The following is a 72,089-nucleotide window of genomic DNA, read 5'->3' on the forward strand; positions in this document are numbered from 1 at the left end:
CGGGGAAGTTTAGAAATTTTGCACATCAAGCATGCAATTTAAATTTCAAAAAACTGTTTGTTGTACCTTCAGTTTTCCATAACTTAAGTAACTGCGATAGCTATTTCATCATTTCGGAATTAAGTAAAAGAGGAAACATCAGTTTACTCCCCATAAATAAAGAAAAATACATTTCATTTACACTTAACGATTCAGATACAAATATAAAATTTCGATTCATAGATTCACTGAGGTTTTTGGGTGCTTCCTTGGAAGAATTGGCTGCTACATTGAATGATAATGATTTAAAAATTTCCAAAAGAGAATTTAGTAATTTAAGTGTCGAACAATTTAAATTAATAGCCAAAAAAGGGTTACGATTTTATAGATAGTTGGGAAAAATTAAATACTTGTGAACTACCACCAATAGAGGCATTTTATAATAAATTGGAGGATAAAAACATCAGTATTGAGAAGTATTCTCATGCTCATGCAGTGTGGAAATCATTTGATATTGAAAATTTGGGTCAGTATTCTGATCTGTACTTAAAGACCGATGTTTTACTTTTATCAGATGTTTTCGAACAATTTCGAAGAAAATTACTTATGGTTTAGACCCTGCATGGTACTATACAATGCCTGGATATACTTGGGACTGTATGTTGAAATATGTAGGATGTAAATTAGAGTTATTGCATGACGTAGACATGATCATGTTTATCGAGAAAGCAATTCGAGGAGGAATTTCGGTTTGTAGCAGTAGATTATCGAATGCTAACAATAAGTACATGCCTGAATATGATTCTACAAAACCCTCAAAGTACTTACTCTACCTGGACGTCAATAATTTATACGGGTGGGCTATGTGTGAACCATTACCATACGGAGGATTTGAATGGTTAGATAATGAAAATTTTGATGTTATGTCTGTGGCAGATAATTCTTCCGTAGGATATATGTATATTACAAGTAGACTTGGAGTATCCACATGAATTACATGATCTTCACAGAGATTTTCCATTTGCTCTCGAACACTGCAAGCCTGTAGGCTCAAATTATTCCAAATTAATGACAACGCTTTATTGTAAAAAAGAATACACAGTTCACTATCGTAATTTAAAACAAATGTTAGCCAACGGTTTGAAAATTAAAAAGATACATAAAATTCTGAAATTCAATCAATCTGCATGGCTGCGGCCCTATATCGAACTAAATACTCGTTTGAGGGCTGCAGCTACCAATTACTTTGAGAAAAATTTATATAAATTGGCAAATAATGCTGTGTTTGGAAAGACGATGGAAAATATACGGAAGCACCGAATTGTAAAACTTCTTAAAACCTGGAATGGTCGATACGGCGCCAAAAATTTGATATCTAGTGTTAGGTTTCATAGTCGAATAGTTTTTAATGAAAACCTAATTGCAGTAGAACTCACTAAATCAGAATTGGTTTTCAATAAGCCTCTTTATGTTGGTATGACAGTTTTGGATTTGTCGAAGCTGTGTATGTATCAATTCCATTATGATTACATGATTCCGAAATTGGGTATTGATAGATGTAAATTAATGTATATGGACACAGACAGTTTTGTGTATGAGCTTATCCGTGATGATGCATATGAGGAGGTGCTAAAAGCTGATTTAACAAAATTCGATACTTCAGATTACCCCATCAATAATAACTATAATATTCCACAGTTAAATAAAAAAGTTCTGGGAGTTATGAAAGATGAAAACAAAGGCCAAATTATGACTCATTTTGCAGGCTTGAGGTCTAAAATGTATTCTATTAAAGTTCAATCAAGTGCAATAGTAAAGAAGGCAAAAGGAGTTCGATATAATGTAGTAAAAAACAAAATAAATTTTGAAGATTATGTAAACTGTTCAAATGATTTCAAAGAAAAAAATATTACTCAACGCTGTATTAGGTCATATGCTCATAACATATATAGCATAGAACATAGAACAAAAATTGCGCTAAGTCCTCATGACGATAAAAGATATTTGATTACCAATAGTTATGATACGCTGCCGTGGGGTCATTATAGTATTCCAAACTTACTCTCTTGTAGATAATGAACTCCTCAACATTAATGGAATTATGCATCATAAAAATTTGTGAAACGATAAAGTCAGCAGCCGATTTCGCAGAGCAATCCCCTCTTCCTCGGAAATTGACCGAAAAAATTGTGAAAAAATTTCCTGTTTACAAATGGAATGCGATGATAAAAGAGGCTGAGAGTAATCCAAATTCTTCATCCATTGGAATAGAATATATTGACTATAATAAAGAAATACCGTTATATTTAAGAAACACTATATTAAGTAAAACAAATTGGGGAGATATGTTTGAAGAATCTACTTACTTCGTATGGTCTAGTGGATATTCGCTTCCACAATATCGTATAAATGTTTGTAAATCATGTTATTTTGTATTTAGAACGGTCCATAAATATTTAAAAAAGAACATTTTTGTTAATTATGATCACTGTCATGAAGTATTTGATGGTGACGAAATTGTTGAATGTGTATATCAAGAAATGTCCTATTGGTGTCAGAGTTGATTTAACAAAGTCTTATTCATGATAAAATCACATGAGTCCTGTATTAATAATTTACATGAGATGCCTAGAAATAATCGTTTTGATGATTCTGATATAGACAGTGACATTGATACTTTTGAGGCCGCTATGCAGTAAAAACAATATTCATGGAATGTATCTCTCTCTCTCTCTCTCTCTCTCTCTCTCATAAATGTAGAATATTGTCGTTTTCTTATTATAAAATTATTCCTGTGTTTTTGCGGTATTATGAACGGTGGCGGTTCATAATGCCACATCAAAATATCTGTTTTATCATAGTTTTTTAGTATGCGTTTTAGGTGATTTATATGAGCGTTGTTAGTGTTAGACATAAGTCTGTGCCCAACAGGGCTTTATTAGAAATGTATTTTTATTTTTTTTTTCTTTCCACTGGTCATTGTGATGTCATCCTTCATGTATAAGTGTTATACTATGACAGTCACGAGAGTAATAAAGAGTGAGCTTTTATTTAAGAAAAAGCAGTAAAAACAATATTCATGGAATGTATCTCTCTCATAAATGTAGAATATTGTCGTTTTCTTATAATTAAATTATTTTTAAAATTCTTGTGTTTTTGTTAGTTTCCAATATATCTTTATGTAATAGCAGTAAAAACAATATTCATGAAATGTATCTCTCTTGTCGTTACGTCAAACGTCACATCGTTACGTCAAAAGTCACGTCGTTATATCAAACGTCACGTCGTTACGTCAAACGTCACGTCGTTAAGTCAAACGTCAAGTGCTGCGTCAAACGATCATCAAACGTGTCTACGTATGAGAATGTTCTCTTTCGTAATATGTCTTCAGAAGAGTACAGACGTCAAATTGAAGAGTTTATTAATAGCATTGGTGAATTAAAGAAAGATATTGCTTTCTATGGAGATAAAAGTGAGGTTATGAAACAAATGCAGAATCTTAGTTTATTTGATAAGAAAGTGACGTGGAGCAGTCTTCACTGGGTGCCTGAAGAGGTCCATCAGTTGGCCCGTAGACTGTCGCAAACTACTTATCCGTTAAGACGTATTCAACCTACACCATGTTCAACAGAACAGAAGGGGATATAAAAAATGAAATTAATTCTGTTTTTGCTATGTCATGTGTAATATTAGTGGCTGTATTTGTTTTAATTTTAAAAATTATTTTGAAAATTGTAAAACGAAAATTCCAATCTTCATGTAATATAAAAGTTGATGAATATACAGTGTTTCAATAAAACCCATATTTAAAAAAAAAACTTTATTTATAATGGTAATACAGTATTTAAAAACCAGTGACGGAGACGTTGTACATTTCTTTCAGTACATGAAAATAGTCCAGATGCGTGACAGGGGTTTGGATCTTGAGCAAAGTTTCCAGTTTCACAGGGTGTACCATCAAATTTGCAAACGTCAATAATATGTGGAAAAATACCGAAAATGTGACATTTCTTTTGCAGAAACTCGACTTTTTGTTGTCCTCCTGCGACATACAATAACTTGCTTTCTAATATTTCATTTACTTTAGAATATTCTACATCTCCTGAAGAGTATCGAATGCCGTGCACATTTCTTTCCAAGTATGATGTGGTCTTTTTGTCCTCGTTACTTAATATAGAAAACGGTTGCGGTGGTAAAATATGTAATGTGAACTTTTGAAGCCAATTTCTATGGTGAGCTCGAGGCAACGAAAAGACCGTCTACGACAAAACCTTGAATGTCTACAAAAGCTACTCTCATGTTGACGTCTGATCGAACACTAACTCACAACATCTAGTTCAAGCTTTTAACAATTTCGGTGAGGGGGAAGTATTCCATTACACAATCGTGAATTATGATGCAATATACTTTGGTATTTTCGGGAAAACCTATGTTTGCTTCAATGTCAAGTTTCACATCGACTGTGGATGCCTTCATGCTTTCCTCCTGTTTTGAACAATCGATAACAAACAATGCTCGTTTCTTGAAAGAAGAATAATCCAGCAGGGGGCGCTTCTGTGTGGAGTTTGCGTAGTTGGGATAGAATTCAGTATAGTTAAAATAGGCTTCATTGTAATCAGTTTTAGCGAAATCCAATTGCATTCTTTCATTGGGCCAATAATCACCATTAAGTGACAGTCTTATACTTTGTACGTCGGTATTGTCAAATAAAGTCGGGTCAGCTGTACTCAAGTTACGTTTGTCGGTTTGAAAGAAAACAATAACAAAACGAGGTCTTTCAACTGAAGTGGATGTCTTGACAGCCCAAACTTCATGTCTTGCTCCTTTAGTAATTGAGGGTAATTCGTGTAACTCCCACTTCCTAAATGGAATAACTATAGGTTGATATTTTTGAATGGATTTCATGAGATTTAATTTTATGTCGTCATTAGGAAAGATATGTTTAACTTTTAGCTCAACGCTTGTAATGTTTAATTTAGCTGTTGTAGTGGAGAGCGTTCCAGAGACATTCTTTTCAGTAATATATAAGCAATCATTATCATTTCGTGCCCGAACTAGTCGTATTATTTGACGCCCACATGTAATCATTGAATAATCGTTGAAAATGCTGAAAATATGTTTGAGAGGTATTTGAAGGTTGAAGGACTTGTCGCTAACATTCAGAATAGGATCTTTTGGGCAATTCCAGCCGGCTATAGCCATATGATTGGAATCTTCTTGGTTATAACAAGTCATAGCACGTACGGCACTCACTATTCCAGGATCCCGAACTGTTTCCATTTCCCTGGCACTTTCACTGTACGTACATGAATCGAATAGAAAGGCTCCAACATTATTTGCTAATTTTACGTCACCAGCTCCGTGTATTTCAAGCGAACCTTTAATGCACAACAAAGGTTCGCTCATTGCAAAGAACGAATCAACCTGATTAATGCTAAACTCCACAATGTCACTGCAATTGAATGACTTTATAAATGGAGCATAGGTTCTGTATTCAGCCTTTCGAATTGAATCGTCAAACATCGGCTTACGGTAGATATCAAACATTGGAGGCATGTTGTCGTTTTGGCGTTGACGTTTTCCATACATTGTTGTCATTTTTCAATTTAAAACCCAACGATTGCAGAACCAATTTGTTTGCGAACGTGAGTTGCTTTAGCTTTGATGGTAGCTTATCTAATGAAGTTGAATGCTCTGTAGACTGTCTTTTATGATTTATTATTAGTCCCATTTGCTTCGCGCTCTAAGCTCCAACACCAACGTACTTAGTTCTCCACGAAAGTTTACAGGCTGACCGTTTTGGTCTAAAGCGATGACGGTGATATTGGTTATTTCACGTTGTGGTATAACAGGTAAATAGAGCAAATTATGAGGAATTTCGTCTATGGAATATCCTGGATCCACTTTTATGACGAATTCGTATATAGTATGAGCAGGTCTGTTTGCATCGAAGGCTCCAGTGGTAATGTTACAATCGAAGCGAATACTAGATACTTTAATGATTTTGACGGGGAGATCTGACGAGTGTATTTTGTTTGCGTGGAGTATTTTCGGTGAAAAACCCAAAATTCTCCCAATACTATTATCTTCTTTGAATGAAATTTTGTATTTACTGGAAATTTCACATTTCAACGTATTGTGATTGGGTTTTAGTAAAAATATACCCTCTGGTCTAGTTGAATTGTCCACACCCAATTTATCTCGTATAAACGCTTCAAGATCGGCAATTTCGTAACATCCTGTGGGAAAATCAAAACTTTGAAGCTTGCCCTTGGTATCGTAGTAGTAAAACTTACAATTTTCAATGTTTAGTATACTGTGATAAGAATGAAAAGATCGCAAAGCTATTTAGTAATCATTATTCGGATCGAGCACAATAGGCGTAGTAGGTTGAGAGGTAAATTCATGATTGATGCTGTTTACTCTCAGCAACTGTGACATGGTGACTAATGGAATTCGGGTGATGTTTGAATTTAAATAATACTACTTGTTTATACTATTTATTGTTACAAAGAAAACAAGTGGCTTGAGAACTCGGAGGACCATCACAATGTGTTGTCCAATCAGGTCGGTTGTAATGGATGAAACAAGGTAGTCGTATTTGTAGTTCAAAATTTCCTCGATATTCATTGGGAAGTTTATGCCACATATCCAACAATTCCCAAGGTCTTACACACTCTATTAGATGTTCAATGGGAGTGTGCTTTAGTTCTTCGGCAGTAAAACTATTCAATGTTTTTCCATGGTAGATATGTTGTAGTAATAGTTCTACGCTCGTCATTGTTGCTGTAGAAATTTCAAACACAAATGTCCGCAATTTATTTGATTGTAGTTTTGATATTGGGTATTGTTGTAGAAAATTCTCGCACTCTTTCCCAGATATTCAACAACTTCTTTCGGCGGCTTCAAATTACCAAATGAATCAAAATACTCTACATCGTTGTTTATCTTTCTGTAAGCCACCCAATGACTCCCTATTCTTAGAGACATCTAAATTAACCACTGCGCATTCTTGTCTTCGAGGACCGTCTTTGGAGAGGGTGTCTCGCATGAAAACTCCTCGAAAATGTGATATTTTAAGTAATTTTGCATAATGCGCAATGTCAAAGTCAGATAGTGCGTGATTGGGTAGCTTTATTAGTTTTTTTTGTTTTTTTTTTTAAATACAATCCAAATCCACCTTTTGAATACTTTTTCAAGTATAGGCCAGATCCTACACGTTCCTTATTATGACGTACATCTTCCTACAATTTCTTTTGCGCATGCTTAGCATCAATGACGGTTTTTGCAATCCCAGCAGCACCACCTGACAAAGCTCCAAGTGCCGAAAGACTGGCAAACAAAGGAATAAGTGGTAGGAAACCTCCGGATTTCGCTACAGGCATTACTCGAGGAACCTCGACTTCTTTTTTGCCGCCAAATTCTTTAATAAGTGCTTTGGCTGCTCGTAAGGCAAACGTTGCGGTGTCTTTCATAGATGTTCCTCTCTTCAATGACTTTCCCACTTTCAGAATAACATCTCGATGCAAGGAACGACGTTTGCGACGACAACCCATTCCCAGCTTTCTTTTCACCTTCATTCCGCCTGTTACAAGTAATGCAGCAGCTTTCTCTCCCAGTGAAGCGTCTTTTGATTTGACGCGTGCCCAAGCTTTATCTTCAAGTATGATCGGCTTTGTGTCGTTCTTCGAGAGACTTATTCTTCCAGTAAGAAATATCGTGTTGTTTACAAGCAGCGTCCAAGGGGTTGATGCCCGGATCTCCACGATCAAGACGTTTTTCCAATTTTGTACCAGCTAAAAAAAATGTATTTTTCGGAAAAAGGGTGGGGGGGGCGGTGGTTTACTTACGTCCACAGTACTGATAGCTAGGTAAGTGAAGTTCAATAGTTTATTGATGAGAGAATTCAAAATACCATCTCCTTCAAACACCAACATTAAGACTGACACGCTCAATTGGTGACACCTATATTTAAAGAGTAGTACTACGAAAAACGACACACACAATGAAAATAATTCAACAAGAGCAGACTATACCCATTGAAAATCTGGATTTCACCTCAACACCAACTGTTGGCAAACATGGTAAATTGTTGCCAAATTCTTTCCGTGCCATTATATGTGGCCCCAGTGGGTGTGGTAAGACGAACGTCGTGCTGGCGCTCCTATTCAATCCAAATGGCGCGAAATTCAAAAATGTTTATGTCTATTCAAAATCGTTATTTCAACCAAAGTATCAATTGCTACAAGAAGTTATAGCGCAAGTCAAGGGTGTTGGGTATTTCCCATTTAAAGACAATGAGGAAATAATTAGTCCAGAGAAAGCTCGACCAAATTCCATCTTTTTATTCGATGACGTAGCCTGTGACGGTCAGCAGAAAATTCGTGAATACTACTCCATGTGTAGAAAATAGATATTGATGCTGCATATCTTTGTCAAACATACTCAAAAATACCGAAACAGCTTATTCGCGACAATTGTAATGTTATTGTGTTATTCAAGCAGGATGAGGTGAACTTGAAACATATATTCGACGAACACGTATCTCCAGACATAAAGTTTGACACATTCAAAAATGTGTGTTCAAAGTGTTGGTGTGATCGCTATGGTACTTTGGTAATTATGAAGGATTTTACCCTTAATGGTGGTAGGTATCGCAAAGGATTCGATAAATATATAAAATTGTAAGCTGCATCTTCAGTCCATACCAAAATGTCTGACGATAAGGTTGCTAATGCATTGCGCAAGAAAAAAGTGTCCGAACTTGCCAGATCGATTCGCAAAAAATACTTGTCGTTGAAACTAGGTAAATCAGAGCAAGATGAGTCTATTAATAAACTATTCAAACCGATATCTAAACCACTTGAAGAAATTGTGCAATCCTCAAAGACATTACAAAAAACGATTACAAATTTAAATCCAAAAGAGGAAATAAAGAAGGAAGAACCCGATGATGTGTTTACACCTTTTCTCGAAACGGAACCGGTGGCCGAAACCGATGAATTCGGAAATATTACACGTTCTGAATCTCCAGAAGAGATGCGCCCCGAAATTTCCCAGGAAGCTTTCGCAGACTATTTGGACCAATATCCAGCCATCAGTCATCAGTTCATTGAAGATTACTTCCAAAAAGATGATAAAATTGATAAAAATTATGGTCCGATATACAACGATGAAATCGGTTGGTCATTAGGCAAACGTCGAATTGCATTTGATGGAAAAACCGGTAATATAAACATACTACCTGAGAAAAACAAAGGAGGAAGATATGTAATTGGAACACCAGGCTTGTATGAGCTTCTATTTTACCGAGACCCCAGTTACAATGATCAAGATTTACAGAACTATAAAAATCTTTTGACAACAACTGAAGTTCATTTAGACACGTTAGATCGTCTTAAGGGGTCAAGTACTGAAAAATATCACTACATCATAAAACCTTTATTCAAAACAAAATCTCTAACGACGACGAATAGATCGTCTCAGGTATTGACTCGTCTAAAATCGATTCCTTCAGCAAAAGGAAAAGGCATCGATCGTTTAAGATATAATGATAAACCTATGGAGTATATTTATTGGGATGATGCGAATGAATTGGTGGAACGTTTGAAGTTGTTGATTGCTTCAAAAGAGGCAGGTAATACGTCACACGACAACGAAATAGTAGCAATTATCAATGAACTAAAGGAGGCTGATATAATAGAATAATACAAGTTGAAACTTGTTCATTTTAATTATGCCAGTCGATAAATTCGGACATAGACATCAAACGCCCTATGCGCGTTTACTAGTGAAAATTACGTTTCCTCATACACAGGACGGTAATATTGATATTGAAAATTTGTAATGTTAAGGAACCGACAACAAATAGTGATGCTGCAACAAAAAAATATGTTGATGTGCAGTTGAATGACCTACGTGCTATCAACTCGCCATTAATTCAAGCACGTGGTGTGGTGCTGCAGCAACAAGACCGTGATATAAAGGATTTAGCTGTAGGATTGAACGAAATGAGAAATGAGCTTCATAAGACGAAAATCCCCATATTACAGGCGCACATTACTAACTTACAAAATAAAACTAACGAAATTGATACATTTATTTCGCGAAATCCCCCTGTAGCAGCTAGGGATATGGCTACGAAGAAATACGTTGACGATTCAATTGTTGCAGCCAAAATATTTATTCGAAAAGAATTCACTGCTTCTATTAACATGTGTGTTGATAGCATACGTGAGTTACAAAAAGAAATTACAGAAAATATCAGATCCGTCTCTGATATGAAAACTAACGTTTCGGGCATTGTAAACAATATTAAGGTTATGAATACGAATACCGTTAACCGCATTAACAGTCTGGAGCTGAAGCTAGCTGGTAGTACGTCATAATATGTATTCTAAAGAAAAAATTCATCTTGTAAACGAACTCCACAAACCGATACGGAAAAAATTTCCTCGGAGACGCACTATTATTAAGGGTCTTGACGATCTTTGGCAAATGGATCTTGCGGAGATGAGGAATTTTGCATCACAAAATAGGAATCATAAAATGATACTGGTCGTCATTGATTGTTTTTCAAAGTTTGTGTGGACACGCCCACTAAAAACGAAGACCGGAGAGGAGATTACTCGGGCATTCTCGCTCACACTAGACGAACACCAAAAAATCTGCAATCTGATCAGGGAAAGGAGTTTTACAACAGCAAATTTCAAAATTTAATGAGAAAACACAACATAAATCATTATAGCGTATTTAGTACAATGAAAGCCTCTATGGCAGAGCGAGTTATAAGAACGCTAAAATCGAAACTCTACAAGTATTTCAGTTTAAATGGCACCTACAAATGGATTGATATTCTGCCTGAAATAACTCAAAACTATAACAATACAAAACATTCCACATCAAAATATAAACCTTCTCAAGTCAACAAATCCAACGAAAAATCTATTTTGAATAACACCTATAGTCATTTAAAGATAGCCGGTCCACGAAAATTTAAAGTTGGCGACATTGTGCGCATATCCAAGGCAAAGCATGTCTTTGACAAAGGATATACACCCAATTGGACTACAGAACTATTCAAAATCACCAAAGTTAAAATTACCAATCCTGCTACGTATTTACTTGAAGACATGCAAGGTACACCAATCAGCGGCTGCTTCTATCATGAAGAACTACAGAAAACATCGAATCCAGACATTTACTTAGTTGAAAAGGTGCTCAGAAGAAAGGGTAACAAAATGTACGTCAAGTGGCTTGGTTTGGATAGCAAACACAACAGTTGGATAGAAAATATTGATATTGTATAGATTTTTCCCCCCCGGTTCGCCGCGCTAAAAAAACCTTGAAAGAGCTCTCTATAAATTGGAGTGAGCTTTGGATATCAAACTCAATTTTAGCAACATGAGTTCCCCCCAAGATAGTGGTATTGTCGACATCGAATCTGATTCGAGTAACTACAGTTCAGAGTTAGATAGAATATTGGAAAACTATGAGACTGCTGCCAAGTCTGAAAACATTTACCTGCTTTCAACACAGTATCCAATTTCGGGGTATGAAGTAAAATGTGGAATAAGTCCTGCAAGATCATTCACACCTGCTGTTATCTTATCTCAACATCTTAAGTTCAGCAAAATATCTTTCAGTACTTATGAATGGAATACCTTTATCTCAATTATGTCACAACAGATCTTTCTTCATACCGGAGACGAGTTCAAACCTAATTCATTACCATGTGGAGATTACTGTACCATCACCCCATTGAATTACGATGACAGTAAGGTAATTTTAGTCAAGAAACATGGTGTTGAGTATTACATGGATGAAGAAGAAGTATCGCAAATTTTAGAATTAAATAATTTAATTATACAACGTATATCTGTGTTAGAAAATTTGAATTTTTCTGAATATTATTATGTTTTGGATTTCTGTAAAAATACCTTCTCCGAAAGTCCTTTACAAATTTTATACGCATTTTGTTCTATTACACCAAACGATATGTTACACAATGCTCTTAGAGAATTTGTATACTTTTATAAAGTTAAAGTTATCAATGATTTAAATAAATAATTATTATTGTTATTGTTGTTTTTTTTATGTTACTTTTAAGTCACCCGGTATACGTTACTTTTAACTGTATTTCAGTAATAAGACGCTATCAGTTAACCGCAGATTTTTATATTACAAGATTAGCGCTCCCGCTGTTATCATCGCAACGAATATGTCTCGATTACGTGCGTGATACCTTACATTGACAAAAAATCTCTTTTTATTTATACGTTATACTTTTGTTACAAGATTAGCGAATAATAATGGTATATATAATTTTTTAAAACCCAAAGACTTTTAACCGACCTGGTATATCAGCGCTCCCGCTGTTATCATCGCAACGAATATATAACTTTACGCATGCGCAAAAACGAAGTCTCTCTCTCTCTCTCTTATACATTGTCTCGCTGCTCTCTCTCTAACACACGGTTTTCCCTATTTCTGTAGTCAGACATACGTTGCTCATCTACTTAGATTTAATATTTTATATTTTTATTCTAAATATTTTTATAGATACCATCCACCTTCGGCTATCGAGGACCACTGTGCACTTCCAGACCTGGTACCTGGGAACATGGACAGGGAGTGTCGTGGGATCCTTTCAGACGCGCACCAGCCTAATACAGCTGGGGAATACAATGTCTTGGCCTCGCTTTGGAAAGGAGTCCGTCCTGGAAAGTGGCGCGGACTATGAAAACGAAATATTGGCGGGGCAGGTTAATTTCTAAGGCCCCATGTCGTGCTGTTGTGGCCACCGAGACCCACCTTTATTGATTTAAGGGTCCAGGGTGAAATAGGGTGGCACGTAGTCTCCACTGAAGGGACTGGCAAATGGAAGAGGCGGGGTTTGGGACCTTGTATGTGACAGACCACTTTGACTGCATGATGAACTGGCTCTGTCCAGGTCCGTGCGGCTTGCCACGGCGAAAAAACACATTTCTGATAGCCAAATGCCTCGTCATCTAATTAGTGACGCGCATGAATGGATTAACGAGAATCACACTGTCCCTACCCACTAGTTATAACACTAGACATGAGCAATGCGTTCAATACAGCCTGGACACCACAAATAGTAGACTTACTAAGACAAAAAAATATACCACGAAATATCGCTAAACTATGCACCGACTTTCTTAGGCACAGACACATACGAACCGAAAACATAGAGACCAACACACAGAGAGGGTGCCCACAAGGCTCCAGCCTCGGACCAGCTTTATGGAATCTAATTATGGAGGACTGGTTCAGACACCTAGACGAGACAGGAGGACTAGACGTAGAGGACATGATTCAAGCCTTTGCGGACGACCAAATAATCCTAGTGACGGGAACCTCATTAAACGTTTTAGAGCGGAAATGGAATAATATTTGGGCCTCTTGCGCAAAATGGGCTGAAAACCAGAAACTGACCTATAATAAAGACAAAACGGAAACTATGTTCATACCCTACAAAAAAACGAGACAACCGAGACTAAAAATTGACGGACATACAGTACAAATCAAGGACAACATAGAATACTTAGGAGTGACAATTGACACAGGACTACTATTCCTAGATCACATCAAAAAAATTAGGCAAAAAACCTCCGACATAGCGAGCAAACTGATAGCAGTCACGGGAAGAAAATGGGGACGAAAACCAATAATACTTCGGTACATATACGAACATGCAATAAAACCCATGGTACTTTACGCCTCAGAAATATGGGGACATAGATACAAAGACTCCAGAATAATTAAACAATTAAGAGCAACAGAAAGACCTTACATACTAGCTATAACAAAAGCATACAGGACAACACCCACCTCGGCCTTGCATGTGCTTGCGGGGGTAACCCCACTACAGGCGGACGCTGGGGCGAGATGGGAAACATACACAATACGAAAGCCGCTACTAAACACACTGCATACCTACACAATAGACAAACCACACCCGACTAGAAGACCACTACACCTACGTTTAACAGATGAGACACAAGAAGAAAAAACTACACAACTGCACATATACACTGACGCTAGCAAAAATGATGAGAGTTCAACCATAGGAATATACATAAAAAATACTATACAACAACATCATAAAATAAAGATAATCACTACATGCGACATCAACACACTCGAGCTGTACGCAATATACATGGGAACAATAAAACTACTTGAATTAGCGCAAAACACACTGACGACAGAAGTAACAATACATACAGACTCAAAGAACGCATTCTACACACTACAACACATAAACACTAATACAAAAATCACAGCAAAACTGACAAAAAATATACAAGACCTTGAACAAACCGGAAGAAGGATTACGATACAATACACAAACAGACAACTACACGGAATGAAAATAGCAGATAGGTTAGCGAAAGATGCGCACGAACAACCGGAACAGACTACAGAACTTTTCACCAAAAACATGTACAAACAAGAACGACATACCCGTGCAATGAGACATTGGCAACAGCTATGGGACAACGAATCAACAGGACGCAAAACCTACGAATGGATAAAACATACAAAACACGCAGACCTAAACTGGAAAGCAATACAAATACTTACCGGACACGGACATATCCAAACCTATTACGAGCGCTTCAAATTACGGGAAACAGACGGGAACTGCAAACATTGTCAAACGCCGGAGACCATACAACACGTAAGAAATGACTGCACAGAACACAACAGACTGCAAGCCAGAACCCTACTTACAAGAAGACTCAGGACATTTAATATTCAATACCCGCCCACAGACATAGAAATACATAACAAGATGATCGCAGAATGGCTAAATGAATGGGCGCAACAGACCATTTATGACGATGACTAAAAAATGGGCTCTGCAAGTAATATGGCACTGGAAAAAAAAAAGAAAAGAAGGAGAAGGGGGAAAAAAAAGTCTTATTGTATAAGAATAATAATTGTACGCCTTCATTTGAGACAATAAAGAAAAGAAGTTAGGGTCTTCTTCCCCGCTCATTTTTAGGAGTAGAGGAGTTGGGAAGGGTTCTCTTGACAGTGGTTTCGGTCGATTTTGGGCGGAAACTAGCCTTATGCCGCAAGGTAGGTGGGCCGTGACATTGTGCAATATCACCATGGTGATATGCACAGTGACACAAACCTCGATAGCGTGTCCCTACCCACTTAACTTATAAACATTAATATAAATAATACATACAGACTCAAAGAACGCAATGTACACACTACAACACATGAACACTAACACAAAAATCACAACAAAACTGACAAAAAATATACAAGACCTTGAACAAACGGGAAGAAGGATTACGATGCAATACACAAACAGACAACATCACGGAATGCAAATAGCAGATAGCGAAAGATTCGTACGAACAACCGGAACAGACTACTGAACTTTTCACCAAAAACATGTACAAACAAGAACGACATACCCGTGCAATAAGACATTGGCAACGGCTATGGGACAACGAATCAACAGGACGCAAGGTAATTATACACTTTCGCGGTCACCTGGTTTTTTGGCTCTAGAAAATCGAAAAATGGATGGATTTTAATGATCTTGGTTTCAAAATGTACCATTTTACGGCGGATTTATAAAAAAAATACGAAAATTAAAAAAAATAAATATTTTTTTACAGTTTCATGACTTTAAATGCAAAAAAAATGACTTTCTACATATAATCCTTCGTAACTGTTTCTGACGTCGTGGAATCAAGTTCGTATATTTTTTTCGCAATTTACATAAAAAAATGAATATTTTGAAAAAAAAAATTTCAGCCTAAAATGTATTCTATTAAAAAAAAGATTAAAATCACATTTACACAAATGTTCCAATTTATGCATTTTGATAACGATAAATTAGGTTGTGTCGATAATTGTTACACACATTATCGACTGTCAATGTTACGAATATTTTCAATTGTAATTAGAATATTATCGATTTGTATTTGTGTGGCGCTGATACAGAACAATATTGAAAATACATGTGTATTGGTTATCGATCTCTATTGGCGCTATAATCGATTGTCAAATCTATGTACGGAAAAATTTCATCAAATTAGTATCAAATCGACTGTTCTATATGTCGAACTCCGATAATTCGAACACCGATAATTCGAATTCCTCGTTAATTCGAACTTTTGCGTCGGTCCCTTGACATTCCTATACTAACACATGTAAAAAAACCTCGATAATTCGAACTTTTGAAGTTCGAATTATCAAAAAAATTCGTATTTTCTGTGTTAAAATTACCGAAAAATTCGAATTTTTTGGCGTTTAAATAATTGAAAAGTTCGAATTTTTGATGTTCGAATAATTGAAAAATTCGAATTTTTCTTGTATAAATTATGTATGTACATATGTATTAAAAAACTCGCACTGTTAGTGTTGAAAAAAATTGAAAAATTCGAATCTTCAGATTCTAGATAAGACGACGATATTTTGTGTGAAATATGGGTGAACTGCAGACGGCGGCTGGTTTTTCCCAAAAACCGGCGCGACGATTTTATTACTGGTAGAGCTAAGAAAGCATTCCTAAATAGTTTTCTAGTTTGAACTGCAATTAGAGGACGAATGTATGAAACGACTGAAAAGAGAATAAGAGCTGCTGGGTTTTTCCCAAAAACCGGTGCAACGATTATTGATGGTACAGTTTGAAGGTGCAATTAAAAACGACGAGTTCACGGGACGGATTTAATTGCACCTTCAAACTGTAGAGAAAGAGAGAGGGAGCGAATTGGAGAGAGATAAAGTAGAGTAAAGAGCAAACGTGGTGACTGATTTTTTCTGAAAGAAGAGCGCCAGAGTTTTATTGATACCTGACGACTTTTAAGAAGGTGCGTATTTAGATGGTGAGAAGAGATGCTCTCGCGCCGCTGATGGCTACCACCACCCTCTTATAAAGCAAAGTTAAAACTGTCAGAGCCGACATTCTCAATTGGTTTTCCATTGAGTGCGTTTCGGAGCCAGTTTCTAAAAGTTTTGCTTCGTGTTGCCGTTTACGTTTATTTCATGATGTGTGATTCTGCTAAAAGAATGTACAAAACTCTGACTTTAGCAGAAAAAGTTGCTGTCATAAGAGAAGTTGAAAAGGGCGTGAAGAAGAAGTCGAAGATAGCCGAAGAGTTCCAGATTCCTCGCAATACTCTTTCGACTTTTCTGAAGAATAAAGAGAAGATTATCAGTGACTTTTCTCAATCATCTCAAAGTAGAAAGAGGTGCAGAGGACCAGAAAATGAAGGCGTGGAAGGATGTGTCAAGAAATGGTTCAAGCAAGCTCGTGATAAGAAAGTTCCAGTGAGTGGGCCAATTATTCAAGCAAAAGCTCAACAATTTGCTAGCAGTTTGAATTGTCACAACTTCAAAGCTAGCAATGGTTGGCTGCGCAATTTTAAGGATCGCAATGACATCGTGATGAAGGCTGTCTGCGGCGAGAAGGCGAACGTCGATATGTCAAAAGCGGAAGAGTGGATGCAAACGACGCTGCAAGAAAAAATCAAAGAAGTGGGGCCTAGGAACATTTTCAACGTTGACGAGACTGCTCTTTTCTACGAGTGCACGCCAAACAAGACTTTCGCCTTCAAGGGAGAAGATTGCAGCAGTGGGAAGTTGAGTAAACTGCGCGTAACTGTTCTTGTAGGTGCCAACGTGGACGGCAGTGAAAAGCTTCCGCTGCTTGTTATTGGAAAATCTGCTAATCCACGTTGTTTCAAAAACGTCAAAACGAAGCCATGCGAGTATCAAGCTAACAAGAAAGCTTGGGTAACTCAAGATATTTTTGAAAATTGGCTCCTTAAGTTGGACAAGAAATTCTACAGAGAGAAGAGAAAAGTGCTGATGTTCGTGGATAACTGCAGTGCCCACAATTCCATTCCGGATTTAGAAAACATCGAAGTGGTGTTTTTCCCGCCAAACATGACGTCCGTTCTTCAACCGATGGATCAAGGAATCATCAACTCTTTCAAGATTCACTACAGGTCAATTCTAGTGCGCGAGGTGTTGGACGAGCAAGTTACACTCAGCAAAAACCAAGTGAAGGTCAACATTCTGCAAGCCTTGAGGATGTGTGCAGATGCCTGGCGACAAGTAAGCGCAACGACGATCAAAAATGGATTTAGGAAGGCAGGATTCATCCGTGGCGAAGAAATTTCAATGAAGTTCGAGGAAAGCATCCTGGAAGAGGCAAAGCTGGACCAAGATTTCATCAACATCGACCAAAATGTAGCCATTTGCGGCGAACTATCTGATTTTGAAATTTTGAACGAGGTCCAAGGATCTACGGCTGTGGAGTTATCAGACGACGAAGAAGAAAATCAAGAGCAGCTTTCATCCTCAGTAGCTCCAACTCCCAATGAAGCGCTGGAATTTTTAGCAAAATTGAGGGAATTTGCAGAGTCGCGACAAGACGTTGATGAAGATATTTTCGCAGCGATCAGCAAAATCACTCGATTTGCTTCAAAGGAAAAAATCGTCAGCATGAAGCAATCTAGCATAGCTGATTTCTTTACAAAAAAATAAATATATGTATTTTTTTTTATTTTAAGATAAATAATCGGTCCTTTTTAGGACCAAAAATTCTTCAAACGTATACAAATTATTATTTTAAATAAATAAATAAACATGTTATATACCCATAACATATTTATTTATTTATTTATTTATAAAATGGAAAGATGCATCGAAATGCATACATATATATATGCAAATGTGCAAAACTCCGATAATTCGAACTTTTGCTACGGTCCCTTGCAGTTCGAATTATTGGAGTTCGGTTTTTTGTAATAATTGTGTTAAATTATGTGACTTAAATACAAAAACACTATTTTGGCAATGTCGTAAGAAGAAAAAAGTTACTATTAATAAACGAGTTGAAGTACAACAATGCAATTTCCAGCAATCTATTCGTACTGGTTCGTGGTTTAAAGATTCATCATCGAGTTTAGAGAAAAGTTGCTCAATAATTTCTCAATATTTGCTTTTAAACCCTCCTCATGAGCATTTAATGAATGAATTCAAAATATCTCCAACAACTTATTGTAATTGGGCTTCATTTATTCGAGAAGTTTGTGAATTCTGGGTATTTAAAAACTGTTCATCAAAAATTGGTGGTAGGAAAAAAGTTGTCGAAATTGACGAAGCGAAGTTTGGTCGTCGCAAATACAATAAAGGAAGAGTAATCGAAGGAAAATGGATTTTCGGAGGCATTGAGAGAGAAACCAAAACATTCTTTATGGAACCAGTAATGAACAGGACAAAAGAAGTACTATTAGAAGTTATAAAACGAAGAATTAAACCAGGAACCACAATAATATCTGATTGCTGGAAAGCTTATGACTGCTTGAATGATGAAGGTAGTTGTTTATTCTTATTTTCGTATGAAGTTTCAGTAACAAAATTGCTTTACTACCAAGAAAATTTTTTATTTGAATTTCGAAACCAAAAAATATCTCCCTTCATGTATGTTAATTTACTTATTGATATTGCAGGATTTAAACATTTGACGGTAAATCATTCTTTAAATTTCGTGGATCCACATTCTAGCGCTCATACGCAAAACATAGAGAGGACATGGAGAACGGCGAGGGCAAATATATCCAAATATGGCTCGAAAGAAGAGAACATGTTTGGGTATATTGCCGAATTTTTTTTTCGCACATAATATAATAATCATTGTCAAAGACTACATAACTTTTTTATAATTTTACATGGGTTTTTGTGATAATATCAGCAATAACAATAATTAATAGTTTTAGAAGCAGTTTTTGTTTTTTTTGAAGAAATATTTGATGTTTGTTAAGACTACAAAATTTATTAAAGAAAAGTTTTATTTTCATGTTCAGATTAAAATATTTGAAGATTTCACAATGTAAATTTTTTTTTTTCAATTATAATAAAAAATATTTTTTCGTTTGTAAATAAAATGAGTATTGTTTACTGTGTTGTTTTCATTTCATACAAAAGATAAGTTGAAAGAATAGAATTATGTAACACTTGTTAAACAGCATTATTTTGTGCTCTTTTAGCACCCCGCCCCCCCCCGCGACACCCACCCCTCAATAGTTAACTCCCCGAGACAGAATTTAAAATATTTTTTAAAATTCAAAGTCTTTAATTACAACTTTGAAGTTGAAATTCGGATTACAAATATATCATTATACATTATAATCTAAGCCCATTTTTGACTTCAATTTTGTTGTTTCGTCCGCTTTAACAAAGTTGAGGTTAAAAATGGATCTTATAAAATTTATTTTGAACCTCAAAAGTGTATCAATGCCATACAAACAATGTTATAATAATTTATGATGACATTGATGACCAAAATAAGATTTTTAAATCAGTTTAAGACATCAAAATCAAAAATGAGATTGATGATTCCCAAAATGGAATTAAATAATAGGCAATTGGAATATCAAAGGAATTGAAGATTTGAAACTGAACTTGATAACGAGAAAAAATTTTCGTAACAGATTATTTAGAAAAACCCGTTTTTCTACTATTTAAAGTTTAAAACTATTAAAAACCGCAAATTCAGCCACTACCCCCGTGTTTTTCATAAATTCGTCGTAAAATGGAACATTTTAAGACCAAAATTATAAAATTTATCTATTTTTCGATTTTTAATGGTCCAAAAACTATTAACATTGAAGAATATAGTACGAAACTATTCACGAAAATTGATTGTTTTTCATCGATTTCATTTTAAGCTATAAAAACTGAAAAAATAATTCTTTTTGGATTTTTTTTTAAATTGTTTATTAATTTATGTAGAATACAAAAAAAATATAAGAACATTATCTGATAATGAGATAATTTTTTTATAAAGGATTATTTTGCAAAACCGTTTTTTTACGATTTAAAACAGTAAAACTATGAGAAATTTTCATTCCAGCTATTTCTACTAATTTTTTTTTAAATCTGCCGTAAAATGGAACATTTTGAGACCAAGATCATTAATAAAATCCATCCATTTTTCGATTTTCTAGAGTCAAAAAACCAGGTGACCGTGAAAGTGTATAATTACCGGACGCAATGCCTACGAGTGGATAAAACATACGAAACATAAACACGCAGACCTAAACTGGAAAACAATACAAGCACTTACCGGACACGGACATATCCAAACCTATTACGAGCGCTTCAACTTACGGGAAACAGACGGGAACTGCACACATTGTCAAACGCCGGAGACTATACAACATGTAAGAAATGACTGCACAGAACACAACACACTGCAAGCCAGAACCCTACTTATAAGAAGACTCAGGATACTTAATATTCAATACCCGCCCACAGACATAGACATACACAACAAGACGATCGCAGAATGGCTAAACGAATGGGCGCAACAGACCATTTATGACGATGAACCAGACTAAATAAAGGGCTCTGCAAGCAATATGGCACCAAAACAAAGAAGTCTACCCCAAACAACAGCTTGGGAAGAACGAATTGTCGAGTCCTGGAAACAACGAAAACAGACAAAAAGACAGAAATGACTAGACTAACACAAACGATTGTATATAAGTTTTAACAATTATATGTAATGTTTAGATATATGTTATATAAGTTTGAGAATAGAAAAATAATTGTAAGCATTGAATTGAGACAATGAAGAAAAGAAATTGGGGTCTTCTTTCCCGCTCATTTTTAGGAGTAGAGGAGATGGGATGGGTTCTCTTGGCAGTGGTCTCGGTGGATTTTGGGCGGAAACTAGCCTTATGCCGCAAGGTAGGTGGGCCGTGACATTGCGCAGTATCACCATGGTGATATGCACAGTGACACAAACCTCGATAGCGTGTGCCTCCCACTATCTAGCGAAACCACTGCCAAGGGAACGGGCTTGGAAAATTAGCGGGGAAAGAAGACCCTGTTGAGCTTGACTCTAGTCTGGCATTGTAAGGAGACATGATAGGTGTAGCATAAGTGGGAGATGGCAACATCGCCGGTGAAATACCACGACTTTCATCGTTTCTTTACTTACTCGGTAAGGCGAAACGCGTGCGTCGTTCGGTCACGAGGCGGCGACTGTCACAATTCCAGGTAAGTCAAATCATTAAAATAGCTTCTCGGACACTATTATTATTTGAGATCAGATAGATCATTTATCGGCTGATTGTGGATCCTAACCTAGAACCAGATTTTGATGACAGTATTTGAACGGCGGGCGCGTTCAATATTTGGTGGAAATTTCAAATTTAAAACATTTTTTACAAGAACTTTAAATTTTCATTTAGTAGGATCCTATCATATGATTACGACCATATCATGATAGTATTAAACCGAATAGCCCAACTAGCAAGGGCACGTCATAATGACGTCAACATTTGGTGATCACTGGTCGAAAACACTGAGACCACCAAAAATCGACGTGATAATAACGTCAAATAATTGACGTGTATAACACGACATCTTGTCACGTCATAATGACGAAACTATCTAGTGATAACTCATCTGAAAAAATCAGATATATTTCATTTGTTTTATTTTGTAACTAATGTAATTATTTTGTGAGGCTATTTTCGATAATAAACAACCATGACACTGAAAATTCCAGCATTTTTTTATTTATTAAGTCCAAAAAAATTGAGATCTTTTTATATAGTATTTAAACAAAACCTATAATATTCTCTAATATCTATAAATAATTTTTTTAAGAAACTTCCTATAAAAATTTATAATTGGCGGGATCTACTAAGGTATTATAGTTATTTATATTTTTTGATTTGAATATATCTGGTTAAAGGTTATGGCATGTATGGTCGAAAATGATAATTCAATTTCTCAATTCTTAATTTTATTCAGTTATAATTTTCATGTTTCAAGCGAAACATTTATGATTGGGAAATAGCCAATTGGAGGTATTGATTGAATAAATTGCCTCCAAAATTTTAGCGATCAAATAGATGAAGAAACTCAATAAACCATATGTCTTAACTTCATACATTGACTTAAATGGCTATATTTGTAGTGCTATGATTTACCTTGTTTGTCTCAAATAGAAGTAGATTTTATGCATTTTTATTAACTTGGTATTTAGCAGTAGTATGAGTTTTGACCTTTATTTTGTAGTTTTATGGTAACAATGGCATTTGTGGGTATAGAATTTTCCGAAAATGGTTTAATAGGTTTGGTTCATTCTTCCTGGTTCACCCCTTTGAAGCAGAATGTTTTGTGGCCACCATACAGAACGAGTGCTGCTTTCAATAGGGCTCTCACACTATGTGAAGAACCAAATGAACATAATTGGAAGTTGTCTGGAGTAAAAAGAATATTTTTTGAATGTGGTGCGTGATTTAGTTTTGTTTCATTAAGTTTATATTTTCAAAAGAATTTTAAAGAGTTGTGGTGTGGTTCTGGGTATTTGTTATACATATTTGTTTTTTATTTTTCAGATGATCTCAACAAGGCACAAAAAAAACTGAAGAAATGCGAATATAATTCGGACAACCTTACTTCAGATTGTGAGGGAGAGCGAACTAGGAGAAAATTCGTTAGTAGAAGGATTTTGAGTGACAGTGAAAGTGAAGGAGAAACAGTATCAAATCTGATAAGGCCTGCATCTTTTCAAAAATATATTTCTGTGAGTGGCTCTGGTAAGTACACTTTTCTATAAATATGTTTCTATTTAAAATAGCTTTAATCGAAATAATGTGTAACTTATTTTTTTATTTACAAATAATTTTTTAAGAGGATGAAATATTTTTATAGATATTAATAGGTATGAGATCAAACTGGGCTCTACGCAGTTAGCGTAGATACTAAGCGTACAATCCGACACTGAAAATAAATAATAAAAAAATAGAATTCTTCTTTTGTTTTAGGTAAGTCAGCTTCTAGGCCGATTGTGAAACCAAATTCACAAATATCTCCACCAACTTCCACTAGACAAAGTACAGAATTGCTTTCTCAAACACCTGGGGGATCACATTCGCAATCAATTCAAACAACTTCCAATATACAGTCTGAAGAGAATACAGATAGAATTCATCCAAAAAGTAGGTTCTTTTATTTGTTTAATACTGTGAATAATTGTTTTTTTTATACATAATAGATTTAGAGAAATTTTTTCTGGAATTGAAAAAGTTGAGAGAAGAGGTCAAGGAAGTAAAGACTCTTAAAAAACTCTCGAAGTTCAGTAGTTGCTAGTCTACCCAATGACATACCCGTGCAGTTTCCAATAGACGATCAAAGGAGGTTTGAAAATTTGGAACAATATTTGAAATCCGAAGAAAAATTTAATGATTTGGTAAGTACTTTTTACATAGAATTTCATTAAAAGTGAATTAAGAATTAGACATCTCCCATTGATTTAAGTGTAATTGTAATCTAAATATTTATTGTACTTACTCTAAAATAGAATTTTGTGATAGTTTTATTATGGAGGTCTATTATAGTAGTTTTATTTTTTGCTTTAGGCATCCTACCTTTCCTCAATTGGAGGAAATGGCACGACAGCTCATGTTAATAGAATCATGAGACTACTCTTGGCCAACGGTTTGGCCAAATTGTATAATTTTGCTGGACAGAGAAACAATAAAGTGCCATTTTCCAACACTTTAGTGAAATCTGTCATCATTCGTAAGTACTATTCGTTGTTTTTGTGTGGTACTGCCTAAATTCGTCCTTCATAAAGCATAATAGAATAATACTATTTTTTTATTTCTACGACAGGGATAATTCTCATTAAATAACCACTCATTTATTTCGTTACAGGTGCCATACAAATCAAAACTCCCTTGACCTCTCAAGCAGATGTGGAAAATGCTATCAAAATATGGCTAAAACATGCCAAACAACGTGAGCAAAAAAGAAATGCTGGTGCTCTGGTTTGTTTGTATTATCAACTACTTTTTATGAATTATTAGCATATATTTTTATTTTTAAAAATGTCAAAACGTAAGTTGAAAGAATTGGTTGGTTCAAGACAAAAGTGTAGAAGGGCTTTACAAGCGACCAAACAAGAATTTCAATATATGTCAAGAACCTCTGTTAACCCTGGACGGGGTGCAGAAAATGTTGATGAAACAAATGACTGCTTTTTCTTCAATGATACTATTAGCAGCAACACTAGTAGTACTAGTACTAGTACATCATCTGTTAAAGTTAATAAATCAATCAGTTCTGATAACAATGATTCATTATGCACAGAAACTTCTATTGCTAATGATTTGGCTGAATGGGCTCTAAAACATAAAATTTCACTTTCTGCTTTGACACACCTACTTCATTTGCTTCATCCTTACCACCCTGAACTTCCTTTAGACAGTCGTACCTTGTTATCAACCCCAAAATTTACACCAATTGTTGATATAGAATCTGGTCAGTTCTGTTATTTTGGATTGAGGAATGCTCTTTCTAAGCTTATTTCAAATGATACTTGTGTAGACAAAATTCAAATTAGTTTTAATGTTGATGACTTCCACTCTTCAAAAGTTCAAAAATGCAGTTTTGGCCTATTTTGGGATTAATAAAAAATATTTCTGGTAGTAGACCTTTTGCAATTTCCATCTTTTGTGGAAAAAATAAACCACATCCTTTAAATACATTTCTTCATCCATTCATAGTAGAATTGAAAGATTTATTGCAAAATGGTTTTGTTATTTGTAACAAACACTTCACATTAGAGGTACATAGTTTTGTGTGCGATGCACCTGCAAGGGCCTATCTAAAAGGCACTAAATTCCACTCAGGATATTCCTCTTGTGATAGATGCACAATTCACGGAGAATATTATAAACACAAGGTAGTTTTCAATGGTTTAAATGGTCAGAAACGCACGAATGAATCTTTTCGCTTACAATTGGATGATGAGCATCATATCTCGCAGACTAGTTTTCATGAATTACCAATTGATCTAATTAGTAGTTTTCCGATTGACTACATGCACAACATTTGCTTAGGAGTAGTTAGAAAGCTACTGAATACTTGGATTGCAGGATCCTTGAAGGTTAGATTACAACATCAGAGAGTTAAAATGATTTCAGAACGATTGCTCAACCTTAAAAATATGATACCAGTAGAATTCAATCGAAAACCCCGTTCGCTTAATGAACTAAATTATTGGAAAGCTACTGAATATAGAATGTTTTTAGTGTACTTAGGTCCTTTGGTTCTTAAAGATATTGTGGATATAGGAAAACTTTCTTGCTCTTCATTTTTCTGTTTCAATATTGTTATCACAGAGCCATATTGAAAAATTTAAAATCCCTTTTGTGAGAAATATCATAAATGTATTTATCAAACATTCAAAATCTTTGTATGGTTTGGAGTTCATGGTTTATAATGTACACTTAATGTCACATCTTTGTGATGATGTAGATTTATTAGGCAAATTGGACAATTTTTCGACTTTTCCGTTTGAAAATTATTTGGGAGAGATAAAATCATTAATAAAATCTCCAACCAATCCCCTACAACAAGTTCATCGACGACTTGTTGAAAAGGATTTTTTAATTTCACAGCCAGTATCTAATATTACGTATAAATTGGAAAGTAAACATACATTGGGACTACTTATTTTTGACGAAAATTTGAAATGGAATCAACAGTTTCATAAATTGAGATTACCAGGCATAACATTATCAGCATGTAATCATTCTAAGGCGGATATTATGTTTTAATTGGGAATAAAATAGTTGAAATTCATAATATAGTAAAATCTGCTGACAGTCAAATATATCTTATTGGCAAAGAGTTTCTTGGCTATTCAGACTTATATACATATCCATATCCTTCCAGCAATTTAAATATTTTCATAGTTGAAAATCTCACAGATCTCAAAATATGGCCTGTTGGGAAAATAACTGCCAAATGTATTGTTCTTGAATTAAGTGGTTCTCTAATGGCGATGCCTATTATTCATAGCCAATTTTAGGTTCTTTTTTCCAATTTTTCATGCAAATAGAGCAGTCATTTGCTTCAAAGGACGTTTTGACATTTTAAAATATTACTTTCATAATAAATAAACCATATACTATTCAGTATTTCTAATTTGAACAGATATTACAATACATTGTTAATTTGTGTTATGAAAACTGGAATTTTAAGTTTCTTTTGCAGTTATATCATGTTTTTCATGCTATTGATAAATAAATTTTATCAAAATAATATTTTGGTTTATTTTTATAGGTGTGCTCCCTTTCATATGTACATATAAGGTCTTTTTCTTTATTAAAACAAATTGAAGCCTATTAAACATTTTTTAAACTGGGACAAATTGACGTAGTAGTAGACGCCATAATCACGTCATACAACAATTAAAAATCACGTCTTATGTGACGTGTAAATCATGTGATATAAATGACGTCATTGGTCCGAGACATTAGGAGGTCATTTTCACGTTATATTCACGTCATTGAACTGGTCATTACTAGTCATCTCATGACCAGATTCCGACGTCATTTTCACGTGACCTTGCTACCTAGGAGTTTCCAAAAAATCCTAAAGGGATACATCTAACAAATTATGGAATTAGAGTTCGACAGTTTCAAAATAAAAACATTTCGATACTTTTTCTGGCATAGAAAATTATGCTATTACCCAAAAAGAAAAAACCATTTTGTTGAAACCTTCGTTTGAAAGAATAAGATATTCGTTTTCTGGTCAAATATGAGAAAAAGTAAGACCACAGAAATAGATTTATTTCAAAAATTTATAGCATTCGAATATGAAAAAAGTCCTTACGATCCGACACTACGATACTACACTGATTTCTAGGAGCTTGAAATATTAGAAGGATTTATTATAAAAGGTAAGATACTTTAACTACATGTTTTATTGAAGTTAACGGAAAATCATCTATTAATTTTTAAATTTCAAATTAATGCGTAGAGCACGATGATTTTTCCATGGTAGATCATGTTAAAATTGAATCAGAAAAATAGATATTGTTCAGTAGATTGACAGAGAAAATTTTGATTTCCTTCTGACTTTGTTTTGCATTTCGTTACTATTCTAATACAATTTCTCACTGATGATTGTGATACTTGAATTCCGTAGACTCTTTTTCTACTTCTATTTTTTGTGATTTACTGACGAGCTAGAATTGTGAGAAAAATAATAGGTGTAATCAAGTGTGGCGAATCATCTATTAACTTATAAATTTCATGTTAATGCATAGAGCAACGATAATTCTTCTAAAAGGATTACTTTGAAGTGAAACAAATAGTGTAACGTTCTCTCTCCGGGCGCTTTAGTTAGTTCTGCGCATCTTTTGCGTGCATGAAGCATGCGCAGTATAGATAAAGTGTGTCGAACGAGAGAGAAAATGAATATTGTCGGCACCGTAACGTAGGGACGTTTTTTCCCATACCAACGGTCCATACAGGAGTATTACATAATATATAACTGATTCATCAATAACACATTTCAATTGTGGTTAGGTTCAATCGTTTCTCGTCTTTTCAGCTGCTATTTTGTAGTCTATCAACAAAATGGAAGTACTAGATCTATGAGAAAGGCATTATGTAATGTTTACACAATGCTATAATTCAAAATATTTGGTTTTGGCACATTAAGTTACAATTTATCACAAATAAGCTTGCTACTGCTGCTGCCTCTGTTATAGTCTATTATTTATACTTCTGTTCCTTTATGTAGTCTTAACCTTAATAATTGACGAAAGACACGTGAACGATTGGAACAAATAACAAAATCAACAATAGTTTTTCTATATTATGGAAGCTGACAACGTTTAGAAAACAAGAAATTTAGGTCAGCTGATTTTTTATGTGTCGTCCTTCTTGCTCTTTCGATTGGTGTTTGGGCTACCTGGCTGGCGGTAGCGTTTATTAATACTCATCCTACCTGTTTAGATAATAATACTGAATTTTTAAATAATTATTGAACGTGTAATTTTAAATTTTTTGTCTTTAGAAAGGTCTCACAGACACACATTTTTTGGGTCATTAACGTTTCAAAAATTATATTTTTGTCCGCACGTTTTATTATCGAGTATTCCAGTAGATATTAGTAGAACTATTGCGAAAGACGAGACTCAAACAATGAAATCGCATGTAAGGTTGTTTCTTCGGGATTAAATAGTTAAACATCAGGAGATTCTGAACCGAGTATAAATAGTGAAATAATACCAGAACATGTTGCTAAAAATTCAAATAACCAGTGTATGTCAGGACATCCTAATTATTGTTTCAACAGTGCGGTACTTTCAGAAGATGTTGCTCCAAGTTTAGATAGTCGTCAACATTAGATGTTGCTATCAACTCGACTTGTGATTTAAGTATTAACGAAACTAATGTTTTTCATGATATTTCTGACGTAACATTGAAGATATTGAAACAGTTCCACAACTTAATAATGTTTGTTTTTACTGCAATAAAGATCGTAAACAGAATAAAGGTGAACAACAAATTCTTCATTCGTCTAATGATAAAAAACTTTTCCAAAAAATCATTGAGTGAATGGAGAAACTCAATCATGAAGAGTTGTTACAGAAAATTCCTCATTTTGAATCCGCAAATAAAAAAAAATTCATCATTTGTGTGATTTAAATTATTCAAATTAGTATAATAAAATAGTTTCAGACATTCCACATACTTCTTAACAAAAAAATCGTAATATCAATAAAAAAAATTTGAAATAGGAAGTTTTTAAAAAAATTGTGTATTGTCATCTCTATGCGATATATAGAACTATGAGCAGAAACTTCAGCCTCAGACTGAAATTAGTTTAATAACTAATAATTTTCTCGAGAAAAAAATTCAAAAATATTTTAAGAAAATAATTTTAAAGTAATATCCAGGCAAAAGAAAAAAATATTATTGCCGTGTTTTCGTGTTTATCTAGCCTCTTTTTAACTTTTTTTAATTTAAGTTGATTAGTTGAAAACCAAAGAGCAAAGAGTAAAGATTGCGATATTACGAATTAGGGAAAGAGATCAGCGTCTATTTGATTTATTTTTATTCAGTGATTGTGAACGGACTGAACGGTAGGTTTTAATTATTTTATATTAGACAATTTGTCAAATTTTTTTATCATAGTTCAATTATTTAGATGTTTGATGGTCGAAAGAAACTTTCTGGTTCACAATACCAAAAAAGGAAGTTAGAAAAAGAGAAAGGCAAAAAACGATTAGCTGGATCATTAAAAAAATTTTTTGTGTCCAGGAGCAATAAAGACCCACCCACATTTTCAATATTTGATTTTGATATTTAGTGAAGATATTCTTAAGGTAAATAAGAAATTATTAAATGGCCGCGGGTATTAGCAGGTAATATTAAAATGTCAATTTTAGATTTAGGACCAGTACAACTAAAAAATTTTGTATATCTAGTAAATTATTCAAATAGATCTTTTAGCGCCACCTATTTCGAAAAAGAAAAAAAATTAACTTATAATGAAAAAGTTTTTTGTTTTTGTTGAAAATTATTTAAAGTATCAACAACATTTGTCTCGGAATTTAGAAAGGCATGAAACAAGTAAAGGCATTTTGAGAGTGTTAGAAAATGGGTTGGGTTTGATTTGAAAACGATGTAAACTTCTTAAAACTAATTGTTACTATGGATGAGACTTGGGTACATTTCTACGATCCAGAAACAAAGTGTACTGAATCTATATCTGATTATATATATTTTTAATTAATTACATAATTGATAAGTAATTTAAAAATTTTATAAAATAATTTAGATATTATTATTAAACGAACTAACGTGTCTCGAAAAGGTCATAACAAGATTTATATTTTAAATTATTAAAATTACCCGAAGGAATTTAAAAACAGTACGTGTTTAGAAACAAATACAGATCGTGTTCACTTTCATTAGAGGTAAACAATACCAGCCTTGTCGAGTACACAATAGGCATAAAAACACATATATATTGCTGACACTTCATACGAAAGAGAGAATATTAATGGAAACATGATTTTTCGACATGGTAGTTCGTCGACTTAGTATATTAGGGCGGTTTTATTATAGAAAAGTGTATTTAGTGTCAAAAGGCTTAGCTGTAAGTACTATGTTAACTTAATAAACACTCAGTGATTTTTGTATGTTTTTATTATTACTGTTCCTGACCAAATACCCCAACAACACATGGCGATCCTGCGAAACACAAGGCTACTAATGATCTTGAACAACATACATTGGTTAAGTAAACTAACTGATTCAGAAAAAACATTCTCAATTAAGAAACAAAATGGGAGGCAAATCATCAAAACAAGAAGTCCAAGACAACGGAGCCGTAAATAACAATTTCATAGTCTAGGAGGAACAATCAATGAATCAAATGACAGAGCTAATGTACATAATAGTGATCGTTCTAATCCTGAAACTGGTATGGTCCGTCTGGAAAACACACAGAAGATACCTGAGGTCTAAAGGCACCAGTCGCAACCCTAAGTGTATAAAAACTGTAAGTACTTCTACGAAATTCGTGTATGATAAGTTGTACGTGTGATTTATGGTTATATATATTCTTATTCTTTATGTGTCTATATTCTTACATTTTTAATATTTATGTCTATACTAAGGTTACATGGTTATATCCTATATCTATATTTTATGTATTTATGTATTGTACGATTATACTAAAACGAGCCGAGACACACTAAACTTAATTAATGTCATTAACTTGAGAATAATTTGATATAAAGCTAAAAGAAATAGTGGAAGATATAAATAGACAAAGTAAGAGTCTTAAAAAAAGAGGTTCCAAAGAATCCCGAAATACATAGGGACGTAATTAGTAATTCAGTAAGCTCTTATAATAATTTTATTTTTAATAATTAATATTAACAATTTAATTAAATAATTCAATTAATAATTTAATAAGAAAAAATTTAAATATATGTCATCAAGAATTATGCAAACTATATTTTGATAAGATTCAAGATAAAATATCACGAATATTTGAAATATTAAATTATCAGATCTCATTACAACACTCAATTTTGCAAGAACTAAAGGGTGAAGTATTAAAAACAATATACAAGGTGAAATGGCGTTGAGTATGAATGAATTTTTTTAATTTAGCTAGCAGAATTTTACCAACAGAATTCAGCGGAGAAGCCAGCAAATTGCAATCATTTTTAGACGCATTGGAGCTTCTGCAATTGAACATACAGGGAAACGAAACAAATGCTGTAGCAATTGTTAAAACAAATCTTACAGGAAAGCAAGAAATTTAATAACTACAGAAACGGCATTAGAGGAAATAAGCCGAAAGTTGAAAAGTGGAATCAAAGGAGTTAATCCCAGTCTCCTGTTAGCAAAACTGAATAAACTAAAACAAACCGGAAAAGATATTAACAGTTACGCCACAGAACTTGAAAAGTTGACAGAAAACCTGCAAATAGCGTACATATCCGAAGGAATGCCGGAGAAATACACGACGGAGGCGGCAATAAAATCAATAATGACAAACGTCACATCCGAATCGACCAAGACACTAATCGCAGCTGGTAACTTCCAATCGACACAAGAAATAATTAGGAAATTGGTTTCAGTAGCTAAAATGACAAATCAGCAAGTACTGTATTATAAGGGTAATCAAAACTATTACCGTTCAAGAAATTTCAGCAGAAATAATAATCATCAAGGGCGATACCAAAAGAAAAGTTCAACAGATACAGTAATGGCGCTAACGCAAACAAAAACAACTATGTGCCCAAGGAAAATAGATACAACCGCTTTGAAAGAAAATATAACACGCCTAAAGCACACAAGACAACAACACAGACCAAAGATATAACAATAATGTCAGAATGTGTGAGGTAAATAGTGAAACCGTAAATGAAAATCAACAGTTGGGGTTTTGAAGGGTAGAACAAATGAAATCCACGATTTTAGATAATTATTCAATTTATACGCTTGACTTATCACTTTTGTAGAAATGCAGACTAATATCTCAGACAACACCTGCAACTTTATCTTAGATACAGGAGCAGACATTTCATTAATTGAAATATCACAAAATTTTCCTCAACAATTAATTCAGACTTAATCAAAAAATAAGCATTAAGGGTATAATAATGCCAGGATTAGCTACAACATTAGGAAAAATTAATATAATTCTTTACATTAACAAGCAATTAGCAATTGCAAATAAGGAGCAAAAATAGAATCCCAATATTTGACCAAATTTTTGAAAACCCAGCATATGACACATTAGCTATACCACCGAGATGTGAAGTATACAGGTTGGCAGAAAATTTCAAAAGGTTAAGAAAAGAAAAAATAGTAGAACATCAAGAGATAGCAAAGGGAGTATTTTTAGCTAGAGCAATCATTTCAAGTAAAAATCCATATGTTTGAATTTTAAACACAAATTATGAGAATAACTATGATTAACTATGATATTTTATTTAATCTTTTTTATATGTTACCTATACCTACAGAAATTAAATCAGAATACGTAACATTAATACCTAATTCAAAATTTTTACTTAAATCAAATAATGTCATTAAACCTCTAAATTACATTGGTACTCGCGGCAATATTTTTCAATGTCCTAACCATTTGCAACACAATAATAATTATGGATGTCAAGTAAACATATTGCTAGCAGGAAATTCTACATATTGTCAATATACAAAAATTGAAATAATTGAGAATCACATTGAAATTATTCCGGAGATAAATCAATTTTTGGCAATTTTTCCTGTAGAAGAAAAATTAATCATAAAATGTAAGCAAGAAACTGAAGTGAGAACTCTTAAAGGCATTTATTTAATAGAAAATTCATCATGTAAAATTATATTTAGGAACCAAGAGTTAATATTTCAACAAAATACATTTGGACAACCTTTTGTAATAAATGAATTAAATTTGAAATTAAATCAATTACACGTTTCTCCAATGAAGATTGATTTAAAAGGGTTAAAATTAAAGGATATTCCAAATCAACGGGTAACGCCAATATTCACGGGAAACACTAATTTTCACATTCCCAGTATTTGGACTATTCTTCTTTATATAGTATTGATATTGGCCTTCTTGTGGATTATGTATAAGAGGAAACATTCAGGAAGGACAAGTAAGAATCACCCGCAGGCAACAGAAGATGGGATCCAGCTTCCAGGAGAAGCTTCCTTCTAAAGGGGGAGGTGTCACCTACGCCATTGCCCTTAGGTGAACAGTATATTGTGCTGATTAAGAACTTATTTTATTGTAGAATTGCTTAGCTTGTGTTTACTAAAAGATTATTTAATTCACGACTGTAATAAAAAATATCAGTCTTGTAATTGAAGTTGTTGATAGAATTTATGTCAGAAATAAAGTTAGTTTTTAAAAACACGGTTCCAGTTAATTAAAAGTTAAGTTATATATAACTCTCACATATTAGCTATCACAAGAGCACAAACTAGAAACGGGACAACTAAAGGAGAAAAGGATCATGCACATAGAAAAGAGGTTGAAGAAAAGCCAGTAGAAAAACCTTCAGTAATCAAAGTATTAAATAATTTAGAAGCGCCTATCCTACATTTTGAAAATAACCGTGTCTCACTAAGGATGAGCGTACGGATCACAAACAGAATAAAATTTAGCGAACTGTTACCGGCAGGGAAACACAAACGATTTAGGACGAACGTTGGAGAAACTCGATAAACTGTCGATAAAGTATGGAATAGAGAAAATGACGATTTATGAAAATGATTATATTTTTACAAAGTGCACAATGAAAGAACTTATAGAAGAAAGAAAAATTGAAAAATATACAAATAAGTTTATATAACGTTCCAAAAGTAATGGAAACGAAAGAAGAAATAAAGCAGATCCTAGAAAGATATCACACTGACCCGATTTTTGGAGGACATTCAGGAAATAACAGACTATTATTTACCACCTTGAGAATGTAAATTTTATTTTCATCACATTGCTGCTGATGCATTTTTTTGGGTAACGTATTAATCTTGGTACGACGATGAAAAGTCCAACAAGCAGTAAAAAAAATAAATATTTCAAATAGATTAGGACATTGCTGTAACTACACTACTCTAGAAGAATTGGAAACAGAAACAACAATTGCATCGTTACAAAGGTATCAAGTTTGTCCGCCAGACATCATTATAAATTCCTCACTGTGCCCTGGTGTTGCCTTTGACAATTTTGATAGATACATTGACACCTTGGACGGAAAAGAAACTTGACATAATACTGTGGAGATTTACCAAAACATCGATAATAATTCCCATAGCGAATTGAACTAAGAAGATGGGAATTGTTATTCAGAACATTTATCACCAACACGAATATTGATTATCCCAAACAATTTATTAATCAACTTAATTACACTCGATATTGAGTAAAATATTCAGATAATTTGAATAATGTCAGTAAAACCTATCCCGGACTAGAAGATGATTTTAATAAAGGATATTTTGGAGTCAAGAGAACTGATAAGGCATTTTCATGAGAACCAATAGATCTCACTTTAAAACCAACTATAAATGCCGATGTGGCAAAATGACTGAGCTGATTTTAGAATTATTTTCCACATTTGTCAAATTGATTTAGACGCAGAATTTGTTATATGCTGTTCAGACTCTGATATTTAAATTATACTTCTAGGAAATATGGATCATTTAAGCGCATCTTTCAAAAATTTGGAAAAATATGGGTGTAGGCAATCATCAACGTAAATGAACTGTACCGAATCCTTGGTGTCTCTTTATAGAAAGCTATACCATGTTTCCAAGTGCTTACTGGATGTAAGTACACGCTATCATTTTTTAGAATAGGTAAAGTTGGGCCTTTTAAATGTTAGAAAAATCAAATTTTATTTTCAATAAATTCAATAAATGTAAAACGTTAATGACGCATTTTTCAATTTTCTTCTCTCTAATTGAACTTTATTCCAATTTTATTTCTGTTCCAATCTTTGAATTTCTTATAAATAAATTTGTTCTGAATAGAACGAATGTAAGTAACGTACTTTTGAAATTATTTTCTGTCTCATTCTTGATCATATTCTACAACTCTTTCTCTTTCTCTCTGACTACTAGCATCATACGGCAATACTTTACATGAGTTTTTAATTTTTTTGGTAAATTATCTTTACACTATTTTATCTTCAAAGAAAACAACATAAAAAATACGTACATTCTGAAATGTTTTGAATTTTTGATTTTAAGAAATAAAAAATTTGCGCACTGAAAATGTCTGGCAATAAAAAATGTATGTCTGGGAGACCTATCTAAAGACAAAACTTTTAAAATTACTCGTTCAATAATTATTAAAAAATTCAGGATTATTACTTGTATAGGTAGGATACGCATTAACAAACGCAACTGCTACTGCTAGCCAGGTAGCCCAGACTCTAACCGAGTAAGAAGAACGACATATCAAAAAATCAACTGGAATTCTCTCTCAAAAACGTTACTAGCTCTTATACTACTACTCTTCAACTGAGTATAGAAAAATCATTTTCCTGTCAAATAAAGAATACAATAATTTGAAGTGGCATCCTACAAATTTTCTTTCATTATTATTTGTGTTTCCATCAATGAATTGTAGTTGACATTCAAAAGATGGAGCATTTCAATATTGGAAAGACCTAAAAAAACACTTTCTTTATTTATGCTCAGCTACTAAGCCTTTAGATGTGTTTAAAAAAATATTTATTTAAAAATTTTGTCCTGTTCATTAAACAAATACCTCTAAATTTGTATTGGAAGAAAAATGTATATAGTAATCACATATTTTATTACCTTCACTTTCTACAATGTGCAATAGTTAAATACAGAGTACATATGTAAATATGTTAACCTGTGAAACAGAGTAGCGCATTTTGGTTATATAGTATCGTCGACAGACCAGCAAATGCCAAATGTAGTTCCAAATAATATAAAAAATTGTATATTTTAAACGAGATATCCTCTACAATATTTGACAATTTTCAATTATTTTTTTATTGCCAGATAAAGGCAAATATATATTGACCATCGATGTGAGGAAAGTAGGAAAATGTTTTTATTACAACCGTTGCGTTGGTATCAACATGCTGAGAAAATAAAATGAGTCACTTTGTTTATACCGGTTTTCTAATGATATAATATTGGTTTTATTCTATTAAATTATTCTGTTAGGCTAAGAACTCATAGACTACAATATGTAAATACTCATTTTGATTACATTTCTTTGTTTCTAACATAATGGAGCGCCTCCTCTTCAACTCAGAGGTGTTCTTTGGCTAGGGATGGCGAACCCGCGGCCTGCCTGGGAGAGTTTGGCAGCTTAGAAAAACATATACGAGCAAATAGTATTGTTTTCACTTTTGAGAAATCTGAAAATACAAGCATTTCTACTGATTTACAAAAGCTTAGTGAAAATTCGAGAAACAAATATCTCACTAAATGACTAAATAGTGAAATTATTAAATACTTCAAGTTATTTTATAATAATAATTAATTCTGTTCAAAATGTTAACTCCCAAGTTTTTGGTATTTATTTGTATTAATACTAATATAATTTTATTTGTGGCTCGCCGAAATATCAACACAATAACTTATTGTATTATTTGTATACAGATTGGCTTTTTTTTTCTATTTTCTTTGAAAAATACGTGTCCCGCAATATCATTTGTGATGGTCACTCCTAGGGGAGATAGATTCAAATATATTTAAAAAATGTGAAGATCTGAATAGAATTGAATATAAAAACATAACCTATAAAAATGCTAATATTTGCAGACGATATAATGTTATAGTAAATTTTAAAAATAGAATCCAAAAATTAATGGATGTCTGATCCTTAGAAATAAGAAACGGTACAAAGGTTATCACCAAATTAACATAGTGAATCCATTTTTTGCTCTCATCTATCGTGATAAGGACTTTTCTAATCCATTTTAACCATTTCTTAAGCCAACAGGTCAATTCTTTTTCGATTTCCTTGTGATATGGAGTTCTTGGAGGAAATGAACTTGATTTTTACATAGTGAATCCATTTTTTGCTCCTATCTATCGTGTTAATGACTTCTCCAGTCTATTTTAACCATTTCTTAAGTCAGTCGGGCAATTCCTTTTCATTGATCTTGTATTTTGGAGTCTGGAAGGAAATTAATGTGATTTTCAAGTACATCCATACATCCAAATGGATTCGAAGATAGTTTGGTATAGCAGAAGCTTGTTTTTCCGGTAGTATTTCAGATTTTCTATCAAATAACCACTATAGATCCTGTTTTTTTTAAATAAAAGTTCTTTCCACATTAGTTTCAAGTCCATATGTAATTTGTAGTTGTGATATTTGTTTGTTTTTCAACGAAATTGGTGAGTAAAACTGTTCAGGTCACTTTGGGAATTTGATTCATATTTAGACATCATTTAAATACCATCGTAGCACTTTGGATGTTGTAGCTGGATTTTCACGACTTCCTAGTATGAAAATGCCATCTTCAAAAGTTGCTATGACAATTTTATTCTTTATCCATAAGTCTACTTATTTGCACATTATAATTTGCATTGAACATTGGAGCCAACGGGGTATGTTCTGTTATCTTACTAGATTTGAATAAGTGGAATGTGTGGAAAACAAATAAATGGAGAAACTCCAAAATCGTGCTAAATTTTGCGCCTCAGCTCTCGACCTCAGAGCGCACTAGAAGAAAAGTGGCTAAACATCACAAAAGAAACCATATCGAACTTGATTCAGCTAATGTCTAATGATATGAGAAATATTATAGAAATTACCCATTATTGAAAATTAAGTGATAAATTAGATAATAGTTAATAAGCCATCATTGTTACGATAATAAAACGTGTTAATTTGTATTATTAATAAGAACATTTAATTTTTTTCATTTGATGCCTATTTGAAGTCAAATATTAACATAGGGACGATTTTTATGTCAAATGCAGACGAGGCTACTTCCTATTTCACAAAGGTGTGAGCACTTTCATATATATATTTTTAGTAGAACTGTGATTTTTGAAAGTAATGAGAAGACTGTAACAATTTTTCTAAGAATCATAAGAATAAACCCATCTAAAACTTCAAATATTAGGTTAAATGGAACAGTACGATATCATGATATCTTTATTGAATTGAAAATTGGGTAATAAACTTAGACACAGACTTAAATTATTTAATATTGGTACATCAGAAAAATGTAAAAGTAATGCCGATAACACCAAAGGATTAAGTAATATGGAGAAGTTGTTTATTTCAAAATATATTGAGAGACCTACCTCGTGAAATAAAAGAACATATTATTATAAAATTTCCGAAAGCCTGAGTATCTCCGTTCAATCTATGAAGCTGAGTTTATAAATCATTTTATTAATAAAAAATCAAAAATTATGGATCTTTGAGCATGAGGTGTTCAGACGAAGTTATCTAAAATCAAACGAGATGGCAGAAAAAAAGCAGAATTTGAGGGAAAAAAAATGGGTTATAACATGAATTTGAATATAATAACAAAACCAATTTTTGAAAATATTTTCTAATTTACAAATTTATGTTAAAATTCAACTAATTTGTTTTTTGTGTCATACTTAAAAAACCGACTCGACAATTTCATCTTAGATGAGAACTGTAGTTCCTTAAAATGGAGTTTTGGATTAAAGTAAAGGTGAAATAACATCTAATATCTGTTATTAGCAGTTGACGGAAAAGTTTCTGGACATTTTCATGAAAATACTCCCCAAAAAAAAGAAGAATACTTGGTGAAAATAATAAAATGTATTACACTCACCATTTGTACTGAAGCTATACAAATAATTATTTGCAGCTTTCTTACTACATATTGAATAAAGGGAGATTAGTAAGATTATCAAGTCATATTGATCCATCCAAAGAGCAAATACTCATTGCGATTAATCTTGTTTTCTACTATTTGCATTTTAATATCTTAGTTGGCAAATCAGTTTTAAGTTACTACTTCAACCTAAAAACAAGAAAACACTTCTTCAGTTGATTGACACAAAATGTATAGTTTACTTATTACTGGATATTGTGATAAAGCAAGAAAATTTTTTCTTTAGTAATAATTTAATTTCCACTCCTGTCAGCATTCAGTTGAAGTTAGAGGCTTTTTTCTGTTGTCTTTCTTCAACCAAAATAAAAAAAATTATACATTACATTTAATAATTCAACAGAAAAACATTTTCACACATATGTTTTTTTGGAAAAGATCACTTTTTCTATTATATTTTTTTCACATTCAGAATTTTGTATTACTCCTCAACATTTGTTACATGACAGTTTTAATAATTCATATGGAATGCAATAATGTCCTTCAATGTCTGATTGAATGTATCAATTTTTCTGCGCCTACAAGAATGACGTTCGTGTGATTTAAATAAATTCGAAATATAGTGTTAATTTATAGAAAAAATCAGCTTTTCCCCCACAAAAATTCATACAAATACGAATCTAGCATATTCCGATATGTTACTAATTTGTACTTGTACCTTCTCTTTGCTCTTTATGTATGTGCTCCAGTTTCTGTATTAACAGTGAACTGATTAACAGTGAAGTGTATAAAATTCATCTTCTACTTTAATAGTTTTGGTATTGGAATTCCACACATCAGACATAATAGTAGTTCCGGGTTCTAAGTACTGGCCAATAATATAAAGCCACAATTTTTTTCTCCTGAAAGGCACGGCAAACAAAAACATTTCCCATCCTCTTGACAAATTCCCACAAACACCTAGTGATGCGTCCTCAATTGTATATTGTTTGTGAATAAACAGGACTCATCAATTTATATGGTTTTTTTTGGGTTCTTGCAACAATTCCCTAAAATAATTTTTCCAGTTGGTTACCTCATCATTACTCGACCCTAATTCTTTCGTACCCTATTTCTCTTGTGACCATGCATGTATCAATAATGCTAGGGTTTCATAATAATTAACTGCGTTCCAACCAAGTCCCCATTCTCATAAGTTTCTCGAATTGGCAACTTCTCTTCTTGTACACCCACCGAACTTAATTATTACTATAAACAGTATGCATCACTTGTTTCTGCTGTTTCCTTTTGAAATAATAAATGTTTTTAAATTCTGCTGTTTCCTTTTGGAATACTTTTTTTAAAAATTCTACTGCATTTTTTCGATACTGCTTTTTTCAATGAAAAAATGTATAACTAATATTTTCAAATTGACTATCAGAACCACTCTATAATAATACTGAAAGAATATTAGTCAATAACGGATAAAATCCCATTTCAAAATCCAATCACACACGTTTGTAAATAGATGCAATAGATTCACATAATAAACATCAGCTACAATAACATGTAATAAGGAAAGCCTCAATAAATACAATTGATAAATTAAGCTAATACCACATCTATTAAGGAATTCCAAAACCTCTCATATTCATTAAATCATTCTACAATTTTCGCCCTTTCCCACAATTTTCTACAAGAAATATTCAATACTCAGAAAGATTTCAAATGTAATTTTGAATCAACAAAAACAGAAAAGAGAACCTCGGCTTAATGAGATCTATCTACCATTACTATCAATCACCTTACTGACAATGTAAGTGATATATGTATGTTATAATTTATTAACCAAGCTAAAGAATAATATTATAGAGTACAACGTAACTATTGTGAATACAACAATACATTACTACCCTCATATGTCTTCACTATACTGAATAAATAAATAGCTACCTTTATATTACCCTTCTCTTTTGTGTTTTTTCATATTTCACCCATTTATCCATTTTGGTGGACATTAAATATAATATAAAATTAGTTGAAAATAAATTGATAATTATATTGAACTATAAAGTTTACTTCTGTTTAAATTCATCAAACTATCAATTTTCACAAGAAGCAGAGATAACATTTATAAACACTGTTACATTAACAGTTTAAAGGCAATGATTCACTTAATTAATATGTTCATTATTTTTGCAATTCGAGTACCTATTTACATTATATCATAAAATGTAAGCATGTTTTCTAGAAGCAATATTGAGGTATTATAAGCTAGCAGAAAAGAATTGATTACATTATTAAAATATAATATGAAAGGGTATTCATGGTGTTTTAATGATCACAACTGTGCTAGTTTAGTTACATACACTATGCCACTCACTTCCCTGATTGCCTTAACAACAGAGTAGAAATAGAGTAAAAACCAGCAAAAGTATCCAAATCCCCAGCCATACTGAAAACAGCTGCTAATAGAACCTTTTTTATTTCATATATCAATTGGATATAGATTATTTTCCATCAGTTATATAAACAGATTTAAATTGATAATACAATATGGGCTAATCTAATACAACTCCAGAAAAAAATGTTTTTATTCCTCAATTTTTCATTTTATTTATTAGGAGTTATTTGAAGGTTCACAATAAATGAATGTTTGGAATTAATTTGTTAAACAAAAGAAACTGATTTACAATCCACCTTCAAGTTAGCATCCCTATCACAATCAATAACAATTTTTTTGTCACTATTGAACAATAAATATCCAATTATAATTGTTTATTTATAAATTATTTTAATTTTCTCTTCGATAGCCTATTTTTCATATAATTCTCAATTTTATTAGCTAACACCAACTAACCTAACATCTTAATTTTACTCACATCATGAGGATACTAAATATAGGAAAGTTTACCTGATTTATTCTGGTTATCCGCATAATATGTTGTGAAGCTTCTTCCTACTACCTTTCACTAATTCATAATGTTGGTGTTATTTGGATGCTAATATTTTTAAACTCTGTGGCTTTCTTCAGCTTCATAATTTTAACCATTTTTAATTGAAAGTACCAACTTCATTCCTGTATTTTGCATACAAGTCAATCGTTTCATGTTGTTTCGTTGTTTATTGTTCAATTTCTTGTTTTTTTATGTTTTATTAAAATTATATTTATTTACTAGTAGTTTTATGTATTAGCACTTTCATTATCAGGTTTTCAAGCTACCATGTTTTTTATCACTGTGCTATCTTCTTTTCTTTTATCTCTTGACAGGACTAAGGATATTCGATATAAATCGATGCATCGAAAACATCGATGTTTACAATATGCGATACAACGAATCGTTCCGATTTTTTGAAATGCTATCGATATACTCGATGAATCCATGTTTTTTCATAAAACATCGAATCGACCATAACCAGTTCATTTCATAAAAACATAGACGTGTGATCACTAGTATTTTACCTAAAATCTTTTATTTCTAATTCTTTGTTTTCAATTTAAAATAGTTAACAACGTGTGTCGTGTGAAGAGTACTGCCTTCTTCAGAAAATCAGAAATGATGTTCCTATGACTGATGATGGTATGGTGATGATGGTATCACTGCGCATGTGTGTCAGACAGCGACAATAACTAATAAAAGCGTGCTAAAAAGACTGTTTTTCTAAACTTGAAAACATTAAATTGCATTTGGTTTTGTGGAACGAATTCGAAATAAGAATGAATAGTGTATAATTGTATATTAATATACCTACTCATTACAATAAAATCTCAACACCTAACCTAACCTTTTCGATCGGGCTGAGGTACGTAAGGATGTAATTATGTTGTAGTTTATTTTTAATAAGATGTCAACAAGAGTAACAGCAAATGTCATAATTTTCTGAATGACAGAATACCTAAATATTTGTCAGTAATTATGAGATTAGTAAATTATTTTACCTGTAACACACACATTGTTTATTTATCCATCTACATCTTACTTATCTCTGAATTCGCGTAAATATGGATGAAATTAGAAAATCTATTCATCATCTAATTATTATTAGTCTAGATCTTTCTGTAATTGTTACTGTTACCTGTTGTCACTATGTTATTAAATTAATGGAATTGAATTTCAAATTTATTTGTCTTTTGATAGTGATGTGACAACAGTCTGACAGGTCATTCTGAAAAACTAGAAGATAAATTTTCACTGTGGGAAGATCACCACAAATTAGTCCACAACAGTTGGAAAATGGTGAAATCTGACGATTTTATTCCTGATGAACTATCAATTTACTTGGCAAGTTTACGACTACAGATTGTTCAAACTCATAACTGCTTAGATAATCATCAGACGAATCTGTCTCAGAAAGTATTCAACATTTATAATGTTGAGAGTTTGCAGTTTCAAGAGTAAAATGAGTTATTTCATATAATAAGTCATCAAACAAATTATAATGTTCACAGGTAAATTTGTTTTATTAACAAGCTTCCTGTTTCTTCTAAATGTTTTCCCATTCTCATCTTTAATGAGATAATATCTCTCATTATATTTTTTCACTATCTTTCCTTCATTCCAAGAATTGTTTTTTTAAAACAAAACATTTTGAATCATTTACAAAGGTGACAAATTTTTAGCGGTTTTATTATACTTCTTTTGAGTAGTTTCAGAAATGTGCTCCAAGTTTTTATGAGATTTTTTTGTATTAATAATTGTGGGAAGAAGTTTTTCTAAAGTAATAGGAAGTTCAATCTTCACAAGGCGATTTAAAAATAATTGGATGGGAGCATATGCTAACTAGGTAGGTAGAAGAGTATCTAGATATTCAAGTAAATACTACGATAGTTCATCTAGACGTTTCATTTTTTTAAGCATGTTTTTAGAGATATTCATTCATACTTCTCTACAAAACTATTTGACTTGTGATAAAAAAGGATAGAAAACTCCAAATCAAAATTCCATGATTTAGTAAAATTTCTAAATTCTATACTGTTATAGGGAACATTATCAGCATAGAAGATATCAGGAACACCAAATTTAGAAAACAAATCCTTACAATGCTTGATAATAGTAAAAGCTGTTTTATTTTGGGTAGGAAAACCTTTCAACCAATGAGAGTAGCTGTCAACAATTATCAAATAGCTTTTGGACTGATAATAAAAAAATAATATTTGCCACGGTCTTTGGTGGCGTCCATAAATTACGTGAGGTGTTCAAGGGGGGGAGGGGTCAAGTTAAATCTTTCCAGATCTCACTTGGGGAGAGGGGGGTTTTAACAAATACCACGTATTTTTTTTTCAATAGAAAACCTTGTAAAATGTGTGAAAGTAAAGTTAAATTGAAGTAGGAAATTTTTCTAGAATAAAAATATATGCGAAATTTTACACAATGGTGTTTGTCGCACCAGCCCGAACTCCGCAGAGTAGCTCAATAGGCGGCCAGAAGCCGTCTCATATAGTGGACCAACATATATAGTAATCCGAAGTAGTAAGCACTCGTCTTCGACTGCAACTAGTCACGCTGAAGACTTGGACACTCTCTTAACTCTTCAGCCTTTTGGTAAATTAATGAAAAACGAAGACGATAAAGTCAAGCCTGTCCTTATTATTTCGAACGATGGCGGTCCCGATGAGAACCCGCGATATCGGAAAGTAATTGCACATTCTAGACAGCATTTAAAAAAATATGAATTTGACGCAATATTCATTGGGAATAATGCCCCCGGCAGAAGTGCTTTCAATAGAGTAGAGACGCATGGCTCGACTTAGCCGAGAACTATCAGGTGTTGTTCTTCTCCATGACTCTTTTGAGACACATCTTGACTCCACGGTAAAACAATTAATGATGATTTAAAAAAAAATAACTTCAAAAAAGCAGAAATATGGTCCGCAATGTGCATTGATAGACACGAAGCTATTGCTAATTACATCGACCCAAACGACATTTCTAATGTTCCAGATTTTCCAGCTGATAAATGGTACACCGAGCATTTTAGAGAGAGTCAATATTTACTTTTGGTAAACAAAATTACGATTTTTCTAAAATATTTTTTTAACAAGCATCCATGTCGACAAATGCATCTTTATAAATAATCAAAAATAATTATTATTTTAGGTTGTAAAATGCGATGATCAGCAGTGCTGCAGTCCACGTCGGAGTTCTTTACATGTACTTCTACATGATCTTTTTTTATTACCTCCATATCCCATTCAAGTTAATGGACATCCAGTGATTCCGGATCCTGAACAGCATGATGGAAAAACATTTGCACCATTCTTAATTCGCCACTGCCTGCCTATTCAACCATTACACACCTTCACAAGCATTCCTTATGACATCTATTGCCCAAGTTTACGTCACGATGTAGAAAAGAGATGCTGCAATACATGTGGTATCTATTTCGCATCTATCACAAAAGTTGTAGAACGTCGACGTGCACGAGCTGTGCAAACACTTAAATTGCGACCATCGCGTATTGTTACAAGATGAGCGACTGAGCTTCTGTCTGCAAGCGACAACGGTTTGGAGTGGCTCAATCACAAGTCTCCATGGACTGAATTAGAATATTCTCTTATTAATTTACGTTGAAGTATTTATTATTTAATTTCATCACAGTGATTTTAAACTAAGGCAATATTCTCAAATCACAATTGTATACTAGTCTTTAATAAAAGTTATAGAGCAAATTGTTTTTTTTTTGTATTTTTTTCAAATCCAATGAATTTCACAGCCAAAAACACATTATCTCAAGTGAGAATGGGGGAGGTAGTAAAGAAAAATCTTACGAAATCTCATCAAGAGGGTGGAGAGTCGAAAAATCCTAAAAAATGTCTCACGTAATTTATGGACGCCCCCTTTCTGGTGTTTTATGGGGTACAAGAGTCTCTTCTGGGTTAGCTGGCCTATTGAATTTACAAGTTTCACAATTTCTTACATAGTTCTCAATATCTTTAGACATTTTGAGCCATATCACAATTTTACGTGATTGTAATTTACATTTTTACATTCCAAAGTTGGCCAAATGTATTAATTTAAACATATTACTTCTAAGTTCAGAAGGAACAACAATTTCTATGTTGTAAAATAGCAAATTGTCAGAAAAATATATGTTATGTCTCAAGTTAAAGGAATATTTCAATTCAGAAGTCAACTTTTTATCAGTGTTGGGCTATGAGTTATACAACAATGTTTTACTTGTGATAAAATCGAATCATACAGTTAAAGAGAGTGCATGAACAGTGTATTCTAGTTCTGTATCTAAGGGAGTCTCTGATTTAATATAATATCAACTTAATGCATCTGTGACATACATCTTAGGTCTAGGTAAATATCTTGTATCTAAAAGTTTTTCAATAGCCGTAACAGCTCGTACATTTTTTTAGAAGGTTGTGTTCCATTTTTTGTTATAACAAATTAACAATGCCATTTTATATTGCAGCTTATCAAAGTTAAATTTTATATATTTTAAAGATCTTTTCCAATATTTTTTTAATTTAATTACAGATTAAATTGCTTTTCCTTCCAGCTTAGCTAAAATTTCATCACACCTAGGAATAATATAATGCTCTCGACAAATATATTTGTTCAATGGTTTTGGATCTAAACACAAACATAGTAATCCATTAGGATTCTCAACAATCATCAACGAATTAACCCAATCAGTTGGATACTCAACTTTAGAGATTATACTTTTTTGTTCAAGATCATCTAACGTTGATTTTAGTTTTTCATTAAAGGCTAATGGTACCTTCCTTTGTGTTTGTATAACTGGTATTGCATCTTCTTTTAATCTAATTTCCACATAAACTGAAATTCATCCGAAGCCCTCAAAAATGTTTTCAAAATTTTTATTTACTCCATTTCTTGTTTTTGGCAGTATTATCAATTAACATCTTGGTTTGAACTGTACTCACTCTAGATATCATGTTAAAATGTAAACAATCACCTAACTCCAGTGAAGGCCCTGACTCTAAATCAACTATAAAAAATTTAACATTTTTAAATTGACTTTTATAAAAACACTCAAGTGTTATGTGACCTAGAGGTTTTGATTTAAAATTTCAATAGGAAATTATTGTCATGGATGTTGAAATAATTTTAGATTTATCAACATTAAGATCATTAAAATCAAGCTTAAACATAATGTCAATTGTCAATATTGTTAACAGTAATACGTTCATACCAGCTATTGTTTTTAATATTTGGCTTATGCTCATTAATAAAAATAGAATTCTCAATACCTGCATTGTCCCTACTTATAATATCTGAATTCTGAGTTTACATTGCCCAAAACCTGTACTTCTGATGTTAGTTTCTCAACCTCAGCTTCATCTTGTTCATTTGACCGATATTCTTCCTGCCTCCTGTTTTCTGGCTGTTTGGAATTAGAATAATTACCTCGTTCTTACCACTTGTTTTGGTGCTGTTTGTCCTTGAAGAAACAAACCTTAGCAAAATGGCCTTTACATTGACAAATTGCACAAGTTTGATTATAAGAGGGGCATTGTCTAGGTTGATGACTGAAAACACATCTTCCACATTTGCGTAAAAACTTAAGAGCATCAGCTTCTTGTGCTTTTTCTGTACCACTTTTCAATAACTCAACATGTTTCATTGTAACCTCAATACTCCTACAATATTGAAGCATCTTGTCTGACATTGATGGTTCTCTTAATAAGTGTCTTTGAACCTATTTATCCAGAACACCCAGTGCTATTCTGTCTTTTATCATCCTCTCTGCATAGCTGCTTTTACACTGACCCTTTTCACATACAAACACAAACAAACAGTTTACTGCTTGAGTCTATATTTTGACCTTTTTTCTGCTGTATGCTGTTAAATTTAATTGTTTTCATACTTACATTTCTTTGGGTAAGAAATGATCATCAAAACAAAATAACACATCATCTAGTTTTGAAGTTTTGGTTGTTTCAAATGTATTATAGATATACAAGAATATTCAACAGCTACTTTTATATTTTCCTCCGTAGTGCTTTTTCCTGAAGCTAACAAAAATATTTCAAATCTTTGCTTCCATTTGGACCATCCATGTGGTTCCTGTATGTTAAACGCTTCCGGGGACTTGAAGTATTCCATTTTTCACTACACTTTTGATACGTCCGTACGATTTTCTTATTTTTAACTTCTCGTTTTTTATTATATTTATTGGAGGGAAAATGGCTTCTAACTTTTATTTTTTATTCTTTATAAGCTGTCGGCGATTTTCGACTACGCTTCTGACACCATGTTTCGTTGTTTATTGTTCAATTTCTTCTTTTATTAAAACTATATTTATTTACTAGTAGTTTTATTTATTAGTACTTTCATTATCAGATTTACTAGCTACTATGTTTTTATCACTGTCCCCTCTTCTTCTTTTTTATCTTTTGACAGGATCAAAACTAAATAACTAAAAATGCATAAACCTTAAAAATATAGCCGATTTTAAACGTGTCAAGTAGCTAAAGCAAGTAGCTAAATTTAGTTACTTGTATGGTGAAAACAACTTGAAATAGTACTTGCGCAAATACCTAATTTAGTAAACTGTTTAGTCAATTAGTCATTCTCTATGGCTTCAAATAAAGACGACTGTTGGAAAGCTCCTCCATCGGATTGTCTTCTAGAACATCCAACATTGATATGGCGAAAACAATAATCATCATGCACAACAGCCAAGAGAGAATAATGCTGTTAGAACCCTTATAATTAAAAAATTCACCCCCACAATTTGCTGGTGCATGAATCGTCACAAGTTTCCCATTAATCGGACCGTAACATTCTGTTCAACGGTACCACGCGAAGAAGAAGTTAATAAACAACAAGGAGAAAATCCAGCAAAAACAATAACTCTACCGAACGAAAGCTCCCAAGGACCACCAACAAAAAAACAAGTTACTGCAGTAGTTAAACATCGAAAACGAATAAGCGAAACAGTCACACGTGAACCTATGAATACGAATGAGAATCAATATACAGTTTTTGGTAGTATCGTTGCTGCACAATTAATGACATTAATTCTGTTTTCTGCAATACAAGCACAGGAGCGCATACAGTCTATTCTTACAAGTTATAAGCTTCAGGATCTCCATGGTATACATACCTACGATACATTTGCACATACCAGCAACATCTCTAGCCCATTTTTCATCTGTATACCACCAGGGCCGCCCCGAGCGCCGCGGTAAGGAGGGCGTCGCGGCAGCGGCAATGTGTAAAGGAAATACGTCCTGCAATCCTGTTTATCGTGGGTGCACAAATATATTCTGCGGAAATATTCTTGTGTCCGCTAACTAACTTTTCTTACAATGTTGTTTTATTTCTTCGTTTATGTATAAAATATTATTCAAAATCAAGATATAATATGCATATAGCTGGGCTCCCCTTTGAAACTTCTGAACTTATCTCTGGTCCGGAGTTCACTCTCGGAAAAATACCGGCGTTTGATTGCAAAATTTGGAAGTATCTGAATAATTTTCGTCCCGACACAGTAAACGAGTCGCCATTATAATACATGCTTCTCCTACAATATGTTTTATGCCGTCCCGACCTATTCCGCAAGTAATAGGTATCAAACCGAACTCTTAAGCTAACCCCCCGGGAAAACTATTGGACTCGTCCGTCCACTCATGATCTAGAGTTGCGCACTGCCGATTACGCATAAGACATCGCAACTTGGGCAAAAGTCAGGTTTTAATGACTGGAAACGTCTCTCTGAACGATTAGGTTTACATGAAACTTCACCTGAACATTTTAAATATATGACTATCTGACTAGAAGCAGAGTTGCGGCTAAAAAAATGTTTCCATTAATCAAGAGCTAATTGAACAAATTATTCGTGAGACCCAAAGATGGGAGGAAGTTTTTAAGCGCCTTGTAGTTATAACCTTGTATTTGGCAAAACATAATATCGCTTTTCGAGGCTCATCCTCAAAGTTGTTCCCAAAGAATAACGGCAATTACTTAGGTTTAATCGAGTTGATTGGCCAATTTGATGGTGTAATGTCAGATCACTTGCGGAGAGTAGCTAATAGCTCCTCCCATGTGACTCTTTTGGGAAATAACATTCAAAATGAACTTATTTGTCTTTTGAGGTCCGATGTAAAGCAAGCTATAATAAAAAAAAATTACTAAATCTAAGTACTTTTCTGTAATTTTGGACAGCACACCAGATATAAGCCACAAAGATCAAATATCCCTGACAATACGATATGTCACTGAAGAAGATGATGTAAGTAGCAATATAGGCGTGGAAGAAAGTTTTATTGGCTTCAAAGTTGCAAAAGAATCACCTGGAGAAGCTCTCTCAAAACTGTTGTTTGAAGAGATTGAAAATTGCAATTTGAACATGAATGACTGTCTGAGCTTACGACAATGGAGCAAATATGGCCGGAATTAACAAAGGTATTCAGGCTAGAGTCTTGAAAGAATATCTCCGGGCTTCATTTACACCGTGTACCAGTCATAGTTTGAATCATGTAGTATCTGATGATGCAAGGTCTTCTGTGAAGAGTCAATCTCACTGCTTGGAATAATTCAGCGGATTTACACAATTTTTGCAGGATCAACGAAACGGTACTGCATAGTTAGTGAGCATATTCAGTCTTATCTCTAAAACAAGTTTGTGAAACTCGTTGGGAAGCAAGAATTTCTTCAATCCAAGCTATCAGGTACCAATATGCTGAAGTTAGACAAGCACTCATAGAACTTACGGACAGCGTTGACGACCCTAAAACAGTATCAGAAGCTCAATTTCTGATTAAGCATATGAAAGACTTTTCCTTTTTGACATGCCTGATTGTTTGGCATGACCTTTTATTTCAAGTAAATCTAGTTAGCAAAACATTGCAAGGGAAGATGGCTGACTTAATATTTGCCGAGAAGCTGCTTGATAATTGTCAAGAATTTCTCTGATCCTTCAGAGAAAAGGGTTTTTTAGACGCAATGATATCCGCTAAGGAAATTGCCGAAGAATTGGAAATTGAACCGGTTTCACGGCCGAGAGATTGAGGAAGAAATCAAACAAACACCATTCACTATGGGGTTTTATGTACAACTTGGGAAAGCTGTCAGAAAAAGAAGAACTGATGAAGAATTGCCTAAACCTTCAAGAGTTTCTAACATTCCAAAATATCAGTGACATAAATGGAAAAAAACTTGTACAATGAAATTATTCATGTTAAAAGTATAGTGAACCATCAAGAAGAAAAATCGAGTAAAGTTTTGTCTCCTATCAAGGTATTAAAAACCTATTTACTTATTTACTAATTTGTGGATTGCTCTACGTATCATGCTGACCATCCCCTTGACTGTGGCGAGTGCTGAGCGAAGTTTTAGCAAACTAAAACTTATTAGAACTTACCTTCGCTCCACTATGAGTCAGAAAAGATTAAATGCCTTGGCTATTATATCCATAGAAAATGAGGTTGCCAAAAAATTGGACTTTAAAGACATTCTTTAATCATTTGCTAGAGCCAACGCCAGAAAGTTTCCTGTAAATGCTTAAAGAAAGAACTATAAACATTTGGTTTATAAATTTAAGAAGTTCATAACATAAATATTTTAAGAAAAGTTTGGTTTGTCATACTTACAACAAAATATGTATCACACTTCGTAAATATAACAAAAACAAAATCAGTGGTTTTTTGTAAAATACTTCCTTACCTAGAAATATAACAATTATAGCAATATAAGTCAAGGCAAAAACATAAAGAAAAAGGTCATGTAAAGTAAAATTGTATAAATAATATTTCTTAAAAATAATTTATGTTGAAACAACCAGAATGGCCTTTTATTTTCATAATTATAATACCATATACTGCCACGTGTTTAAAGAATTAGTCCATGTTCACAGTGAAAATAATTAAGGAAATAATAAATAAATAATAAAGGATTTAAAATTAATAATATTTATTATTATTGATTGTTTTAGAGTTTTTCAATGGTAAATTTTTTGCTACATTTGGGCCAAGTGATCATGGTTTTTCGGATGGTTGGGTGGGAGGGGGGCGCCATCGAAAATCTCACCCCGGACACCCTCTGACCTCCTACTTACATTCCGGTGATCGTAGCGATGTATCGGCAAATATTAATTAAGGCGAGTTTACACGGTGTGAGCTAACGGGTCAGTTGAGACAGCAAGTAACTGTATACCAGCTATTGTTACCGTTTAAATGGATCCGCCGAGCTACTGTCTCTTCAAGGATGGGCAGCTACTGAATGCGAGTAACTCCAAGTTTTTTTGATTTAACTGGCCACTTGCCTTCCCCCACGAGACATTAAGCCAGTAGCTCGCATCCTATTCGTTTAATTTGAACGGCGAGTACAGTACCTTGCTAGACAGTAGACGCGACGCGACGGTGCGCTCGCCGAACTTCTTAAAATGGCGGAACGTTGGAGCGGCCAAGAAAACGTGAATTTGTTCGATTCGGAATATAAAAATAGAGATGCACGGAGAACTTCGTTACAGCATATTGCTAAAGAAATGAATATCCTGAGAAAGATGTAACTAAAAAAATTAAAAATTTGCGTTCAACATATAACCAAGAACTCATAAAAATTGAGAAAAGTAAGAAAAGTGGTAGTGGTACAGACGACATTTATAAGCCTTCTATAAAATGGTTCGACATTATGGACTACATTATGAAAGTTATTAATTTAAAGGAGAAAGAAACAACAAGCAATTTGGTGAGTATACATACTATTTTATTTCAATATTTTTTTATTTTATCATATACGTTTGCCAATCAACTGCTCCTTCCCCACTAAAATAATCTCTGTATTTATTTCTCAACTTCTCAGCAATTGCTTTCGACCTGTTATTTATTCGGGAACGTCTTATACTTGGTAATTCATTAATTTCTGATCTCCACTGTCCTTGAATTATAGTCAAATTTATATTATCTTCGTAATCTGCACTTCCTGGAGGTGTATAAGTATTTGGCATAGTCATTCATAACCAGTTGTGTAATGTGCATGTCGATTTGACAATCTTTATTGCCGTTTGTTCGTCGACTTGAATTGGTTTTCCCAAAATCCGGAAACGAGCTGCCAGAATACCAAATCCGTTCTCCACAATGCGTCTCGCTCTTCTTAATCTGTACTTAAATATTTTTTCCGCAATTGTTATCGTATTTGAATAGGGCTTTAACAAGTATGGTTTGAGTGGAAATGCATCATCTCCAACAAATACTGCCCATTGGGGTAGTAATGAGTCGTTTTCTAAAAGTGGAAAACCCCTCCATCTGCATTTCGTCCATATGAGCCTATGTCTACATATTTAAAACAGTAATTATGATCCACTAGGGCAAGAAGAACGATGCTATTAGTTCCCTTGTAATTATAGTATTCACTGCCAGAATTCGGTGATGCTTGAATTATAATGTGTTTTCCATCTATGGCACCACAACACCCTGGAAAGTCCCATCTTTCATTAATTCCTAGCTGTATATCTTGCCACGATATGCTTGGACGCGCCTGCCCTGCTCGCTAGTGAACAGAAGTGTGTTAGATCAGTCTACATAAAACCCAAGAAAAACTAGTGAAAAGTGAAAAATAAATTATAAAAATAGTGTACAACCTTTGAGGATTGATACATCATAACAGTAAGTCAGTTTTAATTAGGTATTTATCAGTGGATTGACCGATAAAATAATAAAAGTAAAGTAAATTTATAATCCATTAAAATTCAGCAAGTAATAATTGTTAACATCAGAAAAAAAGAAGCAAAAGATAAGCGAAAACCAGCTGCTATCGCATCTACTATTCCAATAGAAATAAAAATACAGAGGTGGATTAAGAATTTAACGACGGTTTGGCAAACTAGGTCAGATCGCTGGCGTGTTGAAAGTTGAACCGAGTAGGCTTTTGACTAATAGCGCCTCCGGTACGTTTAATTTGTTAAACTGTGGTTGGCGGACAAAAAATGGAAAAAAGGAATGAAGACATGGAGGAAATAAAAGCAATGTTTATAGCTTTAAATGAAAAAATAATGGCTATTGACAACAAATTAGATCAGAATAATCAAGAAATGGCAAAAATAAGAACATAAAACGAACAGTTAAGACAAACGATACAGAAACAGGAAGCGAGAATGGAAATGATTGAGTGCGAAATAAAGAGAAACAATATTATAATCCATGGCATTGAAGATAATGAAAACGAGAAGTTGGAAGAGGTTAAAAGAAAAGTCGAACGTGCTCTAAATAAAACCGGCAAATGAAATAAGAAAAATAGGAAACTTTGCTGGAAATAAGAATAGACCTGTACGTGTAAAAATGAATAGAGGAGAAAGGAAAATGGAAATATTACAAAGCGCAAAAAAACTTAAGGGTACGAATATATGGATCAACGAGGACTATACCAAGAATGTACAACAAAGTAGGAAAGTACTAATACCCTACCTTAAGAAGGCGAGGCAAGAAGGAAAAAGAGCGCATATCAAATACGATAAGCTGCACGTGGAAGGAAATGTTTATGATATGTATAGTTTCCAAAAAGATCAGATGGACAGTGGGAAAAGAACGACAAGTGAACGATCACCTGGAATGGAGACAGCGCACTTAAATAAAATCTCAAGAGACGAAAAAAACTAATGAACCATGGTAATATGGAAATATGCAATGAAAACAATGGCAAGATCAAGGACGTGCTAAAGGATAATGAAACAATACCGAAAATAGCAAAAAACAAGAATAAAATGGGAAATAGAACTAAAAATAAAAAAAATAAAATAATAAATAAAAAAGTAAATGAAAAAAAGGAAATTAAAATTAGTACATGGAATGTTAGAACTATGCTGGCTCCAGGAAAAATGGAAGAAATAGCAGCTGAACTAAGAAAATATGAGGTGGATGTAGCAGCCATACAAAAAATTAGATGGAAAGAACAGGGAATTATAAACAAAAAAGAGTACACCCTCTTATACTCAGGAAACGAGAAACAAGGGCAAGGTGGGACAGGTTTTACAGTAAGCAAAAAACTAAAAGACAATATAATAGACTTTAGGGCGGTAAACGGGAGAATAGCGTATTTACGAATAAAAGCAACCCCCTTTAACCTATCAGTCTTAAACGTGTATGCACCAACAGAAAATGCTGAAGAAGAAGAAAAAGAAAAACTATATGAGAATCTGGAGAAGGAAATCGAAGGAATACCCAAGGAAGATACAACTATAGTACTGGGGGATTTTAACGCACAGATAGGTCAAGAAGATTACATAAAACAAGTTGCAGGAAAACATACAGTACACAATGTAACAAATGATAATGGAACAAGATTGTGCAATTTAGCTATAAGTACGAATATGGTCATAAGCAGCACCAAATTCCAGCATCCGTACCACCACAAAGTGACTTGAAGTGCCCCGGACATCAAAACATTCACGCAAATAGACCATATATTAATAACAAGAAGGAAACAAAGCTCTGTAAAGGATGTCCGAACATTTAGGGGAGCTTGCGCAGATTCGGACCACTTTCTAGTTACAGCAACTATAAAGGAAACAAAGCTCTGTAAAGGATGTCCGAACATTTAGGGGAGCTTGCGCAGATACGGACCACTTTCTAGTTACAGCAACTATAAAGCAGAAGGTTAAAAGATGTAGAAGAGATGCTAAAAAAAAAGAAATGGAACATTGAAAAATTGAACCACACAAATGCAAGAAAAAAATACAGAGATAATTTAACAAAAAAATTAAGAGAACAGACAAAGTCAAATGATATACAAACGGAGTGGGTACAAATCAAAGACTGTATAAAAGAAGCATCAGCAGAACATGTCGGAATAAAAGAAAAAACAGCAAATAAAGGCTGGTATAATGAAAATTGTCATGAAATACTAAATAAAAAAAACGGGACAAGACTAAAATGGATCCAAACTGGCAAGCAACAGGACTTACAAAAATATAATGAGTTAAGAAAAGAATCAAAGAGCAAAAAGAAATTGGATAGACAGCAAAATAAAGGAAATAGAAAGGGAAAATATAAATATAAACTCGAAGAAATTCTATAAGAGCATAAATGAACAAAATAAGGTAAATAAAGGGAAGATAAAAGGCATAAAGGATAGCAACGGAAAAGTAACGGAAGATGAACATCAGTACAAAATAACATGGACGCAATATTTTAAGGAAATACTTACAGATAAAGAAGTACTCCAAGATGAAGAATATCAACAAATAGAAGATCTAGAAAATGCAACCGAAAATACGGATGAACCAACAAGAGAGGAAATCTATGAAATAATCAATAAAAGCCGCAATGGAAAAGCACCTGGATTAGATGGCATTAATATGGAGCTAATAAAATATGGAGGCTTTGACCTCCAATATCGGCTATATGAATTGATCAAAAAGATATGGATCGAAGAAAAAATGCCTGAGGATTGGGAAACTGGTGAAATTATTACTATACACAAAAAAGGGGATCAACAGATATGTAAGATTTACAGAGGACTCACGCTGCTAAACACCGCATACAAAATACTGTCAACACTCATACAAAAAAGAATTTCAAAACAAACCAAAACCATAATTGGACAGTACCAAACCGGGTTTACATCTGGAAAATCTACAATAGATGCTATCCATACGGTCAAGCAGATAATGGAGAAAGCGCATGAGTATAAAATGGAAGTGGAAATACTCTTCATAGATTTTGAACAAGCGTTTGATTCGATAAAAAGAAGTAAGCTCATGTCGGCACTAAAAGAACTGGGAATACACCCCAAACTAAGAAAACTAATACAGTGTGCAATGAAGAAAACAACAGTCACAGTAAGGACACAAGTGGGGAACATAGAAGAATTTGAAATAAATCAGGGTGTAAGACAGGGGGATGCTTTATCAACGACGCTGTTCAATTTGGCACTGGAATATGTGATGCGTAAAATAGACAAGAGAACAATAAAAACTAGAAGTGGACAAATAGTAGCATACGCAGACGACATAGCACTTATCACAAGAAGTCGAAACACAATGGAAGAAATGCTAAAGGAAATAGTACTAGAAGGAAGTAAAATGGGTCTTAAAATAAATGAAAAGAAAACAAAAATAATGAGGCTAGATAAACGTATTATAGGAGGTAAACAGAAAATAAAAATTGGAAATTTTGATTTTGAGGAAGTAGATACATTCAAGTACTTAGGAATAACCTTAAGTAGTGACGGAAATAAAGAGGCAGAAGTCAAAGAAAAAATAACAGCAGCTAACAGGGCATATTACGCTAACAAAAAACTACTGCAAAACAAAATACTAGGAAAAAGTACAAAAATGAGAATATATAAAACAGTTATTAGACCGGTCTTGATGTATGCTGCAGAAACTATGACTATGACAAAAAAGCAAGAAGAAGACTTAAGAATTGTTGAGAGAAAAATATTAAGAACAATATTAGGACCAGTAAAACTAACAGAAAATGAGTACCGAAGAAGAATGAACTATGAAATAGCACAAGAAATTAAAGAGGACATAGTAAGAAAAATTAAACAACAAAGAGCAAGATGGCTGGGACATGTATGGAGAGCAGGAGAGGAAACAGTAGCGTACTCAATATTAGATTGGAACCCTGGAAGTGCTAGAAGAAGAGGAAGACCAAGGTCTACATGGTGGCAAGAGGTAAAAGACGACCTTAAGAGAATTGGGATGTGGAACTGGCAAGAAAAAACGAAAGATAGACGAGCCTGGCAGGATATGTGCCACAAGATATAAACAGAAGAGAATGGGGACTGATCTACCCCGAAACAAAGAAAAAAAAAGATCTAGAAAGCTCGTAAGAGCGGCGTTACCCCATCTGGGGTGTTTAGTCACCATATTATTATTATTATATCTTGCCACTCGTCTTGATTTGGTATCTGTAAATAGAAATACATTTTCATTGCAGGAAACCCATGATTTAACTGAAGATAGCGTGGATATGTCACAAACTGATGAGGACATAAACAAGGATGATACTATAGGCATTGCCAGAACGCCAACAGCAAAAAAGAGGAACCTATCCCCAAAAAAAGGAATAAAGAGAAATGTAGTTCCAAAAGAAAGTACCATGCATGCAGCAATCAACGAGCTGAAAGACTTGAATAAGAGTTTACGATTACCACTTGAAGAAAAGGAAAACGAGTGCGACATAATAGGCAAACACATTACGGTTCAATTAAAGCAACTATCTGTGCCGGATATGCTAAACGCGAATGCTGAAATGCAGCAAGTCTTAACAAAATACAGACTGAAAAACCTATATAATCCACATGCGTCTACACCTTCCACATCGTGTACTACACCAATACCAACTGCAAGCGAACACTCATTTTGCAGTACTTCTCAATCGCCTCCTCACTTATATTCACAGTACTCACATCAGACAGTACACACAAGCAATACTATGGAAGAGATGTCATCAATGGCAAATGATACTGATGACTTGGTAGCCCAAGCAATATTAAATGCTAATATTCCTTAAAACCAAGAATTCGTCACAAGTTTAAATAATCATTTTCCATATAGTTATATTTATCTGAACCAAAATGTTTCATGGAAGCTACGTTATTTTTGTAATATTTGCGTTTTTGTAAGCTTTTGTTTTTTTAGTAAATATATAAACATAAACAGTACAGCCTATACTTACCTTAATATAATCTTTTAAGCTAGCACTTATAGCATCGGAAACTTCTGGTATCATTTTCGATATGGATGCCTTCGATACCCTATATAATACTGACAACATCCTGAATGTCATTCCAGAGGCCAGAAAAGTCAAGGTTATTTCTAGTTTCACTCTAGCTGGGATAGCTTTACGCATAAATGTGTCACTGCGTTGAATACCTGTAGCAATTAAATTTAAAAGAATTTCGAACTGTGAAGACGTCAATCGCATAACAGCTTGATATTCACGAGGGTCCTGATAATATAGCTCTTTCATAATCATGCTTGTAGCTCCTGAGGATTTATTTTGCAACCAATTTCTGACCCAAATCCGTCTTTTTCTTTTCAGATCACTTTCCATTTCTTTAATCAACTCATCGCACAAAATTAAGGAAAAAGATTGTATTACCTTGCGTATCGCAATTTTTACTTTCGACATATTTTGTTTGTGACCCGCAAGCTCACTGCCTCGCAGAATTTTGATACCGTACAGCTACTTAACTAGGTGTAAACGGGTGAGCAACTGCATATATTGGTCCCCACTCGCCAAGTACAGCTACTGTTTACTGACCAGCCCAGCAGCTGGCACTGTGTAAACTCCCCTTTAGTTGTGAAGAATCAATGGCGACGATATTTCTCAAGCAGATGTTATAAGAAAAGCTTTTGCCAACATTTAAGGTGGTAATGTACGGCCGACGAATATTTTCGTCGACTGCACAACGAAAGTTCGGAAAGAGATACCGCTCTAAAGTGTAAATGAGCGTTGTGTAGCTAAAGACATGAGACGACGTAGAGACACTTTTAACTGAAATACAGATGTTCAACTCACTTTTGTTGCGCGCGACTGTCCCTTACACTGTTATTTAGTAATTTAGAAATGCTGAAGATTACTCCTTAAATATACTTGAAATATCAGGGTGGTGCCTAAACAGACTGGACAGAAAACATAAATCAATATTTACTTAGTTTAAAAATATTATATTTCTAATTATCTAGGTACATATAGTTTCTCAATACTATGTTTAACGTTTAAAATTTTCTGTTTTACACCTTTTGGCAAATTTAATACTATTAAACAGTTTTTTATTTCCCATCGGTGTCCGTTACTATTAACAATATAAACCCGATAAATTGCGAATAAAAATGGACGTTGAATGTTTGTAAAATAAACGCGAAGGGAAGCGTGGCCGGTTGTTTAGTCTGGATGCACGATTTTGGTGGTAAACCACCCTTAGCTGAGAACTTGGGTGAGAACCAAAGCTATAATGATAAGAGATGAAGTGTTTTACGTAATATAAACAAACTCCCTACATAAAGTGGAGAGATTTTGACCTTGTATTATAAGGGACAGTCGTTTAGTAAACTTTGTCTTGAAAACACGTCTTTTCATTCTCGCATTTTCACGAAATTATCTTACAGTTCAGTGCAGTGCAGTGCAAAAAACACAAAAGTGAATTTGACTATATTTGTGTGGCGAGACTTATTCAAGCAAATATGCCAAAATAGAAGACCAATTTAACTCCTGGCAGTGGACGCAAGCAAAGTATACGTCAGAGAATGAAAAAATTCGAGATAGCAAAAGGTGGGTGAAAGTGCTTCAAACCAAAATAAAAAAGTGATCTCTCTTGCAAACCGAGCGCAAAGTGTCAAAAGCCGAGCCGAAGGCGAAGTTTGCAGGTGCACTTGTTTATCAACTTTTGAATATGAGTTTTCGTAATCATTTCCGAAAAACTGTAAACGGGGGTCTAAGAACTGAAGAATTGGTTGGTACAGTCACAAAGAGATTAATTCATTATCACTTCAGAAAAGAATTATTATTGCATTGTAATGAACTGCTTTGAATTAGATTACAAAGAATTGAAATGAAGTAAATTTTTATGCAACAGTGGAATTTTTTCGAATTGTTAAACATTGAATTAAAATTAGTAAAGATTTCATTTGAAGTGGTAAAGATTGACTTTGAGTTGGTAAGAATTGAATCTGAATTCTGAAAATTGCATTTGAATTGGTACGAATAAAATCAGATTCCAAATGATTTGGAAAAATGTGTTTGGGATTAATTGAATTATGTTAATTTACATGAATTGAATAATTGTATCAATACTGAATGCAGTTGAAGTAGAATTGAATTGTACACTTCTATTTATGGTACTTGTTAGCACCTTGACTGTAAATTTAATACTTTCACAAAAAAATGTTAACGCCAAGATTGATACATATGTCAGATTTGGTATAACACCTGTTTTATAAGTTTATTTATTCAGTTATACATATAATACCACTTTTCTTGTTATGATTTGTTTACGGAAATGATTCCGAAAAAAATTTCTTCAATGTATTCTAACTGATTAAAAACAATACAGTAAGTACATTCCACTCACTTACTTGCAGAACAAAGCAGTTACTATAGACCACACCAGACGGGAAAGTAGATCCAAAAAGAAGGCAGTTTTTTTCATCATTGTTCAGTACATTACAAATCGTATTTATCTGTCTTTATCACACTTACTACAAAACGTTTGTAGAGGCGCTTTTGTATTTACAGAAATCTTTCGAAAGTTATATTATTTGCACACAGATGTCACTACCATAATTGACATTAATAAATGGAATGTGAAATGACACATGTAAAACCCTGCCGTTCTGTTTTGTTCATCACGCTACATGCACTTGGATTCTATTTGTGGGTTTGTGTGGTTTCAATAATCATCATTCACCGGAAAATGAGATTTTGTATTGTGTGCGGTAATTCTGAAGACGACGTAAAGCATTTATTTTGCTTTCCCCGTAGCGCAGACAGGTAAACAGAAAATTTATTATCTTGTTGTGTAAGTACCCATACGTTTATGCATGTTAGATGAATGTTTGGTTTTTTATTACTGAGGTTTCCTTACTGCAAAGATTAAAATCGAGCTGTACCAGATGAAACTAAAAAACAGGTTGCTATTTTACAATGTACAATAATTACATGTGTGTTACAGGTCGCAAATATGGCAGGAAGCTATGGGAATGAAATATAGACCACTATGTGGCCATGTTAGAATCTGCAATGAGCATTTCACAAAAGATAGATTTGTGCCGTGTACCTCAGTTTTACGTTTGAAAGCTGATGCAGTGCCCACAATTCTGGAAGTCCAGAAGGACCATGTTATGAAGGTTGTATTCTAATATTAATTAGGTTTGTATTTTACAATGAAAATAATAATTTTAGGGACTGGACCAGATAGCAAATAAAAAAGTAAACATTATATCCCAATATATAATAAAGCCAGAACCACAGGTACTGAATTTTACATATTATTCTAGATGATTTGCTTTTATCTTGCTTTATGCAATAAAACATAACTTAGGTGTTAATTGAAATTCAATTTCTTAGACTCTTTTGGATACCAAATCATTAAGTAATGCAAACAGTGAAGTTACTGAACATGAGAAAACAAATTCCTCGCAGTCACCATCCCAACGGGGCTGTCACACCAATTTCAAGTACAGTTAGATGTAGAAGGACTCTTTTTAAGGACGTTGAAGGCTTGTGTTCAACACAGATAACACCAAGAAGATTTTTTACGATTGTTCGGTATTTTTAATATAGAAATTCAAGTTTCAAATAGACTGGCAACGCGGCATGACTGCGGCATAGTATAAATCAGAATTCGAAGGGAAATCGTCGCGTAACCATGGATCTCTTACCATTGCGAGTCCCTCTTCGATGTTGCCAAGCCTTTACTTAGGAAGGAAAGTACGGTAATATAAATAATTTGCGCTTATGGATGCGCAGATACATAACCGACCGAACATCGGACATTCAGCATTTAGTATTGTTTGTTGTTCAGTAGATAGTGTGATTTATTGTGTTCGGTGTTATTTTTAGTCTGTGCCTTAGTTTATTCTACAGATAGCGCTGTTTTTGAACATTAGAGGCAAAATCGTTTTAAATTATATCTGCAAAAAAAGTTTGAAAGCAAGGTCTTATTATACGCAATATTATTAATTTATATTATAATATTATTAATTTCATGAAAAAAGAGGCAGATGAAGGAGTTACTATTCCTTTGAAAAATTACAGGTATGTAGCAAGATTTAATTCGAGAAGTAGGTTGAAGAAATGCGGAGTTTACACATTTTTATACAGGCACCTACTTATTGAGTGTCATATTTTAAATTAGAATATTAACATATTTTGATATTTCAGGGAAAGAGTACTAGCTGCTACTGGGGTGTCAAGGTCTACTTTTCAGAAGATATCAAAAGAAGCTCAAAAAGTTGAGCGGGGAGGGCCAAGCACATCTTTTCAATCGCCGAAAAAAATACGTAACACTAAAAAAAGAAAGCTGGATCGTATCTCGCCAGATCAGATAAAATCTATAAGGGAAATTACCTACGATTTTTATGTACTGGAGAAGAGACTTCCTACTTTAAACTGTAAGAAATTGTTTTTACTAGTATTATAAAGTCATGTACCTACTTAGTTTAAGGTTTACTGTTGTTACTATTCAATTTAAAAGAGCAAACGTCCAATGCTAAATTATGATGAAATTACAGGTGTTTTGCAGAAAATTAATGACCGGCAAATCTTGACAGAAGTAATAAATGTAAGCAGCTTGAATCGGCTCCTTAAAAAAATTGGTTTCAGGTAATAATTTTGTTTTTAAGTTGTTCATTCAGTGATTTTTTTTGTATATAAGTAATATCTTACTGTAATATATGTTTAAATCTTTAAAATATATTTTTTTTGTATTTTTTAATCTAATAAATGTTTTGTTGCGAACTGCATTAATTTTTATTTAAATAAGAACCTACGCCACTGGTATATCAGTCTGAAGCGACAGAGAGGGAATATTTTAAAGTGAGGCAGACGATAACTAGTCGATGACGTCTGTGGCCTTTTCTTAGTTGATTCGTACTTTACTAGTAGTAGTGATACACCACCACACCAGGATGTACGAGAAGAAGTTGCGGCTAGTAGTAGTAGTGCTACACCACTACCTTTTAGAGAGAACGTACGAGTCGAAGTTGCGGCAACAAGCTCCACGTATTTGCAGATAGAAGATGGTGTTCCAAAACAGCGAGAAAGTTTACATACCCCCACCCAACTGCAAGGACCTCAAGAAAAGTTACAATTCAAAGTAACCGGTCGGCGAATTGTGAATGTGAAACATTTTTTCAATGACATTATAAACTTTAAACATGTAGACATCTTCAATTGTAGAAATGAGAATTTAGAAATAGTGAGTGAATATCGTCAGGGATTTCGAAGTGTTTTTACAATTAAGTGCACTAACTGTCTTGAATCTAAGAAGGTGGACACTGATCCCGATCCTACTATGTTAAATGTGAATCAAGCGATTGTCTTAGGTGCAATATCCACTGGTGGTTTCAGCACAAATAGAGGAACAATTGGGGCTTTGCGATTTGCCTGTAATGAGTTCACATTTGTACCAAAAAATACAAAATGAATTGGCCGACAGTATCCACGAGTTAGCTCGAGGAAATAATAGAACAAGCTGACGTACAAGAACGTAGAATTGCTATCGAAAAGGGACGCATAGGTAAAGATTCCATTCCATACATCACCGTTGTAGCTGATGGAGCCTGGAGCAAACGCTCTTATAAAGTAAACTATGATGCAGCATCAGGAGTGGGAGTAATCATTGGTCAAGAAACCAAAAAGGTATTATCCCTAGGAATACGCAACAAATATTGTTGCTTGTGTGCAAGAGCCGAAAACAAAGAAGAACAACCAATTGCACACAAGTGTTTTAAAAACTGGTCTGATCCATCAACAGGCATGGAATCTAACATCATAGTTGAAGGTTTCAAACAGAGCATCGAGATGCATGGTGTTAAATATTTATATCTTGTTGGTGATGGTGATAGAAGCGTGACAAAAAAACTGGCCGATGCACGTCCCTATGATACACCAGTATCAAAAATCGAATGCCGCAATCACTTGTTGCGAAATTATTGTACACGGTTGCGCGCACTAACCCAGAAGAAAACAAGTTCCAAAAATCTGCCTGTCAGTGTTAAACAAAGGAATATTTTGATGAACAGTATAAAACGTTTACGCAGTTTACCACTGAAAAAAGCGAAGAGTGCCATGCTGAGAAAGTCCGATTATTGAAAAAAGACATTTACAACGGACCCTACCACGTTTTTGGAAACCACGAAAAATGTGAATTATATTTCTGTTCTAAAATGACAAACATTAACCAAGATGAACAGAAAAAAGGATATGATTGGGTAACTGAAATGAAAGCTTCCGGACTGTTCCAGGATATTTTGTATGTCGCAGAACGTGTTACGCGAAATTCCGAAAGTTTGATTTTAAATATGGACAACAATGCTGCAGAATGTTATCATTCTGTTGTAGCAAAGTTTGTTGGCGGGAAAAGAATCAATTATACGGCGCGACGCTCCTATGCAACAAGATGTGAAGCGGCTGCCATATCCTACAACGTACCTGCTGGCGAATTTCCGCGCTATATACATAAAAAAGTGACCCATGCGAGCTCTGGAAAGTATACCAAAAAGATCATTGCAAGACATGCACAAAACATTGCATGGAAAAAAAGTAGGCGAACATTGTTTTCTGGCACAATAAAACAAAAGAGAAAAGCAATAACAGAGGCTGATGAAGATTATGGATTACCGTCATCAGATATGCATGAAGAAGAATACGAATCAAGAGTTAAAGGATTCCTCAATAACCTTCATCTGAGCAAAGAAGAATGTGAGATTTTACAGAACAACACAATCGGCCAAGCAGACTGTTTATTGTGGAAAGAAGAGATATCTAAGAGACTAACAGCTTCTGTTTTCGGACAAATTTGCAAACAACGTGCAAAGACCCACTGCGCAGCTCTTGTTAAAACAATTCTGTACAATCCATTTCACGGCAATATAGCCACAAACTGGGGCAAAGAACATGAACAAATTGCAATTCGTTTGTATGAAGAAATTTACAACGTCGCTGTAGCAGAATGCGGTTTATTCGTTGATGCTGAAAAGCCCTATTTGGCAGCTACACCTGATGGTCTAATAGGAGATAACGGCATTATTGAGGTGAAGTGTCCTTATTCAGCAGCTAAAACGACACCTATAGACGCCATCCAAAAACAAATTATTAAATTTGCAGAACTTCGGGAAGGACGTATGTTTTTAAAACGTAGCAGCAATTACTTTTATCAAGTACTAGGGCAGCTCCATATAACACAACGTCGTTATTGTATTTTGATTGTTTGGACAACTATTGGAATTGAGTCTGAAATTGTAAGTTTATCCAGTAAGTATATTATAACTAATACTTACCATAATTGATTTTTTTTTAGATATTTCGAGATGACAACTTCTGGGACCAAAAAATGTTTGTTACCAGAAATCATCAATCCGCAACATATTACGAAAAGGCGTATTAAGGATCTTAGAAGATGAGAAAATATTTAAATATTTGTTGTTTAAAATACCTAATATATTTTAGAACCCGCAGCCTCTAGTAATGGAGTAATATCCATTACATTATTGTTCACTTAATTGCGTATGCTGAACAATATTTTTTCCGACCATGCAATTTACAGTGTAGCAGACTCCGCCCCGATAATAAACACTTATACCGATACTATCAACTATCATTCTCAACCAATTTCTATATTCTGGTGCGTCTTCAGCTGCTAATTCTCTTAACAAAGTAGCACCATATACATCTCTTCGACTAATCAATTTTCGTACTCAATAATGCTTATTTTTATTTGTCTTCATTTCTTCTGCAAAGGGTTTCTGATAATTCACCACAATGCCGTATTGCTGCCCGTATTTTTTCAGCCATGTTTAATTCCACAGTACTAAATGACAAATAAACTGGAATACTTATCAAAATGTAGACACTCGCTAGAAAACCAGACTCAAATTTTAGTTACTGGCTTTAGTAACTTGCTATAACTACTTGATACGTGTACACTTGGCATAAGGAACAAGTGAGTGGAAAAAGCGATAAGGAAAATCAAAATAGGAAAAGAGAGCGGAGGTGACAAAATATAAGCGAAAATGATAAAATATTTAAGGCCAGGGTTAGCTATTGAAGATATCCCATTTATAATGGAGCTCTAATAAAATATCTACCCTGGGAAAGAAAATCAATTGATACTATTGCATAAAAACGAGAATGACCTGATCTGCGAAAACTAAAGAATAATATCGTGATTTTCGGTTGACTAAAAACATATATGACAATCATAGAGACACAAAAAATATGGAAATACATTGATAAGGAAATGAAGCAACATGTGGAGTAGAGTGAATTACATATTACATTCACCGATTTGAAAGCTACATTCGACTCAATAGATAAAATAGAATATCAAAAGAGTTTAGGTGGAGATGGTAGTAAAACAAGGAGATATTCTTATATAATCCTTTTATATTTATAGTCGTAATAAATAGGATCATAAAAATAATTAAAGGGAAGTATAAACTGGAGATAATAATTGGCTACAGAAACCTAAAACTAGTAGAAATAGATGGATGAGAGATATGCAGATGATATAGTAATAGTAACAGATACGTTTAAGAACATAGAAGAAAAACTAGACGTATGGATTAAGACAATAAAATACATAAGAATGGAAGTAAATATCAAAAAACGCAAAAGGATGGTAGTTAATAATGAAAGGAGAAAGAATAGATATATTGTTTTTCTAAAGCGTCTTGATTTTAGGTCTATTCTGATTTGAAATTGTTTTTTAATAATTTTGAAGACCGGAAAAACTTTGACATTCAGACTACCGTCAATTTTCATCAAAGTATGATGTGACACTGACAATTTGCGTATTTATAGGTATTAATCAATAGATCAACTATATCATGAGTATTAAAATGAAAATGTCGACAAATGACAAATTTTCACCTGTCTTCAAAAATATGAAAAAAAAAATCCTAGACCTAGAATCAAGACGATTTAGAAACATTAATATATTAAAAGGTATAAAAAATTGAAGGAATAGATGTAGTGACAACATTTGAATACCCAGGAGTCATTTCACAGAAGATGAAAAAATACATATAGAGACAGAAAACAGGAAAAAACAAATTAAGTCACAAAATACACAGAATAGCAGCAGAGATGAAACAACTAAGGAAAATAGCAGGATGGATATTATAAGAAATTATATAAAAGCTCAAAAAGAAACCAATAGGAAATAAAATAGTTAAAGATGTTCAAACTGGTACGGATACGTACTATAACAATTATATAAATCAATAAGTTATTTTCTATGTAAATTTTTAATTGTGTCGGGTGCAGTTAGTATTTTGAGAGTGGCCGTTTGAGAACACCGCATACTTGTTGCCTTTTTTATTTCATTTTTATTAAATCTTACAATTATAAATATTAGAATCAACATTTATTTTAACAATATTGATACATAATTTTCAAACAAATTCCACATACGTAGAAATTGATATGTTAAAGTAGAATTAAATAATAAAAGCTACTAATGCAAAAAATTAGTTTGTTTATCGGCAACTGTCATACCAGGGGCTATAGCTTAAAAACTGCGAAAGAGTTTTCTTGTCATATAATTTAAAAATTATGAATACTTAAATTTCAAATCTACATTTCATTAAAATTATCAGGTACGAATAGATACTAATTTTCGTAATTTACCAACATATTTATCTGACGTGAAAAAATGTACTATAATTAGTTCAATCCAAATTTATTATTTTCCGTTGAAAATACTGGCAATATAAATTAATATCATATAATATAGGTTTTTACCGTTTATTCAGGAAAAGGTCAACCAAAATGAAGAACTGAGTTACAGTTTAAGAACTAAATTTTATTTAAGAAATTTCTGTTTTAAGCAGATTTAACAAATCAATTACGACTTTGTAAAACTGATGTGACATAATTATGTTAAGGTGTTAAGTCTTTTAATCAGTCTCTTTGAGGCTATATATTAAAATTGAACGTTGCTCAAATTATTAAAATTATTAAAATCAACTTTGCTTTTCCATATTCTGAAAATTATACATGTCAGAATATTATGAAAGTAACATGAGCTAGGGTTAACTTCTTCCAATCAACCAACAACAATCAAAATTCACCAAATTAGAGAGCAATAAATTATGTAAGAATCAAGAGACTTTTAATACTATATCTTTCTAATTTGCGTAACAGAAAAGTCATAAAATGAACACAAACAAAATTTTCATAATCAAATTATATTTTCAGTGAAACACCTTAACCTTTGTGGGGACCAACTAATTATTAGGCCATTGTGTAAGAAAAATAGACTTAATAACTAACAATCATGAGAGTAATCACTTTTTTTAATTTCATCTAAATCATAATGAAAAGATACGATACAGAAACAAAGAAATTGCAATATCATATTAAACTATAAATTTTATTGTACAATTTATCAGTTATAAACGATTCATCCTGAACCGGAAATTGGGTGATTTTGATTCTGATCAAATGTAAAATAATATGGTCACTACTACGTGACTCTGATTATAATAATTATTATTCTATAGGTAACATGTTTAGAAACTCACTCATCAACTGATATTCAACACGTTACTATATGAAATGTGAACATAGTTATCACCTTGCGTTATATCAATTTCTCAATACATATTATTTAATAAATGATCTAAAAACATATTCACAAATATAACATGGGAAACTGCATTTACTGTAGTTGGATGGCGGGGCAGTCGAATAATAAATATGAAGGCACTATTGACATTAACATTTATATAATTATGAAAAACGTCTTATACATTCACTCTTTATAAGAAACGACAAAAGAATTAAGTCATCATTAGCATTATTCTATGGTTGAGTCAACATGTTTTCTATATCTGTCATATGCGTGCCAGTGACGCATATCGTAAGGGTTTACCGCACGGCCATTCTGACCTGTTGTTATTCTCAACAACTTATACTCAAGGGCTTATCTGTGAACAAATGAACAAATAAAAAAATTAATATCTTTTGGTGAGCTATCCATGAAAGCTTACTTTCTTGCCATCGAGGGTTCTTCCTGCCAGTAACGGGCTTATTGTGCAATCAAAGTTTTGCAATCAAAGTGCTCATTTTTGCAATCAGAGTGCTAGTTCTTACTTCAACATGTTTGAAATTCAAAAGGTTTAATGTGTTCTGCTGTTACTACTACTTCATATGGCCGGTTGTATCACCTGTGTGAATGTCCTCCTCAACTTTATAACTGTCGTTTGATAGAACTTCCACTATTATAAAAGGTCCTCTGAACTTAGCAACTTTTTACTTTCTTCGGTTTCTAGATTCTTAATGACCTTCGTTAGCTCCAAATCTCCAATCCCAAACATTTTTGTTGGTAGTCTCTTCTGATTAAAGGTAACATTTTATTTCAGTCTATTTTTCTCTAACCTTTTCGCAGTTTCTTTACGAATATTGGTGAAATCGGTGATGCTTTCGGCCCTTTCAGTATGCATGTCGTTATCCATTTTCAAGAGAAATCCAAATAAAAGTTCTGCAGGCGTACGTTGTGTGGTTCGGTGTTTCTTTCAGTAGTACCAAAAATAGTAAATATTTCATTTAGTACTTCTAACACTGACTTGGTTACATACATTCCCAAGACCACCACCAAGGTCTTGAGAATGTAAATTTCGAAAAACCGTTCACAATTACTAATTTATTTTTATCATAAAGGGTTCCAAATGATTGATATGAAGAGTATGGTGTGATCTGGCGTATTTGGGTAGGGAGTGCAAATAACCCCTTTTTTACCGCTATTGTTCTATTATTGTTAGTTTATGGTTGAATATAACTAATACCGGTTTTGGATAAATATTATTTTTTAGAATATTTATGACGTAAGTGATTCAGATCATTTCCAGGAAGAATTTTTTTTAATAATTTTGTATACTGTATACTGGCAAAATCTTTGATGAATTTTATAAAGAATCCCATTAATCGCAAAAATTGGCTCAACTGATGTTGGGTTTTGGTAAAGGAAAGTACGGCTTGAGTATTGACTATTGATGGGGCTATTTGATTGTACGGATTGTACGAATAAGTTAATATTTTATTAGAAATACTGATTTTCCCAATTCCAATATTCTGTTAATATTTTCAAAACTTTTTCCTACATACTAAATCATTCTTCAATTTTTTTGGATGGTTTCAATATATCGTCCAGGTATTGTATCACATTGAATCAATGGTTTAAAAATTAAGTTCATGAATTGTTGAAATACTGAGGGAGCATTACAAGGGTGAAATGAAACTCACAAATATTCGTAATGACTTTCATAGGTGACAAATACGGAATACGGGATAGATTTTGGATCTAAAGGAATCTGATGATAACCTGATGCCAGATCGGTACCTACTATTAAAATACTTATATTCACCGAAATTGTCGATAATATCTTCTATGAGCTGCATAGGAAAACTATTTTTTATGTAATTTTATTCAATGCCTGGTAATCTACCACTATTCTTTTCTGATCGTCTTTTGTATTAACCAATAGAGCTGGGTGAATCACTTTCCCGAATTCCTGGACGGCGGTACAAATATTAATTTGTTTATCGTTTTAGGCAAAACTGTGTGGTATATTTGTTACCTATTCTATAGTCAGTGAGGCTGAATGTGCTTTACTACATTTTATATTTATTAATCATAAGGAAATATCCGACCTATTCTTGGAAGTCAACAAGTCGTCAACCTAATAGTATATGTTTTTGTTTTCCATAAAATTAGCACCAATTAATATATCACTGTCGACACTATCGTTGGCTGTCACTGTATATTTTGTGAACCATGTTTGTTCCAGCCTGCTAATACGG

The 72,089-nt window shown here is 33.5% G+C and overlaps 7 protein-coding genes and 1 long non-coding RNA gene across 12 annotated transcripts; 5 read left to right on the forward strand and 3 right to left on the reverse strand.

The window, feature by feature from the left end:
* Positions 1-4,311: 4,311 nt before the first annotated feature.
* Positions 4,312-5,577, reverse strand: LOC130450462 (uncharacterized). The gene has a single exon (XM_056788840.1). It carries the CDS (start codon positions 5,575-5,577, stop codon positions 4,312-4,314), a length of 1,266 nt encoding a protein of 421 aa, XP_056644818.1.
* Positions 5,578-6,749: 1,172 nt separating this feature from the next.
* Positions 6,750-9,693, reverse strand: LOC130450118 (uncharacterized). Its single transcript, XM_056788321.1, has 2 exons — positions 7,830-9,693; positions 6,750-7,775 (listed from the first exon to the last, which is right to left on the reverse strand). The coding sequence occupies exons 1-2, from the start codon at positions 7,914-7,916 to the stop codon at positions 7,224-7,226; spliced, it is 639 nt and encodes a 212-aa protein (XP_056644299.1). The 5' UTR covers positions 7,917-9,693; the 3' UTR covers positions 6,750-7,223.
* A 3,367-nt stretch (positions 9,694-13,060) lies between these two features.
* LOC130450463 (uncharacterized) lies at positions 13,061-14,857 on the forward strand. Its single transcript, XM_056788841.1, has one exon. It carries the CDS (start codon positions 13,061-13,063, stop codon positions 14,855-14,857), a length of 1,797 nt encoding a protein of 598 aa, XP_056644819.1.
* Positions 14,858-17,022: 2,165 nt separating this feature from the next.
* Positions 17,023-18,525, forward strand: LOC130450464 (tigger transposable element-derived protein 4-like). Its single transcript, XM_056788843.1, has one exon. The coding sequence runs from the start codon at positions 17,023-17,025 to the stop codon at positions 18,523-18,525; it is 1,503 nt and encodes a 500-aa protein (XP_056644821.1).
* An 11,805-nt stretch (positions 18,526-30,330) lies between these two features.
* Positions 30,331-46,307, forward strand: LOC130450228 (uncharacterized). 3 transcript variants are annotated; one of them, XM_056788502.1, is made up of 2 exons: positions 30,331-31,377; positions 45,736-46,307. In XM_056788502.1, the coding sequence occupies exons 1-2, from the start codon at positions 31,243-31,245 to the stop codon at positions 46,108-46,110; spliced, it is 510 nt and encodes a 169-aa protein (XP_056644480.1). In that variant the 5' UTR covers positions 30,331-31,242; the 3' UTR covers positions 46,111-46,307. The 3 variants fall into 3 exon arrangements, with proteins under 3 accessions (XP_056644480.1, XP_056644482.1, XP_056644479.1); XM_056788504.1 differs by lacking the exon at positions 30,331-31,377 and adding an exon at positions 34,771-35,675; XM_056788501.1 differs by lacking the exon at positions 30,331-31,377 and adding an exon at positions 44,620-45,638.
* On the reverse strand, positions 36,653-42,686 carry LOC130450229 (uncharacterized). Its single transcript, XR_008910562.1, has 5 exons — positions 42,552-42,686; positions 40,766-40,942; positions 40,377-40,707; positions 39,659-39,850; positions 36,653-37,249 (listed from the first exon to the last, which is right to left on the reverse strand). It is a non-coding gene; the product is annotated as an uncharacterized LOC130450229 (long non-coding RNA).
* Positions 46,308-53,189: 6,882 nt separating the features above from the next.
* LOC130450156 (uncharacterized) lies at positions 53,190-60,138 on the forward strand. Of its 2 annotated transcripts, none has more exons than XM_056788369.1 (2): positions 53,190-53,304; positions 58,497-59,176. In XM_056788369.1, exons 1-2 carry the CDS (start codon positions 53,248-53,250, stop codon positions 59,070-59,072), a joined length of 633 nt encoding a protein of 210 aa, XP_056644347.1. In that variant the 5' UTR covers positions 53,190-53,247; the 3' UTR covers positions 59,073-59,176. The 2 variants fall into 2 exon arrangements, 1 of the variants encoding a protein (XP_056644347.1); XR_008910546.1 differs by lacking the exon at positions 58,497-59,176 and adding an exon at positions 59,604-60,138 and having other exon boundaries at positions 53,211-53,304.
* Positions 60,139-61,885: 1,747 nt separating this feature from the next.
* LOC130450109 (uncharacterized) lies at positions 61,886-63,976 on the forward strand. Of its 2 annotated transcripts, none has more exons than XM_056788304.1 (5): positions 61,886-62,054; positions 62,236-62,410; positions 62,466-62,534; positions 62,631-63,676; positions 63,797-63,976. In XM_056788304.1, exons 1-4 carry the CDS (start codon positions 61,978-61,980, stop codon positions 62,748-62,750), a joined length of 441 nt encoding a protein of 146 aa, XP_056644282.1. In that variant the 5' UTR covers positions 61,886-61,977; the 3' UTR covers positions 62,751-63,676; positions 63,797-63,976. The 2 variants fall into 2 exon arrangements, with proteins under 2 accessions (XP_056644282.1, XP_056644283.1); XM_056788305.1 differs by having other exon boundaries at positions 61,888-62,054; positions 63,447-63,676.
* The last annotated feature ends 8,113 nt before the right edge of the window (positions 63,977-72,089 follow it).

The sequence above is a fragment of the Diorhabda sublineata genome, chromosome 11, assembly GCF_026230105.1.
Source record: "Diorhabda sublineata isolate icDioSubl1.1 chromosome 11, icDioSubl1.1, whole genome shotgun sequence".
Classification (NCBI taxonomy): Eukaryota; Metazoa; Arthropoda; class Insecta; order Coleoptera; family Chrysomelidae; genus Diorhabda; species Diorhabda sublineata.

What these genes read in the sequence shown, in the direction of transcription:
- LOC130450462 (XM_056788840.1), bottom strand. Translation starts at nt 5,577, where the DNA reads ATGACAACAATGTATGGAAAACGTCAACGCCAAAACGACAACATGCCT.
- LOC130450118 (XM_056788321.1), bottom strand. Translation starts at nt 7,916, where the DNA reads ATGTTGGTGTTTGAAGGAGATGGTATTTTGAATTCTCTCATCAATAAA. An exon ending in TAGCTATCAGTACTGTGGAC is followed by an intron (nt 7,776 to 7,829) that starts GTAAGTAAACCA and finishes CATTTTTTTTAG; the next exon opens with CTGGTACAAAATTGGAAAAA.
- LOC130450463 (XM_056788841.1), top strand. Translation starts at nt 13,061, where the DNA reads ATGAGCAATGCGTTCAATACAGCCTGGACACCACAAATAGTAGACTTA.
- LOC130450464 (XM_056788843.1), top strand. Translation starts at nt 17,023, where the DNA reads ATGTGTGATTCTGCTAAAAGAATGTACAAAACTCTGACTTTAGCAGAA.
- LOC130450228 (XM_056788502.1), top strand. Translation starts at nt 31,243, where the DNA reads ATGAATCAAATGACAGAGCTAATGTACATAATAGTGATCGTTCTAATC. An exon ending in ACCCTAAGTGTATAAAAACT is followed by an intron (nt 31,378 to 45,735) that starts GTAAGTACTTCT and finishes TTATTATTTTAG; the next exon opens with GTTGTAAAATGCGATGATCA.
- LOC130450156 (XM_056788369.1), top strand. Translation starts at nt 53,248, where the DNA reads ATGGACTACATTATGAAAGTTATTAATTTAAAGGAGAAAGAAACAACA. An exon ending in AAGAAACAACAAGCAATTTG is followed by an intron (nt 53,305 to 58,496) that starts GTGAGTATACAT and finishes TTTTCATTGCAG; the next exon opens with GAAACCCATGATTTAACTGA.
- LOC130450109 (XM_056788304.1), top strand. Translation starts at nt 61,978, where the DNA reads ATGAGATTTTGTATTGTGTGCGGTAATTCTGAAGACGACGTAAAGCAT. An exon ending in TTTCCCCGTAGCGCAGACAG is followed by an intron (nt 62,055 to 62,235) that starts GTAAACAGAAAA and finishes TGTGTGTTACAG; the next exon opens with GTCGCAAATATGGCAGGAAG. An exon ending in AGAAGGACCATGTTATGAAG is followed by an intron (nt 62,411 to 62,465) that starts GTTGTATTCTAA and finishes TAATAATTTTAG; the next exon opens with GGACTGGACCAGATAGCAAA.